The sequence below is a fragment of the Onychomys torridus genome, chromosome 17, assembly GCF_903995425.1.
Source record: "Onychomys torridus chromosome 17, mOncTor1.1, whole genome shotgun sequence".
Taxonomy (NCBI): domain Eukaryota; kingdom Metazoa; phylum Chordata; class Mammalia; order Rodentia; family Cricetidae; genus Onychomys; species Onychomys torridus.
The window spans coordinates 63,121,108-63,187,624 of record NC_050459.1 but is presented as its reverse complement, the minus strand read 5'-3'; the positions used below and the strand labels follow the sequence as shown (position 1 = coordinate 63,187,624).

Here is a 66,517-nt window from a genome sequence, read left to right as displayed (position 1 = left end):
GAGGGAGTGCTCACCCAGCACACACACACACACACACACACACACACACACACACACACAGAATAAAAATTTAAAAACAGAGAGAGTGCTCACCCAGCACACACACACACACACACACACACACACACACACACACACTGAATAAAAATTTAAAAACAGAGGGAGTGCTCACCCAGCACACACACACACACACACACACACACACACACACACACACACACTGAATAAAAATTTAAAAACAGAGGGAGTGCTCACCCAGCACACACGAGGACTGAAAAAGAAAAGAAGCTTAGGAAGAAATCATAGGCCAGGTGTGCTGGCACGCCCGTCACCTCAACACCAGAAGATGTGGGGGCACTGTGTATTTGAGGCTAATCCAAGCTACATAGTAAAGCATTGTCTTTAACACAAGGAGGTGGCTGCCACATAGGTCCCCACAGAGGTGGCAGAAGTGTGAACTCAAGTCCCTAGAGCCAGACTTACCTAAAGTAGTCACTGCAGGCCGCCAGGACCACCTTGTGCGCGTGGAAGGCTTCGCTGTTGACAGTGAGGACCACATCAAGCAGCTGGCCCTGTGCACGGAGGGCAGCCAGGCCCTGCAGAAGGCCAGTGCTGTGGCCAGCCGCAGAGAAGGTGCACTTGAGGGTCCCATTCCTGTTGGCCAGGCTGCAGGGACAGCAGAGGAGACATAACTCAGAAACCTCCAAGTGGGGTCCCACACACAGTGACATGGAGGACGCTCGGAACTGTAATCCTGAGTGACAGAAGCAGCCACAACTGACAACTCCACACAGAGGAGGATGCAGCATGGCCAGCACAGGAGGTAGAAGGGGAAGAGGGTCTCCCTGTGGAGGGATGGAGACGCCTGTGCCATACTGGAAATACTACAAGACTGTCCACCTGAAAAAGGGCTGCCCTGGGGCGTGGCTCAGGGGTGGAGCCCGGCCTAGAACTCCAGTGAGGGCCTGTGCACATTTCATCCCAGCACTCTGGAATGGAAATAGGAGGATCAGGAGTTCAAGGTTACAGCTACAGTGTGAATATAATGACAGCCTGGGCTGTTTGAGAACCTATTTCATAAACACAAATAGGTGGAGTGTGGTGGCACACACCTTTAGTCCCAACATTGGGGAACCAGAGACAGATGGATCTCTGTGAGTTCAAGGCCAGCCTGGTCTACAGAGCGAGTACAGGACAGCCAGAGCCACACAGTGAGACTGTCTAAAACAAAGCAAGGAAAGCCAAAAGACAAGCATACCCTCAAGCCCATCTGTAACATGAATCTTAAAAAGGTCTTTTAATAAAAACCCAGAGCCAGAAATTGGGGTAAACACTGAAAGATCAGAGACAAAGGAACAAGACACCTCTTACCTCTAGGACTCCTCAGTCGAGAGGCTTTGATCCTGTCTCCTCATGCCTTTCTCCGCCCTGCCATATTATTTCCTAGGGTTAAAGGCATGTATGCTTCCCGATCAAATTCGTGAGATCTCAAGTGCTGTGATTAAAGGTGTGTGCCACCACTGTCTGGGTCTCTTTCTCTCCTAGACTGAGTCAATCTCATGTGGTCCATGGTGACTTTGAACTCACAGAAATCCAGATGGACCTCTGCCTCTCGAGTGCTAGGATTAAAGGTGTGTGCCACCACTGCCTGGCATCTATGTTTAATCTAGTGGTTTGTTCTGTTCTCCAATCTTCAGGTAAACTTGATTAGGGTACACAGTATATCAACACACTCATCAGTGGTCTGTCCTCATTTCCTTGACTCAATTTACCCCCTGTCCAGCCCCCAGCAGCCCCTCTGCTGTTCCCTTCAGATACCCTTGCCGAAGTTCTGCACATAACACTCGCCCCCCCAGAACACAGGAGGACGGTGCTGCTGAGGCTTCCATCAAGCCTCCCCAGACTATACCCTCCCTCTCCCCTTCCCCCTGCTGAGTTCTTGTCCGTTCCTCTCTCTCTCTGGACTATCAACCCTTTGGGACCTGCCCTTCCATTCTTGGGCTAGGAATGCGGGGCACTGGACTTTCCAAGAGATGACGAGGGGGGAAGGTTCGGGGACCCCAACCCACCAGTCCCCAAACAAGGAGCTTTCAGAGCTGGATCCTGCTCCAGCTACACAGAGCACCCTGACTCCCAAGACCCCTGGCCAGCTGCCCAATTTGGTGGCCCTTAGAGACCCTCAGGTGGAAGATCAGAGGTACTTCAGGGCCAGGCACTGCCAATGTTGATAAGGTGGTGGTGCTCAGACCCAGCATAAGGGTCTGTGGTGTAGTGAGGTCCAGGCTGCCCTGGATAGGAAGCCAAGAGTCCTTAAGGTGGCAGGAAAGCCCAGAATCAGCACTTACTGCCAAAGTCTTCGGGACTGGCCAACAATGTAGGGTGCCTGGCTACTGAGGTTGGGGAGGGAAGGCGTCCAGGTAGACCCTGGCTTGTCGTGCAGTCTCTCCTGGACCAGGTGGAGGCTAAAATGTCAGCACCTGCCTCTGTCTTCTTTGAGCACAATGGCATTCTGGCTAGGTTACTGTGGCAGTCTGAGCCCCTACTCTGTTTCCCAAACCCCCAACAAACCTGGGACTCAGGGACTCTGGAAGATGCTCTGTGCTATGTCACAGGCCAAGGGTCCAGGGTCACCCTCCCCAGGCCAGTTCCAGGGGCAGAGTCCAGGGCTTTCTGTGGCTTGGTCTCCAGAGTCTTGAGAAGCTTAGGCTCCTGACAACATCCCTCATGAGCCTACAAGGATCTGGGGAAACTGAGGCACTCAGTGGATATATATTCTGTACAACAGGACCAAAGATTGTCAAAGCACACAGGCCTAGCTTACTGTCCCCAGATGGGGCCATGGCATCGAGAGCTGAGGGGCAGGAACTGGCTGAGAGCTATGTGGAGGCTGGAACTGGCACACCTGTTCCTGCCCCACTGAGAAAAACAATGAGGCTTCTGGGGCCAGTGTCTGTGTCCATGAAGCCCCTGAGAGCCCCAGACTTGCCTGAGCCTATCTGATCCAATGCAGTGGAGGCCTAGGTCAGGGCAGAAGCCACAGATCAAACCAGGCTCAGATGTCTCTGTGTGACCCTGTGCACCCTCCTTCTCGGAAGATAGAGGTGCATCTCCCTCCTGGGGGAGGGGAACTGGTTAAAATACACACCTGTCTTTCAAGCTCACAGGGTTCTGAGGCAGGAGGATTGCTGCAAGTTTAAGGCCATCCTGAGCTGAGTAAGTAAGAGCCTGTCTCAATGAAACAGAGTAAGAAGCTAGCGTGATGCCTCAACGGTTGAAAGTGCCCAGTCGAGCCCCGAAAGCAGTAGACGTTGAGGTCAGACTCGTGTGAGCTGTCCTCTGACTTCCACACATGGGTACTCATTTCCCCAAAATAAATAAATGTAATAAGTAATAAAGCACCAGAGACTCACAGGCTGGCTACCCCTGGAACAGCAGTGTCCCCACTGCGGGACCCTCCTCCATGTCTTGAGGCTGGTACACACACCATCTTCCACTGTGGTCCCCAGAGTCAGCCACAGCTGCAAGCTAGCCTGAGCCAGGTTGAAGCCCAACAGCTGGATATAGCTTTGAGGGTCACCAATACCAGTGACCACTTAGGCAGAGCAGTCTTAGCCCTGCCAGGGCACTGGACTTGTGCCAGGGTGGACTGAGCAGACCCAGGGGCCAGTGACCCGGGTCCTCTTCTTACCCTGTGCTATTCATTTAGTTGTCCACTCACACACGTGGCCCTACCTTGTGATGCCACAGGCTTTAGGAGGAGCAGGGGACAGGACACCTGTGAACATCCTAGATGAAAGGTCTGGAAGGGGGCCACAGTGCAGCTGTTCATGCAGCTGACAGGGAGCTAGCATCCATAAGCATAGGTGGGACAGGCAATATGGCACAGTAGATAAAGGTGCTTGTGGCCAAGCCTGGCAAGCTGAGTTCAGTCTCTGAGCCTCACATGGTGGAAACAAAGAACTGACTCCCACAGGTTCTTCTGACCTCTATAGTCACTGTGGCACGTGCCCCACCCTCAAACACAAATAAGTACAGTAATAATCACTTCTTAAAAGACCAGTGGACAAGTAAAGTATGTGGCAAGAGACCTCTCTGACACATTGGATCAGCTTTTCTCAGCTGTCAAGGGAGCAAGATCCTCTGGAGTCACCATGCAGCTCCACAGCCCACAGATCCTCCTGGGAAGGGACAAAAAGCCAGAGGCAAAGACTTCCACAGTCACCCAGGGACTTTTCCTTAGTTCAAGGAGATTTGGGACAGGAGAAAGATTTTTGTACCAGGTATAATGCACCAAGTGGAGCACGCGTCCTTTGGACACTGAGCTATGACTCTCCATATGTAAAAAGCATCATGAAATTGATATAAAGCCTGCATCCTGATGAAAGGTGCTTGGGGCTGGAGCAACAGCTCACTGCTTAAGCGTACTTGCAAGTCTTGCAGACCCAAGTTCAGTTCTCAGCACCCACCCTAAGTGGTTCACAACTAACCACCTGTACCTCCAGCCCAAGGGGATCCTATACTTCCTTTTTGCCTCCACAGGTTCCTCTGTTCATGTGGCATACACTCACATAGACCCACACAGATAGTATACACAAATGAAATTAAAAGCGCAGGGCTGGAGAGATGGCTCGGTGGCTGAGAGTGCTCACTGCTCCTGTAGAGGACCCAGGTTCAGTTCCCAGCACCCCATGGAGGCTCACAACCATCTGTGACTCAGTTCCAGGCGTTCTGGACTTCATAGACGCTGCACACATGTGGTATACAGACTTTCAAGAGTGCAAAACACATATGTCAATAATTAAATAAATAAAGGATGGTGCAGAGGCTGGAGCTGAGGGTTGGTAGGAAAGGAAGCAGAGCCCCTGGGGCCTGAGGGAGACTCAGTGCTAGGAGGAGCTCATGCTTTGGCGGCGCCGTGCTGAGCCTAACCCACCTGGAGAGGGCTGTCACCGAACCTGTGAGGACTGGAACCTACAGCCCATGGACAACAAAACCCACAGAGATTTATGACCCTGTGTCACGATGCACCTATGTGGACCTGTCACCAGTAACCCTAGCCCAATTTCTGTCATTCACAGGTGATGCTGCACCTAGTGAAATCGACATGCAGTGTGTGTGGCTGTCACCATGGTGCATTATGTGAGGAATAACAGGAAGAGAGGTCACTGCTGCCAAGCTTCCGCAGTGCCCAAGGTGCTGAGTGGTCACAGGGAACAAAGCCACCAACAGCCTTCTCGCCCAGGGCTGGGTCCTGCACTATACGACCTGCCAGCAAGAAGCAGGTCACTGGCGCACTGGCGGCATGCTGGTCACGTGGCTGAGCCATCGCTCTGATTGGACATGTGGCTGGTTCTGCAGAAGGTGATGAGGCAGTTCCACGGAGTCTGTCTAATAGCCAAAGGGGTTTATTCTGGGTTAACTCACAATCAGCATAAGGGAGTCAGTCCCAGGATCCAGGAGGCATGGGGCGCAGTCCAATGCTGTTCTCTGAACTCTGTCTTCCTCCGCAGCACCAGCACCCAGCATCCAAGACCACAAGGTAGCCAAGAGAGTGAGTACGTACGTATTCCAGGTCTTAAGGGGTCCCTTGGCCACTGTCCGGAGGAGGGGCAGGTATCTAGCAGTTACCTGCTGCCTACTGGGGGCGGTGCTTCAGGGTAAAGCACAGACAACCACGTCTACATTAGGGCATCTTTGCTGGTTCTTCAAACTTAGCCAGAAGCTGTGTGGCTGAGGGTCCTGCTATAGTGGTCTTGTTAAACAGACATGCGGTCAAGCTGCCTTCAGAACGATGCTTCTCTCTACACTCTGGGATTAGCACTGTTTAGTCATGGCCACCAAAGCTGGGCAGCAGTTAACGCAGAAGCTTGCTTGGTCAAAGGGCAGAGACTAAGTGACTGGGTGCTCGCCTGGAGAGGACATCTACCCCACATTCTCTAGGCTCAGGAAACACTGTGGAAGCAGAGCAGAGGGAATGTGAGAGCTGGGGGACAAGGAAGACTGGGAAGCGCTGCCCCTACATACGGCTGCACAAGAACCAGAGCAAGCCAGCAGGCTCAGCCAGCATTCCGGCATACAGGCAACAACTGCACACACATGCACGGCACAAAGCAGGCAGTAGGTGGCGAAGTTGGGGGGTGCACAGGATCACAAGTATGAAATTACCAAAGATTAAATGAAAGGGTTTTTAAATGAAAGGCCTGTGTGTGTAGTGTGGACCCATTTTCCTTCCAGCACTGCCTACCTGTGGTTGCTTGCCTGAGGGTATAAGCAGTAGAGTAGGGAAGGTCTTGGGGGTCTTTGTCACAGGTGGCAGGAAGGTGCTCAGGACACAATTAGTATGAGCCAACCCACATTCTTGATGGTGAGGACAGCCCGAGAGTGCCACGCAGCCAGACGGCACTGCCCCAGGAAGGAAGAATGACTGGTGCCTCTGTCTCCCAGAGTCCTCTGCTGTTACCTTCCTTGGGGAAAAAAAGGTGTGTGGAGACCCAGAGTTGAGATAGCTCGACAGGTGGAATCGCTTGCCACCAACCCTGACAAGGTGACAATTCCCAGGACACACACAGGACAGAGACACTCCCACAGGTTGTCCTCTGACTTCTAAAAGCACCCAATGACTTGTGTGCACATGCACACACAGAGGCAGGATGAGAAAATAAATGTGCCGAGCAGTGGTGGTGCACGCCTGTAATCCCGGCACTCGGGAGGCAGGCGGATCTCTGTGAGTTCGAGGCCAGCCTGGTCTACAGAGCTAGTCCAGGACAGGTGCAAAGCTACACAGAGAAACCCTGTCTCGAAAAACCAAAAAAGAGAAAATAAATGTAATTAATTGTTGTAAAAGGGGACCCAGAGAGGTGACCAGAGTTTAGGTCCCCCAAGGAAATGGGCGGCCTGGTCCTTGAAGGCAGAGGCAGCAGACATGGCCAGTAGTACCTCTGATCTTCTGGTCTCTGTAGCTGGTGGCCTGAGCTGAGCTCCTGCCCCCTAGGCATTAGCAAGTCCCTGACATGGCCACTCTGCCCTGGTGAGCCGCCCTGCAGTGCTCCAAGCCCCCACAGCACACACAAGTACAGCTCAGCCAGAGCAGGGACGGACACAAGGGCTGTCTTGCCTGGGCTGACTAAGGTCTCCTCTACCAGCACCAGGACCAGCACTGGGAGGAGGGCGGACCCATTACTCAGAACAATTCTAGACAGTGGGCGGCCACATGGTGGGCCCCCTGAGCCAGTCTGAATCTCCAGACAGACAGCCCCTCGAGTCATGGTGGCCGGCCCATGAGTCATCTGAGCCAGTGCGTCAGCAACCCCGGACCGGACAGTCTCCAGAGGCAACTCACCACCCACCCTGGCTACACCTCCACTCACATTCCATCTCATGCCTGGCCCAGGCCCATCCACCCTGCCACCCTGCCGCCTCCATGTTCCCAGTACTGCCCAAGGTACCCAGGCAGGAGGGTCCAAGCCTGTGCTGGACACAGGCACACACCCAGACCATCCAAAATGTTTGAAGGCCTGAGTTGGTGCATGGCCCTGAGGAGACCACCTGTTTGGGGACCAGGTGTGGAACCCTTGCTTGAGTTCCCAGGCCCCCACTCTGCAGGGGTTCTCACCTCCAATCTTGTTCTGGGGACATCATGTCAGAGCAGGTAGCTACAGAAAGAGCCCACAAGCCCTGCCACATCAGCTGTGGCAGATCACACCTGAGACTGGAGCCTTGAGGGGCATTGGGAGCTAGGAGCTGGCAAGGGACATGGGCCCCAGACCTTACCCAGCCCATGGCCTTGTCCTCGAGGCCAGCTTTCCAAACCCTAGAACCATTCTCCCCAGAATGTCCAAAACCAGGCAAGAACAAGAAGGAATTTCATGGAAACATTTCTTTGGGGTTTAGTAAAATCCGTTCCCACCCCCACACAGAGTGCAGCCCGCCGCCTCACACACCCGGGTGACGCCGCTCCCTGCTCCCCCAGCCTGGCCACTTCTCCTTTCAAAGCAATTTCACTTTTATTGTCCATGTGGCGCGCTGGAGTAGACTTGGCCGGCTGGCTCATGCCCCAGCCGCACTGGGGCCCCGCCCTTGGTCCCCAAACATGCAAGTGGCGGACAGAGCTTCAGGGAACAGTGTAATGCCAGGATGGCCACCTCAGATCAGCAACAGGGCCCTGGAACATCTTCCAGAGAGCCTGGATGAGTGGGGATAGGGCAGGAGACAGTGGCCTGTCAACAGACAGGGTTGTCAGAGACCTTGAATGAGGGGAGCTTGGGTTCAGGCTATGTGGGAGCATGGTGGCCTAGGGCTTCATCTCACTGGGCCCTCAGCTTACTGGGACCATCCTCAGACCCTTGCACAGAGCAGATACCAGGCTTCCCCAAGGCCCTGTGACTCCCCATAAGCTAGCAAAATGTCCTTCCTTTAGAATAGGGTAACTGCAGGGGGTGGGGAGTGGAGGTGACGCAGGCCTTTAATCCCATGTGAGGCCAGCCTGGTCTACAGAGTGAGTTCTAGGACAGCCAGGGCTACACAGAGAAACCCAGTCTCAAGAAACAAAACAAAACTAATAATAATAAATAAAATAGAGAAACTGAGGTACAGGGACCTCCCCTAGCTTTGGGCACCTCATCCACACAGCATTCTGTCCCCACCAACATCCCAGTGGTTCTGGCCCTGACTACTAAGGCAGAGGGTGTAGAGCTCCAGGGTCCAGCACACCCACCCTGTCCTGTTGCCATGGTTACCCAATGTTTTCCCAGCTCTGGGCACAGCACTCCAGCTACAGGATCAACTCACTGTGCTCTGGCACTAGGCAGGCAAGCCAGCGGCCCCCACTCTCTCACGTCAGCAAGCCCTCCCCTGGGATCTCCATGGCTCAGGGCCCACAGCCTGCTCCCTCCTTCAGTGACGGTCCTCTTTTCTGGGGCTCACCTCTAATGGGGGGAGGCAAGGCACCTGCTGTAGGCTTGCTCCAGGCTGGCCTGTGAGAAAAGAAAGCCAAAACTTGGGAGGAGCAGGCAGAAGCCCCTTAAAAGACCAGGCTGAACTCTCCTCACCAAACATCTTCTCCACAAAGGCACTGTGTCTGGGCTGCACCTAAAGACCTACCCCAGGGAGGGTGGCGCAGCTGGGTGGGAGTGAGAAAGGACTGCCTGTGTCTCTCTGGACTCAGCACTTCCTTGAAGGAACCAGCACCAGATCCCCCAAAGACTCCTGGGAAGTGAGGGATGCTGTTCCCTAGTACAGATCAAAGGTGAGCCCAGCAGCCTAGCCCAGCACCAGCATAAAGTCCACCTGGTCAGGGTGAGCCAGAGCCCCTGCCCCCTGGGAAATGGGGGTGGGGTAGGGACAGTTGGAGGGCACTGGCTTGTAAGGTGGGATTCCAGGAAAGGTGTGCTAGAGGGGGAAGAGACAGAACAGGCTACTCTGCACGTCCATTTCTCGGAAGTCACGACCTACCCCCACCACCGGCCCAAACCAGGCTGGAGCTCATCTGAGGCTTTGGCCATCAACTAGGAACGTAAGGCCTCATGGCTGATGCCAAGTCCCACACTGGCTCAACTGCCACTGCTTGTTACGACCAGTAAGGAGGAGCCACGCTCTAGAAAGAGGTCCCAGGAGGAGATTAACATGAGACCTTCTTGAGTAGTGCCACGTCCTCTGTCCACAGTTTATGTCATCTGGACTCACAGCTGGACCACAGTTCTGGGTGTCTCCATGAGAATGCCTTCCCCAGGGACCCACACACTCTACAGGCTGTGTGTGGTACACACACAGTCCTGACTCTGGCTCACTTGCTGCTTGGGAACTTTGGACATGAAACACTCTGCGGCACAGAGACTCACAGTTGCCCAAGACCACACAGCAGACACAGGACTCCTTACAGTTCAAGCCCTAGCACCCCACAGCCCCACAGGCAGGTGAAGGACACCACTGAGAAGCAGCTAGGAGGTTTCAGGCTCCAGGGCTAGGCCCACTCCCCAAAGCCCAGCTGAGCTGAGGCATAGAACTCAGGGGCCAGAGCACCCAAGCTCCACCCCAGAGGGAGAATGCAGTGGAACCCACTATGTACCCCGTCACCTCATGAGGAATGTAGATCCCTGCACATGAGGGAAGAGCCTGCCAGCTACCACGGAGACTCCAGGTCCCTGCCTGGCTGTCTCCCCTGCTCCACTCAGAACTTCATCTATTTGCTCCTAGCCTGCCTCCCCATGGCTAAAATGGGAGCTCTGGGGGGCCAGAGGGGGTCTTTCTCCTGCTACATCCTAGTGTTCTCCCACAGTGAAGGAGCTCAGTCATGTTAGCCCCTTGGTCAGTGGGCAGCAAGGTGAATGGCTGCAAAGGTGAGTGGATGGAGGGTGGGTGGAGGGTGGGTGGAGGGAGGATGGAGGGAGGATGGAGGGTGGATGGAGGGTGGGTGGATGGAGGGTGGGTGGATGGAGGATGGAGGGTGGGTGGATGGAGGGTGGATGGAGGGTGGATGGAGGATGGAGGGTGGATAGAGGGTGGAGGGTGGATGGAGGGTGGAGGGTGGATGGAAGGTGGAGGGTGGATGGAGGGTGGATGGAAGGTGGAGGGTGGATGGAGGGTGGGTGGAGGGTGGATGGAAGGTGGAGGGTGGATGGAGGGTGGGTGGAGGGTGGATGGAGGGTGGATGGAGGGTGGATGGAAGGTGGAGGGTGGATGGAGGGTGGATGGAGGGTGGATGGAGGGAGGATGGAGGGGGAGGGTGGATGGAGGGTGGATGGAGGGAGGATGGAGGGTGGATGGAGGGTGGATGGAGGGAGGATGGAGGGTGGGTGGAGGGTGGGTGGAGGGTGGATGGAGGGTGGAGGGTGGATGGAAGGTTGGTGGAGGGTGGGTGGAGGGTGGATGAGAGGGTGGATGGAGGGTGGAGGGTGGATGGAGGGTAGATGAAGGGTGGATGGAAGGTGGAGGGTGGATGGAGGGTGGAGGGTGGATGGAGGGTGGATGGAGGGTGGGTGGAGGGGAGTGGATGGGTGGATGGAGGGTGGATGATGGATGGGTAGATGGAGGGTCAGTGAAGGAGTGCTTAGGTAGTGAGCACTCAAGAATATGTGTCCCTGTTTCTAAGCAGAGCCTCTATACCCTCACACATGTGCAAGTGGTCAGCTCCCCTACCATGACCCCCATTACCCTGCACTCCCAGCTGCTTACCGTGAACCCCACTATCATACCTCCATATGTATTCTGTTTCTGGTCTCCCTCACAGCCCAGAGAGATGCCTGTGCTAAGGTCCAGGCAAAGGGCAGGTGAGGCCTAGTTCTTGGGAGCCCTCTCCCACTGACATGAGTGGCCCTCACAATGTCCCACTTAGGGTGGAAGACAGCAATGAACCAGTTGTCCTTTGCAGCACCAATGGGGCACATAGGTACATGGTAGGCCACCTAGGCCACCCCAGCCTGCAAAGTCCCAGAGCCTCAGGCCAGAATCATCCTGGCAGCTCAGCCCGGGACCCTGATTACAGTCCAGCAGCAAATCTCTCCATTTTGCAGGTGTCTAAACCAGCTCTTTCCCATTCAACTTCCTCTCGTACACATTTTCCTGTGGTGGGGACCCCAGTTCTCTGCCAATGCAGGGGGATCTGGTAGACCCATTCCTTGCTTGGCCAACCAGAGCCTCCTGGAGCCCTGGCCATGATTGGTGAGAAGAAGAAAGAGTGGCCCACCTGAGCCAATCAGAACCTTCCCCAGGACTGATGGGTTTCTTTCTTTCTTCCCTTTGTTTTTTGTTGTTGTTGTTGTTGTGTTGTTGTTTTGTTTTTGTTTTTGTTTTTTTGAGACAGGGTTTCTCTGTGTAGTCCTGGCTGTCCCGGAACTCACTCTGTAGACCAGGCTGGCCTCTAATTCAGAGATCAGCTTGCCTCTGCCTCCTGAGCACTGGGATTAAAGGCCCATGCCACCATCAGCTGGCATTCCCTGGGACTTTAGATACCTTCAGATGGAGGTTCTCTTTCCCCTGTGGAGTTACCAGGTTGGAGGAGTGTGCAAGCCTAAGCCAGCAGGTGGGCAGTGGCTAGGGGGAGGGAACACAGATTGAGATTCTCTTGGTGTGTGTGCCTGTGTCTGTACATATACATGTGCCAATGGCATGCATGTGGAAGTCAGTCTCCCCTTCCACCACCAAGATCCTAAGAGAACATGATGGCAAAGGGCTGAACCCACCCACCCACTGACCAGGCTGGTTGTCTTAGACAGGGTCTTATTATGTAGTCAAATCTGGCCTGGAACTCAGACATCAGGTACCCTGCTCCATCACTCTCTGCCAGATTCCTGAGACAGGGTGTCTTAATGAACCTAGAGGTAGACTGGCAATTAGCCAGCACCAGTGTTCTCTTGTCTATGCTGGTAGGCTAAGCTGATGGCAAGTGGGTAGCAACTATGCCAGGACATCTCGATCCACTCTGGCCACCAAGCCCCAGAAAGCTCAACAAGCTGGCAACAACCACCATGCCTTCCCAGAGTGTTGATGGGCAAAGGGTGGAATCCACGCAGTGGTTCCTGTGGATCAGGAACATGAGTGCGTGTGTGTCCCAGATTGGCAACTGATATGGACAGGAGATAGGGTTTGGCCAGCAGCTTTGTCCCAATGCAGCATGCAGCAGCTGCTGTGGTGGGCAGAAGGGCTGCTTGGGGGCCTCGGTGGCTCTCTGCACACCTGTCACCTGGCAGCTACCCTACCCAGCCCAGTTCTGACCGTCCTGGTAGCGGAAGATTCCGGGAGATCCCTAGTCTCTGCTCTTGCATTTTGCTTTCAAGCAGGGCTCAAATTCTCCCGTCCCTTAGAGAACAGACTCCGGATATCCAACCCAGACACCCCGCCCGGTTCCTGGCTTTGACCTCTGTGGAATTTCATGGCTGTGGTGTCAGAAAACATCCCCAGCCTCAATCCTTGAGTGAACCCCCCCCCACACACACACACTAGGCCCTTTAAAAGCTAGAAAGTTACACCCTGCAGGCTGAGAGAGCTCAATCCCAGAAGCACTCACCCTACAGAAGAAATTAAAGCTCCCACTGCTCCTGGGCACAGTGGATAAAATCAGTCCCCATCGGGGACTCACAGGCTCGGGAAACAGTGCTGGGAAGGGCCAGGCTGGGGTTAACAAGTGTTAAGAGAGCCAGTCTGCACAGCTGCACAGCAGCTACTAGAGCAGGGGAGTCCGGGGATCCAAAGCCCCTACCTCCACTGCAGGCAGCTGGACAGCTCACTGCCTTCACTTCCAGCTAAGGGAAGCCCGCGCAAGACGGCTTCCTCCTGATTCCATCCCAAATAAAGGATGATGTGTCTTCACCTACCAGCATGGAGGGCTGTGTATCTGCCAGGCTTCTTCCCTCAGCATCCATGCTGGCTGCTGAGGTCCTGGCCTCACGTACACATGCTCTAGAGGACATAAGATGTGACCAGGCAGATTAGGGATACAAAGGCCGTCATCAGCTAAGGGCAAAGCAGAGGTCCTGTTGTGAGAAGCTGGGAGGCTCAGCAGGTGTCAGACAGGTGTGTAATCTTAGGAAGGTCTTCTGGTCCAAGCTGGGGATAATAATTTAGAATCAGGCCAAGGGCTTGGGCAGGACAGCTGGTAAGTGAAGACTCATCAGCTGCAGCTCTGCCTGTGGTGGTTACTAACTTCTTTTGCATGGAATGACAGTCTCAGGACTAGAAAAAGTCACCCTGGCCCCAGGTCCACTGAGCAGAGAGAGCCCCAGGGGCCTTTCTGGGAGAGACAAGATTGTGAGCCCAGGCCCCATGCCACCTCTGTCTATGAGACCCTTGCAAGGACAGCACAGCTGCTCCAGGCCACAGAATCTCAGCCTCCCACACACCCATGGCACATCTTCATCCTCCAGCCCCCACCCCTCAGCTGCATGGAAACCCAAGAGCCTAGAGCCCCCACCCTGCTCAGTGCCCTGTACCAGTGGCCCCCAAGCCTACTCTGCCCCAGGCCCAGAGGCCTTCAAACACAGCAGGGTCTGAGTGGACCCCACTCTGATTGCCTTTCTCCTCTGCCCACACCTGGTCTACAGGCACATAGCAGGCCAGGGTCACCCATTACAGGTTAGGTGTCAGCTGAACTGAGAAGGCAGGTATGCTGAGAGTGGAGTTTCCCAATGTCACCCATCCCTAGCTCAGGGCCCCACAGTCCCTGAGCTGTCTCTCTTCATGGACACCCTCCCTCCTCTTCTCAGGTGTGGAAAAAATGACCAGGCCAAGAAAGGGGGCAACAAACTGCCAGGGCTTCCATGCCAGCAGGGCACTGGCCTCACTAGCAAAACCCTTCTCAGGCCAGGCATGGAGGCATATGCCTTTAATCCTGGCACTTAAGAGGCAGGAAGATCTGAGTTCAAGGCCAGCCTGGTCTCCTTAGAAGCCCTGGCCTTGGTAGGGACAATTGAGAAAACATTTAGACAAGCCTGGCTCACTGAACCATGACAAGCCTTCTTGGCTACCACTTCCCATGTTCCTGTCCTCCAAATGAGGCCAGAGGCCAAGTGGCAGACCTCTCAGAGCCACGTGACATCCCTATCTTTACAGCCCTGGTGGCTCAGACCTCAACTCCCTTGAGGAGGAGCTGGCCGAGGCTCAACCTTGGAGGAGGTCTCTCTAAACAAGTCCCCTTTGTTCCTGGGCCGGGCTTTGGCCTCCTCTCTGCCCGCCACCAACTTGGTGGCCGTGCTGTCCACTGCGCTTCAACACGGACATTATGACAAGCTCCGCTAGGCAACAGGGTTTGTTGCTCCCAAGAGACAAGGAAAGAGAAGCCAGGCTCTCCTTCTCCTGTAGTCATGAGCGAAGTCAGAACAAACACGTTACATAAGGGAGGGCAGTGTGGGTAGCTGTGTCAACATGACATGGTGGGGAACCCAGAGATCACCCCAACATGGCCAGCTGACACCAGCCTTCCTGGGAAGAGGAGGGCATGACCTGACAGGCTGAGAGTTGCTCCATAGATGGTGGCACAGTCAAGGCCAGTGTCCCTGCTCCTGGGGAGTTCAAAGTGTCTCCCCGGAAAGACCTGACTCCATGGAGGGATGTGGCCAGTCTGCAAGTTGGAGAAATGAGGTACATCACACTCTGTGTCCTAGGCTCCTAAGACAGTTAGACACTGGCCACTCACAAGGCCCTTTGAGAGAGGACAATCACCAAATCACATCAGGTATCGACTAAGACAGTTACCACATGAACACTATCCCACCACTTTGCACAGAGCCCCACCGTTATGCACACAGCCCTACTGGTCTACAACGCCAATGACAGGCTCCAATCCGGCAAAAGACTAACCAGGCCTGAAGCCATATCTGGGAGCAGCATATGGACTGTCCACCGAGACCAAAGTGTTCTTTCAGTGGAGCTTCTGTGGCAGGCGGGGCTTCTGAAAAGGAATGTGTGTCAGGCAGAGCCTGGCATGGTGTTCCCACAGCTCTCCTGCCCTGACCTTGTAATGATGCTGTGGGTGGACTGCGAGATGGGCCTACCAAGGGCAGAGCAGATGGTGTCCCCAGCTCTTGCACAACAGAGCCAAAATCTTGCTTATGAATTACTAGACTCAGGGTATTAGCTTAGTTTAATTCATTTCTGGTTCTGCTACTTATTATAAAAACCTAAGCACGCCCTCTACCTCTGAGCAGCACCTCCCCCATCCGCCCCCCACTTCCCTTTGTGTTTCACTCTGCAGCTCAGGCTAGCCTGAGACTCACAATGTAGCACAGGCTGACCTCAAACTTGAAGTAATTAACCTTCCTAATGCTAAAATTACAGGTGTCACAACAGCATCACTCTCAGCTGAGAAACAATGACAACCACCACAAAAAGGAGCAGACATCCAGCAGGGGCGACAATGTAAATAAAATGGTGATTAGGCACACACTGGAATATTATTTGATGATGAAAAGGGAAGAAACTCTGATCTGTGCCACGATGTAAATGCACCTTGAGACAGGAAGCCAGCTAATGTGAGCCACAGAGGAGACGACATTTTAAGATGGATGAGGTTACTAGGTATGGGGGCACACACCTTTGATCTGAGCTACAGTATGGGTTTGAGTACAGCCAGGACTACACAGGGAAACCCTGTCTCAAACAAACAAGCCAGGCAGTGGTGGTGCACTCCTTTAATCTCAGCACTTGGGAGGCAGAGGAAGGTGGATCTCTGAGTTCGAGGCCAGCCTGGGCTACAGAGTGAGTTCCAGGACAGCCAGGACCACACAGAGAAACCTTGTCTTGAAACAAACAAACAAAAACAAAACAAAACAAAAAACCAAGACTGGAAACAGAAGCTAACAGATCATGGTTCTATGCAGGCCTGGGCTACATAAGCAAAACCCTGTTAAGAGGGATGGAGGAGGAAGGGTGGAGGAAGGGAAAAAGAGGAAGGAGAGGAGAGGAGGGGAAGGGAGGAGAGAGGACAAGAGAGGGCAGGAATTTTGTACCTCGCACAGTCCCATCCCTGTGTAACATCCAGACCAGGTGACTCCACAGACAGGAAGCAGGGCTGCCAGACTGGAGATGGGATCAGTGAGGTAGACACACTGGCATGTCTCTGTGTGAATATGCTACACCAGAATTGTCACTGACAAGGGTAGATTTTATGTTACACAAGTTTTACCTCAAAAGATAAAAACCTAGCCAGGTTTGGTGGCACACACCTGTAATCCCAAAACCACAGAGATGGAGGCAGGGGAAAGGAATTTAAGTCCAGCTTCAGCTTCAGTGTGAGGGCAACCTGAGCTATATGACACTGTCTGAAAAGAAAAAAAGAAACAAACAAACAAAACAAAAACCAAGGGACCATAAAGGTAGATGGCTCCATTAGACCAATGCCTGCCACACATGCACTAGTTTGGATGGCCAGTGCCCATACTGAAAAACAAACAAAAGCCAGCCAGGCATAGAGACCCATGCCTGGAACTACAGCATCGGGACAGAAGACAGGTGGATCCCATTACCAAAACAGCAAGCCCAGGCTCAGGGACAGAGCCCGTCCAGAGCACCACCAAATCCTCTCCAGACAATTGCCAAAGGGGGGTGGGGGGACAGAGGAGGACACTTGACACCGGCCTCTGACCTGGCATGCACACATATGCTACACAGTCACAACTAAGCAAACAAATGGCATGGAGATGGTTCAGTAGGTAAAGGCACTTGCTGCCCTCAGCAGTTGTCGCTGTGACCCCATGTGCAAAGACAGCAGGACACACACTCAAAGAGCAGCAGGTCTGCCTGCTGTGGCAGAACCAACCACTTTCTGCCTTGCCACATCTAGAGCTGTCTGGAGAGGTCACAGATGTGGTGGGGAGGCACCGCCACTGTTTTGTTAAGTGGACTGCCTGCCACAGAGCTGTGCCTGCAGATGAGGACTGCTGTCGGCCCTAGAGGAGCAGCTCTCCAAGTGACCGCCAGAGCACCGGGACAAGAGACGCTGAGCTCTCGGCCCTAAATGGGACGTCTGTATCACCCTTCCAAGGCTTGGGGAACATCATGGAGCCGAAGCTGGAGAGACGGCTCAGTGACTAACAACCCTCGCTGCTCTTCCAGAGGACCTGGGTTCGCTTCCCAGAACCTAAATGGTGGCTCCCAACTCTAGTTCCAGAGGATCTGACACCCTCTTACGATCTCTAAGGCACTCACTCACACATGACAGGTGCAGTGCACAGACATGCATGCAGGCAAAGCGCCCATCTGCAAGTCAGCGCTGTGGTACTCTTGAAATCACAGCAGCTATCATCATCAACACACGACTAGCCTGTCCATTTCCAGGCTCCTGAGGCCCCACTCTTCCCTGAGGACTGATTCCCAGTGAAGGTTCTGAGGGAGGAGGGAGTGACATTTTCATCAGTGGTACAGATACAAGCAAGGGGCCATGGTCCTGTAAACAACCTAGTGAAATGCAAGGCTGGGGCACGGTGGGAGAGCAGGTGAACAGACACTCTACACAGAATGAAAACACCATAGTGAAGTCCACAACTCATAATTAGCATGTACTAATTAAAACATTTTCTTTCAAATAGAAAAGAAGGGGCAGTGAGCTGGCTCAAAGGGATAAGGTGCTTACCGTGCAGGCCTGACCAACCTGAGTTTGAGCCCATAATAAACACAAAATACAGATTTAAAGTTAAGGGGCTGGAGAGATAGTTCATAGGTTAAGAGCACCAACTGTTCTTCCAGAGGTCTTGAGTTTAATTCCCAGCAACCACATGGTGGCTCACAGCCATCTGTAATGAGATCTGGCGCCCTCTTCTGGCCTGCATGCATACATGCACACAGAACACTATATACATAATAAATAAATAAATAAAGCTTAAAAAAAAAAGATTTAAAGTTAAGATAGGTGGTGGCGCACACGCCTTTAATCCCAGCACTCGGAAGGTAGAGGCAGGCGGATCTCTGTTAGTCCGAGGCCAGCCTGGGCTACAGAGTGAGTTCCAGGACAGCCAGACTTTTATACAGAGAAAGCCTGTCTCGAAAAACAAAAACAATCGAAAAAGATTTAAAGTTACTAAAAATAATAAACAAACATGGATTTTGGAGTTGGATGCATACATTAATAAGTTAAAGTCAATAAACTGCTCACTTTAAAAAATATAAACCAGCCACAACACAATGGCTCACATCCATACTTAACTCCAGTTACAGAGGGTCCAGCTCCCTCTTCTGGCCTCCAAGGACACCAGGCATGCGCATGGTGCACAGCCATAAACACAGGCAAGACACTCACACATAAATAAATCTTGAAATCATAATTAATGAAAAATAACTGAAAGAAGTGAAGTAGGCTAGGTGAGGTGTGCACACATGTTGTTATCCCAGTACTCTTGAAGGCAAGAGATTAGGAGTTCAAAGCCAGCCTGTGCTAAATAGCAAATGTCAGGCCAGTGAGGACTACAAAATGAAACTCTTGCTTAAACAATAACAAAATAAAAGCCAGGGCTGGAGTTAAGATCACACACTGTTCTTCCAAGGGATCCAAGTTCAGTTCCCAGCACTCACAATGGGTAGTTCACAACAACAGTTCCTCATCAGGCTCCCTCTTCTGGCCTACACACACACACACACACACACACACACACACACACACACACACACACACACACGAATGATTATAAAAACACATCTTTAAAAAAGCTTCACCCCAGGGACCCACTCCCCGGCGTCTCCAAGCTCGCCACCGCAGGTCTCTGGTCCCCACCACTCTCTCACTCTGCAGCTGCTGTTACTTTTCTGGTTGCAGATGTCCTCTGACCTCACACTGAAGCTTCCCAGTGCCAATCAGCACCTCTGGGTCTATGCCTTCTCTTGGTGGCAGGCTTCCCCAGTCAGCACTAGTGCCCAACTCGTGTCCACAGGCCACGAGGCCTTTCCCTGCCCAGAACCTTCGCGTGAGGACCCACTTTACCCACTGTCGCACAGAGCAGCACTCTTGGCACCTTTACACTCACAAGCTGATGACAGCCTGAACTTCCTCCTTGGCCTTCCAAGGATAGTGGGTGTCCCTCAGCACAGGTTCCTAGCTCTGGGTCAGTGTGACAATGTTAGGTGTGAGTACTCCCTAAGAGCGCTCCCTAAGTCAAGTGCTCTTCCCCTTAGACCCAGATCAATTCACAAATGTGTATAAACACCTGCAGTGTACTGCAGCAGAAGGTTTGCAAGTTCAAGGCCGGTGGGTGTTACACAGTGAAACACTGTCTCAAAAAAGTGGGGGTAAGAATGGACTTTAGTGGTAGAGTCCTCACCTAGCATGCATCACATGACAGGGATGTTGAACACTTGTCATCCTGGTAGAGTCCTCACCTAGCATGCACTGACACTTTGGGTTGAGGCAATATGGTAGGAATTTGAGGTTATCCTCAGCTACACAGAAACTTTGAGACCAGCCTGGGCTACATGACTCCTTGTATTGGAAAACCAAAATAAAGTAAATATTTAAAAACATCTGTCGCCGGGCAGTGGTAGCACTTGCCTTTAATCCCAGCACTCAGGAGGCAGAGCCAGATGGATCTCTGTGAGTTCGAGGCCAGCCTGGTCTAGATGATCCAGGACAGACACAAAACTACACCAAGAAACCCTGTCTCAAAAAAACAAAAACAAAACTGTCATCTTTATGAAAATTCCCAGGTTCAAAGAACCCACCTCAGGAGCTGACCAGGGAAAAGGGTGAGCCCATTTGACCAAAGGGGTGCATGTGGCCCCAGTATCTGAGGGCAAGACCTCCAATCCAATCCTTTAGCCTGAGGACAGGGGATCTAAAAAGACTTTATGCCCTCAAGACACTTTCACCTCTCACAGTGCTCAAACTCCCCAAACACACCCCATCTCTCACAACCCTGGGACTCCCTGGCCATCAGGACAGGTGGCCTCACTGTCCCCTCTAGACATGCCCGAGCACCTTATATACCTACTAGGGCCCTAGACAGTTTTCTGCTAATCAGGACCTGTTGAGGTCTCCCATGGCCTCAGTGTCTCCCCAGGCATTCCCAGGCCCCAGGTGACTGGCCAACTGTCCCCTCCAGACACGACCAGGCCTCTTATCCCTGCCAGGCCCCTAGACGGCTTCCTGTCCACCAAGGCCTGTGGAGGTCGCCAAGGCCCCGGAGTCCCCGTACAGCCTCCCACGTCACCTTCCCGGGCCCCTCCAGCCTCCAGCTCCACATCTCCCAGGAAGCCCGGCTCAGCCGCTTTCAGGCCCGCGCGCTTGCTCAGGACGGTGGCAGCCGGCGTCCTGGAACGCTCACGCCCCGGCAGTCCCAGGTCGGCGCCCCGCCCCGGCCGAGAGGTGCGCGCCCACGGAGGCGCGAGACTCACCTGCTCGGGCGCTCGGGACTCTCGCCAGAGCCACTGCCGCCACCGGACTCCGCCATCTTCCGCCGCGCGTCCGAGCGACAGGGCCGCGCGCCGACCCAGAGACCGAGACCGGGGCGGCGGGCGGGGCCTGCTGAGGACGAGGGAAGGACTGGGCTCGGGGCGGGGCTCGGGGCGGGGCTTGCGGGCGGGGAGGCGGGGCCTGAGGAGAGTAGGGGAGCTGTCAGGGCAGAGCAATGGGCGGGGTCTACGGGGTCATGGGGTGGGGAAGTGTGTAAAGGGGCGGGGCCTGGGGCGGTGGGCGGGGTTTGAGAGGCGGAGCCTGTGGGAGAGGTGGAGTTTAAGAACTGGGAGAGGTGCAGTAAGAGCCTAAAGGGCCTGAACAGGGAGGGGTCTGAGGGAGTGAGGACTGAAGAAGGAGTGGACTGAGGGTCCATCGAAGTCTGAGTAAGGCGGTTCAGGCAGGGCGTGACCCGAGAGGGGCGGGGCCTGGCGGGAAGAGGCCTGTAGAAGTCAGGACTTGTGGGCGGAAGGGGCGGGGCCTGTGTGGGGCTGGGGCGGAGCTTGGTCTGGGGAAGGAAAGGTTGGATGGCCTATGCAGCAGATGGAACCATGTTACCTCCCAACATAGCCACAAAGGTGAGGGCGGCCTGAGGGGCCTGCCTGCGGAGGTAGATCTGTGCTGGACCAGGAGAGTGAAGGTTTGGCGCCGGCCCTGAAGGAGAGAAGGAACCCAAGATGATGACCGGAAGGGTCTGGTCTGAGGAGGGCGTGGTCATCAGGTGGGTGGGGCTTAGGTCGTGCCAGGCAGGAAAGATGGGGGTCTCATTTTCCTTCCTTCCTTCCTTCCTTCCTTCCTTCCTTCCTTCCTTCCTTCCTTCTTTCCTTTTTTAATAGTTCAATTTTGTTTTTTTTTCTTTATTTTATTTTTATTTTTAATTAATTAATTTATTTTTCTATTATCAGCTTGATACAGGATAAATTCTTATCTTAATAGTGAAATGTTTCATTGAGGCTTGCTTAGTAATTGAGTGAAACCAAAATTTATTATAAGCCACAGTCATCCTAGGATCCCCCATGCTATAAATATAGCCTCCATTTTCTGTGGGTTGCATCTGATTGTTCTTTGTTTTATATCTAGTATCCACTTATGAGTGAGCACATACCATGTTTGTCCTTCTGGGTTTGTGTTACCTCACTCAGGATGATTTTTTCTAGTTCCATTTTCTTTCTTCCTTCCTTCCTTCCTTCCTTCCTTCCTTTCTTTCTTCTTCTTTCTTTGTTTTTGGTTTTTCGAGACAGGGTTTCTCTGTGTCACACTGGCGGTCCTGGATCTTGTTCAATAGACCAGGCTGGCCTGGAAGTCACAGGGACCCTCCTGACTCTGCCTCCCAGTGCTGGGATTAAAGGCGTGGGCCACCACCGCCAGATACGATGGGGTCTTGTAATTAGAGCAGAGCTGACACTGCTGAAGAGGTGTGTCTGGTACAGGACAAAGGTGGGGTCGACTGAAAGGCTGGGCCCAGGTGGGGCCAATGATAAGAGGGACTTGGTCGGATTACTGGGGGCATAGCTAATAATGATGAGGGGGGGGTTCTGGAGCCTTCATGGAGGGGCGGGGTTGAGGAGGGGCTTTGGTGTGAGGGGCGGACCCTAGCCTAAGAGGTCTCTATCCATCCAGTCATGAAGGGCGTGGCACGCAAGGTGTGAGCAAGGCCATTCACAGATGTGGGCATCGCTGAGGACTGGTAGGGGCATGTTGGTTCAGACTGTACACCCTGATGAGAGAGGTTACCAAAGTCCCTGAGTTTACAGAACCCTTCCCCAACACCTTGTCCTGAGCCTTATCCCTTTTCCAGCCGGAACCCATCCCTCTGGCTTCCAATCCCATCCTCCAACTCTCTCAGTACATAGCATACTCAGAACCTCCACCCTCAGGCCCCATTTCAAATCTCCATCCCTTCTCCTGTGTCTGCCGCATGCCCCAGCTCCCACTGCCCCAAATCCCTGCCCACAGAGATGCATTCCGGCTTGTGTCTCCCAGGCTGGCCTGCAACTGAACCCTGCTGTCTCATCCTGCTGAGCCTAGACTGACAGGTGTGCGTCATGCCTGGCTGCTTTCCTTTTTATTATTGCTCTACCTTCCTTTCAGCTTCTCCCCCTTCTGTTTCCTTTTTCAGGCTCTGTGGAGCATGGGAACATCTCAAAAAGACTGGACTACAAGATCAGACTACCCTAGAGGAATATAGACTACCAGGACCCTCAAGCCTTTTGCTCATTTATTCTTTAGTCTTCTGGTGACCCATTATGAAACCCCAAGCATAAGCCAGGCAGAGAGGCCTTTAATCATAGCACCAAGCAGGCAGAGGCACAGGCCATCCATTAATTTGAAGCCAGCCTTGGCAACACAGTGAGTTCCAGGCCAGCCAGTCAGCTAGGAAGAGCAACTCCTTCAGGTAAAAGCAAACACTAGCAAATATGGGGCTCACTCCTGCCACCCCAGCTCTCAGAGGCTGTGGAAGTAAGATCAGGAGTTCAGGGTCAACCTACCTACACAACAAACTCAAGGCCAGCCTGGGCTACCTATGGTTCAAACAAACAAAACAAAGTATGATCAAACAGAATAGAATATAATAGGTGCTCAGACATTGTGTAAAATACCCAGGAGATGATATTGTGCAAACTGACACATACCAGCCATTGCTCTGTAAAGAATGAATATATTCACGTCCCTGTCTCTGCAGTCCCCATGCTCTGGGGATGCACCCTTGTCCACCAAAGATCAGCTTTGAGAATTTTGCTTCCAGCTGTGCTGTGTGTGAGCTCAACCCCACTGGCAAAGAGGCCCATAGCTTGCACACCCTCCACACATGCTGCCCCAAACAATGGTGTCCATATGTGCGCACACTTCACACTCATCCAGATTCGACCCACATGTCAGACACACAGCCATAGCCTAGAGGCAAGCAAGACAGCATGCCTGGGGACAGTGTCTGTGTAACCCCACTCCCAGGTCAGGAGGCTCTGGATGCCTCAGTGGCTTCAGAGTCACAAGGTAGAGGACCAGCCAGTGCAAAGGGCACAGATGGGTGAGAACCACCATGTGGGTGCTGGGAACTGACCTGGATCCTCTGGAAGAGCAGCCAGCACTCCTGACGGCTGAGCACCGAGCCACTGAAATCTCTGCCCTTCATTTTCTTCCTTCCTCTTTGTGTTTTGTTTTACAAGAAGCTCTGGGCTGCACACACCTACCATTCCAGCATTGGAGTCTGAGGCACAAGTTCAACTTCAAGGCCAGCCTGGGTTATGCAGCTTCTCTCCAAGAAAGATAAAAGGAGTGAGTGGGACAGGTAGATGGTGCCGCCGCAGGTGAATGTGACTGCTACCAAGTCCAACAAACTGAGTTTGATCTTTGGGACACACATGGCAGGAAAGGACTCCTGCAAATCGTCCTCTGCCCTCTACACACACTGTGGCATGTGCCCCCACTCCTCAACATGGATGGATGGATGGATGGATGGATGGATGGATGGATGGATGGAGGCAAAGAAGTGCACTTTGGGATGTGGGCCCGTCCTGGTCCACTTTGACATCCTCTGGAACTGGATATTACACTGACAAACCCACTTCCAAGTGAAGCCACACTCTGAGCTTCCGCTGGGAAGGAAATCAAGGACACCACTCCACTCGTTCTAAGGAATTAGCTGGTGGCAGTCATAGTTTTATTTATGTGTGTGTGTGAACGCAGGTGTGGACACCTGCCACAGTGGACATGTGAAGTCAGCAAGCAGCCATGGGGGCGGTTCTCCTTTTCTACTACGTGGCTCCAGGGACCAGTCAGATCAGGCTTGGTGGCAAGTGCCTTTAGCCACTGAGAAAATCTTCGCAGGCCCTTAGGTGTTTTGCTTTTGTTTTTGTGCCAAAAGATATAAATACAAATGAACCACCACAAATTGAAAACTTCTCAAAGGCCTGTCAACAGATGGTAAGCACGCAGTCACACAGCAGCACTAGACATTGATGAAGTTCCAGAACACTGTGAAAGAGTCCAGAATGTTCTGGGTGGACACGAGGTGCAAGGGCACATTTTGGTGTTAGGAAGGGCTCAAGGGATAACAGTGCAGCAAGGAAAAAATGCAGCGAGCCCCTCTTCACCTACACAGACCTCCAGAGTGATGCTGCATGATGCAGGGGAATTTGAGGACAGGCTGGGTGGGTGTCTATCCATGGGACACTGAAACAGCCCTTTGCTGACCCATGGAGACAGGCCAGGGAAGGGGTGCCTGGGGGAGCTGGTGGGAGCTGGTGGGAGCTGAATTGCAAAGATCTCTAGGAATGTTCTGGGTGACATTGCAAGACTATTCATGAAAACTCATCTGCTGAGTGCTGTCCGTGACTATGAGGATACAAGCTCTGTCACTGGAACTGACTCCTTTGCTGGGTAATTGTGTGAGCAGCCCTGGCCTGACATGCCCAAAGCCATCTCAATACTGCAAGACAAGAGGAAGCAAGCTCATCTATTTTATGTTGTTTTACTTCTTCATTTGCTGTGTGTGCTCATGGGGAATGTCCATGTGTGCACATGTGTGTGGATGGCGGGGATCAGCCTGAGCGTCATTCCTCAGACGTCCACTTTTTTGTTTGTTTGTTTGTAAGGTGGCTACAGCTACTGTTGAAAATTTAAATACCCTCACATCTGACTAAAACCCTGTCCTTGAGTTCCAGAATATTGGTGAATATATTATAATGGAAATATAAATCCACGGCATGCACACTGGTCAGTGACGAAGGCCACTCCAGATGGTAGGGACTGCGCAAAGGCAGAGGTGCTTCAGCTGGGTCAAGGACAGCCTCAAGACACGATGCCTTATCAAGAGTAGAAGACAAGACGTTCTAGAATGTTCCAGAACATTCGAATATTTTGGGAACATTGTAGAAAAGCCCAGAATGTTCCAATAATTCGTGTCGATGTAGAAGGTCACAAGAGGTGCCGGAAAAGCTCAGGGAAAGTGATGGGCCACAGTGGCTCAGTGGGAAGTGGGTGAGGCGGAGCAGAGAGTGTCGACAAAGATGTATTGAGGACAGCTTCCTCAGTGTGTGGGACACAGCTGCACCCGCCCGAGACGCCCAGCGTGTCGCATCTGGCAGAGGACCGTTTATTACCACCAGTCACCACACAAGTGAACAAGCAGCTGCTTAACTGTCAGCACTGATAAAGCTACAGCTGAGACGTTCTGACACGGCTTTGGGGCAGAGTTGGGAAGCTCGGGAGAGTCCTTCAGGCCAAAGAGCTGGTCAGGAGTGCACAGGGAACAGCCTTTGTGGGGCCAAGAGGCAACTTCAGTGGGAATCTGACCTTTACCATCTGTTTTCTCCAGGAGGAGGCCGTGAGTCCCCATCTCTCCCTTACAGTGTTCAGGGTGTCCACACTGCGGGCCTGCTGTACAGCAAAGCTGGCTCCCTTCCTATCTGGCCCTGGCATCCCCTCTCCCCCCTCCCCCCTGCTGCTCTGTCCCCAGGGAACTAGGATGCTGGTTCCCATGGCAACCCCCTGCTACCCGGACACACGGGTGTTCCTGCAGCTTGCCATGAGCCAGCCAGACACCTATTACCACTTGATCTGCATACCATACCAGGTGATGAAGAACAGAACCTTGGGGACAACTAGGAAACTGAGGTTTCAAGGCCTTTTCTCTCCTGACATTCTGGTAGAAACCAGTGGCTGGACACTGACAGGGGAACCCTGAGTTCTTCATGGGGTGGAGCCCCTGCTTAGGATCCCCTGGGGCTGGGGGTGTGGCTGGAGATTCCTCTAGTCTCCCTGCTCAACCCACTTCCCTAGGGCAGGCAACAGACTGAAGCAGGCTCAGCCATCCTATCTTTTTTATTCACTTTATTTAAAGATTTACTCCTCCTCATCCCCTCCCAGCAGGGAGGCCCCTTCCCTCCCCTTTTGTAGGGCTGGGTCACCAGAGATAAAGGGAAAGAGCCTAAGCAGAGGGGAACTCCTGAGTCCTCAGACCCCAAGTGAGGACACAGAGAAAGAAAAAGAAAGGCCACAGACCAGGGAGGGATTCATAGCCAGAGCATGTGAGAAAAGCCAAAAAGCCAGCCCCAGAGAAAGCAAGACAGTGGGAGCAGGGAAGCTAGTCAGGCCGCTGTCTCAAGGGGGCTGACGGATGTGCTGGCAAGCAAGGGAGGGACGAGTGGGGGGTAGACGAGGCCAAGGCTGGTCCCCACCCTGACCTTGGACTTCAGGGTGCAGAGTGAACGAATGTGGAGGGGCCTCCTGCAGGCCAAAGACTACAGCGTGGTCAAATCTAGCTTCAACTTGTAGGGCGGGGGGCTGTCCTCATAGGCAGGTGGCGGGGACGGGTACAAAGGCCAGGCTGACTCCATCAGGAGATCCTTATGCTGCTCTGCAGTCAGAGGCTGTGGGAATGGGGCAAAAGACCCTCATTTGGCTTACCAGGGCAAGCAGGATTCCCCAGCAGGCAGCCCTAGACATCCTGCCCCACCCCAAGTCCCTAGCCACCAGGTGCTACTCACTTGGAACTTGAGGTGCTGGCCAGGTGTGGTGACCAGGGTACAGCAACTCAACCACAGCATGATCAGGACGGAGAGGAAGAGACAGCAGAACAACACCCACCGAGGCAGCCCGGAACGCCTGTCTCAAGGGCAGGTAGCGCTTAGCTGTCTGCTGAGCCTCATCCAGTAGCACCTAGCCCAGCCCAGCCCACAGGCACCCACCGGGACATGCAGCTGAGGAAGTCATTCTCTTCTTGGTCCTCAGACTCCACCTTGGCCTTGCTGGGCTTCACTCGGGTCTTAGCTCTCCTCACTTTGTCCAAGGGGCCTAGGGGATCTGGAAGGTGGGGGGCAACTTAGCCCCACGCCTCAGCTAAGAGGGCAACCTGGTAAGGAGTGGGAATGAAGGCCAGAGTGGAGGTGCAAGGGATCCTGGGAGATGAACTACAGAACGTGGAGATTGCCCACGAATCCTGGGAGACCATGGAGCCCAAGACACTGGTCATGGAATTGCTGCAATCTTACCCATGTGCACTTCCAGAGCCTCGGGGTGGGAGCCCCTCCAGGTCACCTCCACTCGCTGAAGACGACTCCCTTGGACCGCAAAGTTCTCCAGCACAGGTTGGGTCTGAGCAGGGAATGTGATGTCACAGAAAGACCCAACTAGGCTAGAGTTCCTTGTTTGGGTGTCTAGGTAGCCCTAGGTCTCCTAGGGGTCAGGCAGGAGAACAATGCCCCACAGCCCTCTGATAACCCAGGAACAGGAAAATGCCCAGGCCAAGGACACAATTACAGATTGGCTAAAATGGTCATGGGAAACAACCAGTGTGAACCCCTATTCAGATAAAACCCCAAATGGAGAGCAGGTAAGATGTCTCAGTGAAGAAGGGTGCTGGCTGCCAAGTCCATGACAGAGTTCTGTCACTGGGACCTACATGAATGGACTGTGAGAACTGAGAGTCCTAGATGCCTGTCACCATGCCTGAAGCTTCTCACCAGGACGTCACATGCCGTGAGGGACCACTTGGTGATTCTCCCTTTTGCAACTCTTACCTGGAAGACCACCACCTTCCGGTTGTCTGTCTGAAGGGAGTATGTCCAGGTGGAGGACACAAAGCCCTGGGCGGAACTCAGGAGGCCATTGCATAGTGTGGAAAGTAAGCTCAGCAGAGACAGAGGCCCCCTGGGCAGCTCCAAAGCCGTTTTCTGGGAGGGAGACCCAAGACAGAAGTATCAATAAACTCGCGCTGGGAAACTGGGTCACGTGGAATTAGACTAACTCTGAGCCCTCCAGGGGAAGAAGCCACACAGTCTTGTGTGTTTGCTTTTGGGATGGGGATTTTTAGGTGAGGGTTACCTTCTGCTCAGGCTGGGTCTCAGGTTCGGGGGTCTGGCCCCAGCATCCCTCACTGCAGGCCCGTTGCTCTGCTGCCTTCCCATACGCCTCAGTGCAAGCTGTGGGCCAAATGATGGAGTCACCGGGGCTCCTTCCCAGGGTACCGCTGCCACAGCCCCAGGGGCACCCAGCCCTGAGGACTCACCTGCTTCACATTCCGTCTCTGTGGCATTGGTCCCAGAGCTCCTGGCCACAAAGCGGCAGATGGAGAAAAGCCGACAGCCTCGCTCACAAGCACTGGTGAGAACAGCCTTGTTCTTCAGGGAATCTGAGGAGCCCTCCTGCTCATGCTGGGAAGGGAGACAGGGACTCAGGCAAAGGGCCTCAGGGAAGAAGACTGAGGTCACCTAAAAGTCCAGGAGACTGAAGTGAAGTTGTGGGGAGGTAGGATCATCAAGGGGAGGGCTTTCTAAGCAGACTGGATAGTGAAGGCCCTGGTAGGAGGAGTGGACCCCAGAAATCCCCAAGGTGGAGGCTGGCAGAGAGGGCTTCTCAGAGAAAGGCAGAGAGCTTGCACTTTTGGAGATGGTTTGGAGCAGAGCTGGCTCAAAGGGGAAGGCAATGAGAGGGATGTGGAGAGGGGAGGTGCCCAGTAATCCTTGCGCAGGAGTAGGGGGGGGGACGACACCGGTGAGCTCCAAGGAGCGGGTCTCTGCCTCCCTTTGGCATGGCATGCCCCCCTACACACACACACACACACACACACACACACACACACACACACACACACACACAGTTCATCCCTGGTGTCAATTCAGCCCTCCCTGGAAGGAAGGGCAGTTCTGAGACACCCCTCCCCCTTCAAGTCACCCCCATTGCAGGCACCCAGCTCCCCCACCCCGAAGAGCCTCCACCCACACTCCTTGCCACTTCTAGGGACTCTCGCGCCTATCCCAGAGTCCCGCATCCCCTCCCCCACCTAAAGATCCGCCACTCAGGCCACTCCCGGTTTCCAAGAACCGGGTTCCCGGGCGCCCGTCTCTTACCTGAACGGGTGGCGAGACAGAGTGGCTCTGGCGGCACCGCTGCTGGCACCTCTGCGTGTCCCCGAGTTGCGGGGCAAAGGGGTCGCGTGCTGGCGCTGGGGCGGCCTGCGACGCCAACAACAGCAGCAGCGGCAGCGCCACCGCAGCCATGGCCGAGCGTGCGCAGCGCGGGCCCGAGTGCGGGCGTCGGGATGCGGGACCGGGGTTGACGTCACTGAGCGAGGCAGCCTGGGAAGGGGGGGGGCTGCGGCGAGCGGGGCTAGCAGGTGAATCCCCACCCCGGCCCGGGACACCTTGATGCTCACGGCTGTGCGTCTCTGCCCGGACTTGGACCTGCAGACCATGGATACCAAGGAGGGCCTGGTCAGATGCGCTAAACACTTAGGCCACTCAGGGATGCAGGCAGAGAACAGACAGGATCCTTAATCAAGGAATTAAAAAAAAAAAAAAAAAAAAAGGAGGAAGCAGAGCTAGGAGGAGGAGGAGGAGGAAGGGACCAGGAGGATGGATAGGCTGAAGGCCTAGAGGATGACGGAGGAGGGGCAGAAAGAGGAGGGACGAGGACTGAGAGATGGGGGAGGGGAGAGGTGCAGATGGAAGGAGGGAAGAACTCAGTGAGGGAGGAGGGGCAACATGAGGTGGTTGAGGACCAGGCGGAGGAGGGGTGGGACAAAGACTCTGGAATGGAGGGAAGGAGGCTGTTAGGAGAAGGGAGCCCAGAGGGACAGGAGGACCATAGAGGCTGGAGCCAGAGTGGACGTGGAGCTTCAGAGGGCGCGGAACGCACCGACCACCAGCCACAGTCTGCTGCTTCTGGGACACTACAATTCTTCGAGAGAAACCTTCCCGGCAGCTGCCTCTTCCAGGAAGTCCTCGGGGACCTTCAAGGCGCAGCACTAGGGTGGCCTCCATCCATTCCAGCGCAGAAAAAGGCCTGAGGGAACCCAGTGTCTCCCTGGGACTAGGAGACCCCCACCACCCTAGTGAGCAAGGCCTCTCTGGGCCGCTAACTTTTCCAATTTGATGGGAAAACTTGAGGCGAACAGGGATACTGTTCCGTCTTGGGTTCAAACCCAAGACGGAGGTCTCCCCAGCTTTCTCTCTCCAGGGGCCGAGGCGGGGCCTCTGAGCCCCACTGGCCCGCTTGGCACAGGTGCCAGCGTCCCGCGAGCCCTGTCGCTCCGCCCCAGCAGACAAGGAGGCCGCTTGCAGGGTCGTCGGGTCACAGGGAGCCGCAGGTTCCGGCCGGGAGGAGGGGCTGGCGCGTCCGGGTCCCCACCGGCCGCTCGCTTTCATCTCGGCGGCCCCGGCCGGCCCCCACGTGGCTTAATCAGGCGCGGCTGTGCCTGGCGGACCTGAACATCTGGATCCCGGCGCGGCCCCTCCCCCGCCCCTCCCAGGCTGGGCCTCCCTCCCATCAGCGCACCCCTGGCAGTCCCTGCGCACTGGGACCCCAACTGGCTCTCTAAAGTCGTACGCCTTGGCGCATGCCCATCATCCCAGCACGAGGAAAGGCTGAGGCAGGAGGATCGCCGCGAGGTCAAGGCCAATCTGGGCTACGAAGTAAATTATAAATCATCCTGGCCCACAGAGTGAGACCCTGGCTCAATAAACCAGACACAAAGCCTGTTTCCCCAATTTACAGGTGGGAAACCTGGCATCCGGACGCCTGGGCAGAGCCGGGATTCAAGTTCCCACTTGTCATTTGCAGAGTCCCGGGCACTTAACCCTTCCGCAATTACGGTCCTTCATTCATTTCAAACAAACACTCCTTTCAACAAAGATTTTCTTGCCACGACTATTTTTCTTCTTGCAAAAACCCTATAGGGTAGGGCTGTCCCTCTTCCAAATTAGGTCTTTGGAACTCAGAACGGCACAGGGGATGGGCCTCGGTGACAGGATACAGGAGAGGAGAGGTTGCCAAGGTGGAGAGAGGATGGGGGCTTAAGAGAGGCCGGGCCTGAGAATTTCAACAAGGAAGGCGGTAGGATGGCCAAAATCTGAAGCCAGCTTGGGCTACACGAGGGGGAGGGGAACGCCGATAAATTTGCAAAAGAACATCCTGTATTTTCTGCAAATGGAGAAACTGAGGCAAGAGGGGTTGGGTCGCAGTCTGGAGCGCCCCCGGGCTGTTGGTTCCAGCTCCCTCCCCCTTTCCGCTCCTCGAGGCCGCAGGGGGAAGCGGAAGAGGACTTGACCCCGGCCCCCCAGGTGAGCCCGGGCGCCCCTCCCGGCGTTCCCGGGGGAGCTGGTCCAGGTGAGGGGCGGGCGGCCGGCGGGCGGCCGGGGTCGGATTTCAGGAAATCCGCCGACATTCCTTCGGGGCTTAAGAGGGAAAGTTGACTCGCCGCCGCCCCGCGTCTCCCCCCACAACTTCCTACCCCCCGGGGCGGCGCGGCCGGGGGCGGGGGGCGCTGTCCGCGTGAATCAGCGTACTCCCAGCGTCCGGGAAGCAGCTACCCGGGTCAGGGCGGGCCGCAGACAAGCGCCCTTTGTCCCTGGCCGCCCTCAGCGCGACCCTACTGACCCCCACCCCCAAGCCGAGTCCAGCCGGGCAAGGCTGGGTGGCGCCGCCGCTTGCTGACAAGGAGGGAGCTGTGAGAAGAGGGCGCGATTCCCCCCCAAACAGCTGACCATCCTGGGACACAGCACCAGTCTCTTGAGGGTGTAGAGAAACACGGAGCCCAGGCTTGGTGGCCCCAGAGCACACAAGTCCAGGCTGGGACCTCCCCACATCCATCTCTAGTACTTAAGTTGCAGCACACTATAAAATTGAGGTGTGGCATCTCCACTGTCTAGGCTGAGGCACCAGGGTGGGGAGAGTGCCTGGGGCACCCACAGGCCCCCCAAACAGGCAATCAGACCTTCACTACTCCATTACCCAGAGCAAGGCCAAGTACAGGCTGGAGGAGTGGTGACCCTGGAGGAAGGTCAGGTCACAGGTCACAGGTCGGCTCTGTTCACAGACAGGCTTTGGTTCCACTGGTCCTGTTGCTGTACCCAAGTCTTGAGTGGTTTTCATCTGGTAATCCAAGGCTGGTGGAGTCTCCCTGGTTTAAACCTGCCCTACTCCTCTACAGGAGACCCCTGGGTGAAGAGTTCAGGAGTAATAAAGAACCCTTCCAGCCAGCCACCCTTTCTCACATTCCCAGCCACATTCAATGACTTAGGTCAATATTTGTCAGACGCTACACCAAGAGTACCTTCCTTTCCTGAGCAAAGAGGGGGCTGAACCAGGGAGGAAAGAGTTAATAATCCTCACGGGAGCATAAGGACAGGGGATGGGTGGCACACTTTATGGTCAACTCCCTTGGCCCACAGGGCAGAGGTCAAAGACCAGAAAGGGATGTCTGCCAGCTTGGGTCACACAGCAAAATGAGGTATGTTTGGCCTACTCAGAAACCCTGGGTCACATCACTTGCTGGGGCTGTTTTCTGGCTACTTGAAGCCTCAGGATTCTTTCACAACTTTTTTCTTTTTGTGAGTATTCTTTGAACTTTTCAGGCCCTCACTGGGCCCAGCATGGAGTCTAGGGACCCTCAGGTATTCAGGACTTACAGGGTTAAGCGTCTATAGTGCGGGCGCTTCGATGGCCCTATGCTACAAAGACAGTGAAGGTGGCAGTGGGGCTCAAAACTTAACTCACGACAGAAGGCTTAAAGAAGTCTTCCCAAAATCCCAGCCACAGGGCTAAGGCCCCTAAGAGCAACGAGCCAGGTATTTGCCCAAACAGCCAGCAGGCTGGACTGTGGGATGGCAGGGCAGAGCTGGGTCTCACTTCTTCCAAAGCCCCCTCTGCCTGTGGTTAAAACAAAGACAGGAGGGAGGCAGAAGGAACCCCGGAGGAGGAAGAAAGGCCTGGACCAAGATTGGGGAGGGGGCTCAATCTCAGAATGGGGGTGTGTTTTGGAACCAGGGCCAACAGGATTGCTGATGGATTGTCGGTGTGGGAAGAGGGGAAAGCGCTCATTCACACAACTCCCAGGTTGCTGCCTGCAGCACCTGGGTACATGGGGGAAGCTAGCCCTTTTCAGCGGGGACTTGGGAGGAGGAGCATTCAGGAAAAAATGAAATAAAGATCTTTGCTGCAAAAGCCTCCCAGGAACCGAGGTTCCCACCTCCCTACCTATGCAGGGGTGGAGCAGCTGTGGGGGAGGGGCGGCGACCATGCTGGAAATGTGGCCAAGACCCACTACCTCCACAAACCCTCCAGGCCACCTGACCACATTTCTCAGAGAGGACCTGCAGGCCAGTGGGCCACTTCTGCACCCTTCTAATCTCACCAGAGTTAAGGATGCTTGGTTGGTTGGTTTTAGACATTTCTTCTGTACTTGATCTTCCCATGTAAATTTTATGGTTGTCCCCAAATTATCCACTGTGTAAAAGAAGAAACTGAGGTACAGGAGGCCTGGTTTGCCACCAACAAAATGGCAGTGGCTTCTTTGGTTTGTATTTCCCTCCTTTGTCATTTGAGGCTGTTGGGGGCCTTTAAAGGAGAGGCAAGCCTCTAAGGCAATCGCTGCTGGATGGGAAGAGTTGAGCCCTTCACTTTCAGGGAGCTGTGGCTGGGCGCTGTTACTCAATCTGGGGGTGAGACCACCCGGGAACTCTATTTCAAGAGCCACCTCGCCACAGAGACCTTGCAGGCCAGGGACCTCCTTTCCCTTCGCGGGCATCCGGATAGGGTGGAGACGAAGAGATCAAGGAGATGAGATGCCAAGGCTGGGCTGGCCCGGGAGGGTTCCCTAAAACCCAAACAGTGGCCAACAAAAATAACCCAGAGAAAGAATTAGGCGCTCAATCGGAGATAACTATGCGTCGCTCGAGGCTGCCCGCGTTACCTGAATTTGGCGGGCGGTGGCTGTTGCAGCGATTACTCACCGCGTGGCGCACCCCACCCGCGGGCCGCTGAGTGGATTTTTCCGTGGGGGGATGTGAAGAAGTCTAGGAAGAACTCCTTTGCACCGATGCCCTCCTGGGAACTAGGAGTGCGGGATTCGGTCTCCGTTCCCCGAGGGACACACCTCTCCCAAGTGTCCACACATAGGGGTTCCCTACGCACGCTACCGGACATCCCCAAACCTAGCACACGCAGAGGACAGGCGAGGAGTGGGACGGGAGGCTGGGGACTTGGTGCCTCTGACTTTTATTTTTTCCTGCGCGGGCCGAGGCTGTGCACCGAGGATGGAAGAGAAAACGGAAAGAAGACAGGGTGGGGACCGGTGGGACCCGCGCGCCCAGAGCGTGGGATTCAGGGACAACTTTTCAAAGCCTGTGCCGAAGAAGAGAGACTGAAAGGGAGGATGGATGGGTTCAGGGACTGCTGGATGTGTGTGGGGGACACGGATCCTAGGCGTATAGGGGCCCCGTAAGAGGGCCAGGGCGGGGAAGGTGGACGGGAAGGATTGGGGTAGATGGGGGGGGGGGGGGGGGACACGGGAAAGGCACTAGGGCTGCGAGCTAGGGACCGCTGCGGAGTTAGGGGCACAGGGTCCCAGCCTGGGACGGGAGGGGCCGGAGAGGGAGGTCCCATGGGCGGGTGGGAAAGGAGTGGGGGGCTTCACGCAAGAGGATGGGGTGCTCTAGGGTGGTGGCGGGGCGGAGGCCGGCCGGGTGGGGCGCGCGGTGCCCGCGGGCGGTGGGAAGGCCGGTGCGGGGCCCGCGATTTCCCCCCCCCAGGGGCCGGGCCGGGGGCGGGGCCGGGCGGGGCGAGCGGCGCATTAGCGCCTTGTCAATTTCGGCTGCTCAGACTTGCTCCGGCCTTCGCAGTCCGCACCCAGCGACCTGCGGACACCCCGAACCCTAATCTGCACCCCGCAGAGTCTCCCCTGCCCCATCCCGGCGTTGCCGTTACCGCCCGCTGCGCGCCACCCCCATGCCCGCCGGTCGCCCGGGCCCCGCCGCCCAATCTGCGCGGCGGCCGCCGAGGCCGCTGTCCTCGCTGTGGTCGCCTCTGTTGCTCTGTGTCCTCGGGGTGCCTCGGGGCGGATCGGGAGCCCGTGAGTACCGTGCGCCCTGCTCCCCACCTCCCCTGGGAAGCCAGGATCGGGCGCCCCGGGGGGCAGCCGCGGGGGAGGGAAGAGGGGGCGCGAGCGCCACCTGGACAGCCCGGGAACAAAGGAAGGCGGCCCTCGGGGCGCCCTCACCTGCGGGGCGCACGGTGCCACCACCCAGTGGCCCAAGAATACTCGGTATGTGCCCCAGGCCTTCTTACCTGGGTCGCCTTTTCGAGGCCGTCCGGCCAGGCTCATTTTCAGGGACATCGTAGTGTGCCGGAACCCTCTTTAAGGTTCTGGGACGCCTCAGGGAGCACACGTCTGCGTCCTGGATCACAGAGCATAAGGGACGCCTCACGGGCCGGGGGCGCACGCTTGGATGCTTTGGGTTGGGTGCTGGCACGGAGTGGGGTCCCCTCCCCCATGAAATGATGAACCCCGCGGGGAGGGTGGGGCTGTATCGGGGCCCCCCTGCTCTGACCGCCTGGCGTGCGGCCCAGGGGGGTCCCCCGGGACGTGCCTCTCTGCGGGGCCGACGCCGCCCCCTCCCCCCCTGCAGCGGACCCCACGCTTTGGGATCCTCGAAGTCCCCTCCACCGGTGGGGCTCACAACCAGCCTCATTCAGGCTGCGCTGGGTTGAAAGCCTTCAGCAACTGAAATCTCGATGAGAAGGAGCGAGAGCCAGCGTGTCGGGGCACCGCGGGCCCAGACTTCATTGTGTAAGGGGCACCCAATGGGGCTCAGCTGCCGAGAGAACCCCACTGTCCCTGGAGGAACTCCTGGCCTTGGGCCCCATCACCCAACGCTTACCCTACTCCCCCCTCCCCGCCAGGATACGGTCTCCACATCCAGACCCTCTCTGGGACACACCCAAAGACACACAAAAGAGCCCCACTGGCTTGTGTCCCGTCACCCTGCCCTCCGACGCGCGCTGCAGCCCAGATGCGTATTCGCACACCATCGCGGCGCTCACATTCCATCCTCGACACACACACACACACACACACACACACACACACACACACACTCGTGGTCCCACATTCATTCCACAGGGGAGGCAGTGGGGCAGGCATTTGGTCGAGTGCGCTGGACGACTTTCTTACTCTCTGTACCCCATCTGAGGACACAGGCCACACCGCTGGGGCACCACGCTGCGCTGCTGCTCCGGGACTAGTAGCCTGTGATGTTTGGCTGTGGACACCGCCTCCCCCCAATAACGGATCCACACTGTAGCTTGCCCAAGGCTTCTGGGCAGGTGATGGGGTGGCAACCCGGAACCTTTCTAGGGAGCTGGTGTCGCTGCCAGGTCGTGGGTAGTCTTTGAATGCCACCAATAGCGCTAAGCTTTGTTTCTGGGCGGGCTGCAGAGCAACAGGCGAAGGTGGTGGGGTGGGGGTGGCGCGTGTTTTTTCCTTTAAGGGGGAGAGAAATTAAATAAGAACTTCTCACACCTCTGCAATCTGTTTGTACTTACGGTGTGCCTTAGCACCTGACCGGCCGGCCGGTGGGTCGTAAAAGTGTGTGCAGGTACCAGCGGGACAGGACATGGAGTCGCCTGGGATGGAGGCCACCTTCCCGCTGGCTTTTCAGGGAATCTCACACTTTTCCCTTTTAAAACACATGGTGTTCTTTTTAATAACGGCAGCGACTCCACATTGGGAAAGGGGAAAGACGCTTGTTTAGGCCCCAGCTTTGTGAGGGAAAGGAGGGGAAGAGGGAAGGAAGGAGGGTGTCTCCCTCTCCAGGGTTAGGGGGCTGCTGCCGGCTGCTCCTCTGCCAAGCTTGGCATGTGTGCGCCCCAGTCCCCAGTGACCTTTGCCCATTGTTTGTGGAAGCCAAGGAGTAGGCTGGAGTCCCCTTGCCCTGGTGCTCCAGGGTGCCAGGCCTGAGCTGAACCTCTGTTCTCAGACTGGAGACGTCTTCCCTGTTTTATGGACGGATCTGGGAAGGGGATGCCAGGTGTCCTGAGTACTGCTGGGGGGCTGCACCCAGTTGTCCTGAGGAGAAACTTGGGCTGTCCTGGCAAGGCTGGCTTGGCCTTGCTCTTAACCCCCCCCCCCCCAGCCCCGAAGGGCAGCTGCAGCTGCCGGCGAATCCAGGCCAGGCGGGTGTGGTAAAAGGGCAGTACCCCCGCCAAGACCCCCCAGAGAGTCCCCTTCCTGGCCAGACAAAGGCCAGGGAGGAACAGAGGAGTGTGAGCATCGCGCAGGAGTGCAGACCGTGGGGTCCTGGGTCCGGGCAGTGCCTCCCACCCTGCTGAGGGGGGCGCCTGGGCAGGAAGCAGTGGGTGGGCCAGGGTAGAGACGCTGGCACGCCCCAGTTCATGCCGAAGGAATTCTGAATTAGCGGGCGGCTGGCTGCCTGGGACCTCCGGGGCGGCCCCCTGGCCCCCGCCTCCTCCGCTCTGGCCTGCTCCATCAGCTCCTTCGCACGGACGCCGAGACCTCCGCCGAGCCGTGGGCCAAGCCCCAAATGCAACTTCGATCACAGGCTCCAGCAAGACCCGCCTCCTCCCAAGGCCAAGTTTGCCCGAGAGAAATCATGCAGAGCCAGGCCCAGAACCATGTCGTGTCACCTCACCCATGTGGGGCATGAGGGACCGTCCAGGGCTTCAGTTTAGCTTACCAGGAACCTGGGGGGGGTGGGGGTAATGATGGTGGACAGTGCAGCCCCTGTTCTCCCAGCTACTTGGGGAATCCTTTTTAAAACCTCAAGTCTCATCCCCTCTGACCCCCACCCAAGCCAGATGTCAGTTTTCCTCCCGAAGTGTTGAGAGCCCTGCAGCCCTGCTAACCTTTGCCTCTTGCTTACTGAACTCTGGTCCCAGGGCCTCGAGCACACAAGGCTACAGTCCTAACTGTGTTTTCTCCTCTTCCTCCTCTCTCTTTTCTATTTCTGTGACTTTATTATTACTTTTTGGGGTCTTTCAAGACCTGGTTTCTCTGTGTAGCCCTGGCTGTCTCAGAACTCGCTCGGTAGCCCAGGCTGGCCTTGAACTCAGAGATCCTCCTGCCTCTGCCTCTGCCTCTCCAGTGTTGGGATTAAAGGTGCAGCCACCACATCCAGCAAGGAAAAACATTTTGTTGTATCTTCATTTCCATGGTGACCTAGGTCCCTGGCACACTGTAGGCTCTGAATGAGTGAATGAGTCTTCCTACCCTGGATGAGGAAGAAGTCTCAGAGAAGTGAATGGAGTTAGGTTTCCAGAAAAACTGGAAACATTTGAAGCCTGGGACAACCTGGCTTACCAGCTGTAGGGGGCTCCCTGTGAAACTTCCCTCACACCTCCAACCATCCTGTGTGGCTGATATCAGGATGGCCACTGGCCAGGAGGGGAAACGGAGTCAGAAGGGAATGTTTTTCTTCCCATCCCTGAGGCTTTGATGTCCCCTTGAAGTCCCAGCCTGTGAGTAGGACTATGAGCCCCCCTAAGGGAGGGCAGGCAGGCAGGAAGACTGGTGGTCCCGGGGTTGGTCATGGTTGAGGTCACTTCCTAAGTGGCATCACAGTGGCCCTGGGGAGCCAGTCCTTTCTACCCCGTGGATTAGGAAGAAGGGAAAATGGAGTCAGAGGGTACTTGGGAGTGGGGTTGGGCCAGCTCTGGTGACAGCTAGTGTGGGACCTGAGTCAGGTACAGACACCTGCCCGGCTAAGGGCTTTCCTGTCTAGGTGTGCCCACTTTCTTGTGGCACATATGTGAGAGTTAGGGTGTCAGAGAAAGAAGGAGGAGGAAGGAAGCTGGAAAGCCGGGCCAAGTTTGGGTGTTCCTGTGTGATCCAAAATTCTGAAGGCTGAGGCAGGGGGATGAGGAGGGTGGCAAGTTTCAAAACAGCCTAGTGTGCCTAGTGAGACCTTGTCTCCAAAAGAAAGGAGAAAAAAAAAGTCTTATGGGCTGGTGAGATGGCTCACAGGGTAGAGGCATTTGCCTCCTGATGTGAGTTCCATCAGTGGGACCACATGGTGGGAGGAGAGGACCAACCCCAGCCAGCTGGCTTCCATAATGCATTATGGTACTTACTTAGATCTGAGTAGGCATTTACGACTAACTTTTTTTTTTAATTTATTTATTTTTGATGTTTCCATTCCATGTGGCATGGAGGTACACCTTTTTTTTTTTTTTTTTTGGCCTTCAAGACAGGGTTTCTCTGTGTAGCTTTGCGTCTGTCCTGGAACTCACTCTGTAGCCCAGGCTGGCCTCAAACTCACAGAGACCCTCCTGCCTCTGCCTTCTGAGTGTTGGGATTAAAGGCGAGCGTCACCACTGCCCTGCAGAAGTGCACACTTTTAACCTTAGCACTCGAGAGGCAGAGGCAGACAGACGGCCTGTGAGTTTGAGGTCAGCCTGGTCTACATAGTGAGTTCCAGTTTCAGACCTGCAGAAATCCCTAAATGTATTTCATGTTTATGTATATACATGTATGGCACACAGCATGTAAAAGACAGGACAACTTGTGGGAGTTGGTTCTCTTTCCTCTACAATATAAGTCCTGGGTTCAAACTCAGGTCCTAATTCTTGGTTATTCTTGAGATAGGGTGTCCTGTAGCCCTAGTGGGCACAAACTCACTGTGTACCCAAAGTTATCTTGAACTTCTGACTCTTCTGCCTCCACCTCCAAGAGCTGCAGTGACGGGCAATTGGTGCCTCTCCCGGCTGGGGCTGGGAAGGTGCTGGGCTGTGGCATCTCAGCTGGCTTTGGCCTTGACTTCATTGCCTTGGCTGCAATGGGTACTTAAGCCTCATTGGTTCTGCATATCTGTAAAATGGGTGACAAGTAGCACCTCCTCAAGACTTCCAGACCCCTGGATGTCCTAGAGGATAAGAGGCTTGTGTTGGTTCCATCCCATGCCTGACAAGTGTCTCTCTTTGGCCCTAGACACAGCTGTGATCAGTCCCCAGGACCCCACGCTTCTCATAGGCTCCTCTCTGCAAGCTACCTGCTCTGTATATGGAGACACACCTGGGACCACCGCTGAGGGTCTCTACTGGACCCTCAATGGGCGCCGCCTGCCCTCAGAGCTGTCCCACTTACTCAATACCTCCACCCTGGCGCTGGCCCTGGCCAACCTCAATGGATCGAGGCAGCAGTCAGGGGACAACCTGGTGTGTCATGCCCGGGATGGCAGCATTCTGGCCGGCTCCTGCCTCTATGTTGGCCGTAAGTGGGGCCCCAGGACACCCAGGGCTAGGTCTTTGGGAGAAGTGACAAGTTTGGAGAGTAGAGTATGGGCCCTCTGTTGTGGGGTGGAGCCATAGGCAGGCTGAGTTGGAAATGAGCATGCATGCTGGCATGGCGACACCCAGGACAGGCACTGTAGCTCTGGGGACAGTTGTGACTCGACTCTTCTGAAAAGCTCCGTCACCTTTTCCCTCACAGTGCCCCCTGAGAAGCCTTTCAACATCAGCTGCTGGTCCCGGAACATGAAGGACCTCACTTGCCGCTGGACACCGGGTGCACATGGGGAGACGTTCTTACACACCAACTACTCCCTCAAGTACAAGCTGAGGTCAGTGCCCAGCCCGGCCTTGCTGTGTGACTTCTCTGATCAAGTGTGTTCCTGGTGAAACCCTGAGGCTGCAGAAGCTAGGTCTAAGGACTAACAAGGGACTTCCCGCCTCCACAGGTGGTATGGCCAGGACAACACATGTGAGGAATACCACACTGTGGGTCCTCACTCCTGCCACATACCCAAAGACCTGGCCCTCTTCACTCCCTATGAGATCTGGGTGGAAGCTACCAATCGTCTGGGCTCAGCTCGATCTGATGTGCTCACATTGGATGTCCTGGACGTGGGTGAGCCCCCAGACCCAATAAGGACCTTCCCCTGGAGCATGTTGATTCTTCTAGGGATCTGACCCCCACCATGGTAGTTGCAAGACAGTGGGTGTCCACAACTCAATGGAAAGACCTTCCCCCCAAGACGGTCGAGATCCCCCCACTCTTCAGAAAACACCTGGCCTTATTACGCTCCCCCTCAGCAGCCCAGGTGTTCAGGAGGGAGTCCTGGGGGATCCAGGAGAGGGCGCCCAGGTCGGGAGGCGCCCCAGGAAGCCGAGGCCTGGAGCTGGGGGGTGAGGGTGGGAGGCAGGAAGTGGATGATCCCTGAGCAGAATTGGGCCTAATCTAATTAGGGTGTTCCCAGCCCAGAGCAGCCTGGGCCATTTAACCCTTTCAGTACCTCACTGAGTTCTCCGGGAGAGATCAGCTTGGTCTCTCCATGGTCCCGCAGAAGGGTTCCTGGGTGCTCCTGGCTTGTCCCCACACCCCTAGTCCATTCATCTCTCCTTGGCATCCTGAAGTGCCATCTGGTCCTCAGTTGTGCCCTGTGGGTGGCAGACCTGCCCCACGGAGGCTCTTGGCAATGTGCAGGGCAACAGAAGTGGACATGAGGTAGGGTACCTGTGGATGGAGCCAAATAGCAGCCTGGGGTGGGGTGAAATATGGTAACGCTTGTCATCCTGGTGCTCAGGAGGCCCAGGCAGGAAGATCACAATTGCTGAGGTCAGCCTGGGCTACATAGTGAGACCCTGGCTCAGAACACAGGCAATAGCTTTAACAGTCAGCTAGAGATTTGATACCTGGAGTGGAACTCAGGGCCTCACAGGTGCTGGGCGATGCTCACAGGTGCAGGGCGATGCTCACAGGTGCTGGGCGATGCTCACAGGTGCTGGGCGATGCTCACAGGTGCTGGGCGATGCTCACAGGTGCAGGGCGATGCTCACAGGTGCAGGGCGATGCTCACAGGTGCAGGGCGATGCTCACAGGTGCAGGGCGATGCTCACAGGTGCAGGGCGATGCTCACAGGTGCAGGGCGATGCTCACAGGTGCAGGGCGATGCTCACAGGTGCAGGGCGATGCTCACAGGTGCAGGGCGATGCTCACAGGTGCAGGGCGATGCTCACAGGTGCAGGGCGATGCTCACAGGTGCAGGGCGATGCTCACAGGTGCAGGGCGATGCTCACAGGTGCAGGGCGATGCTCACAGGTGCTGGGCGATGCTCACAGGTGCTGGGCGATGCTCACAGGTGCTGGGTGATGCTCACAGGTGCAGGGCGATGCTCACAGGTGCAGGGTGATGCTCACAGGTGCTGGGTGATGCACACTCCTGTTTAATGAGAACTCTGCCTCTAAGCTCCAACCCCAGCTGGACAGGTTGCTGCTCTGTGCCCCTGAGGATAGGATTGTGTGTCTTCCATCAGAGACGGTAATGGTGTTATCAGCTCACTTTAACTGCTGCTGGCTGTTTCTGGAATACTAAATGATGGTGGTCTATCAGGCCTGGGTGAATAGACAGCAGGTGTGTGGGGGGCAGTCTGGCAAATGCAGGCAGGCGTCCCAGGAGCCACTGCAGCCTGGATCACAGCATGGGAGGACCTGTCTCCAGACAATTCCCACCAATCATTGTCCTCAGGGCTGTACCCACTGTTGGCAAGCTTTTAATCCCAGTATTTGGGGAGGCAGAGGCAGAAGGATCTCTGTGAGTTCAAGGCCAGCCTGATTCGCATACCCAGTTCCAGGCCAGCCAGGACTACACAGTGAGGCCTTTTCTCAAAAACAACAAAAGAGACATCTCCAGTGACCAGGCCTGCTCCACCCTCAGTGACCACGGACCCGCCACCCGACGTGCACGTGAGCCGTGTTGGGGGCCTGGAGGACCAGCTGAGCGTCCGCTGGGTCTCACCACCTGCTCTCAAGGACTTCCTCTTCCAAGCCAAGTACCAGATCCGCTACCGAGTGGAGGACAGCGTGGACTGGAAGGTGCCCGTCCCGCCCCGGACCCGCCCCGGACCCCGCCCCCCGCCCCTGACTCCTCCCTCACCGTGCAGGTGGTGGATGACGTCAGCAACCAGACCTCCTGCCGCCTAGCGGGCCTGAAGCCCGGCACTGTATATTTTGTCCAAGTGCGTTGTAACCCATTCGGGATCTACGGATCGAAAAAGGCGGGAATCTGGAGCGAGTGGAGCCACCCCACCGCTGCCTCCACCCCTCGAAGTGGTGAGCACCTCTCCAGGGCTGGCTGGCCCCACGGGAACCCCATTCCAGCCTACCTCTCGTTTTCTTTTTGAGAAAGGATCTCAGGTAGCCCAGGCTGGCCTTGAACTCACTGTGTAGCCAAGGATGACCTCGAATTCCTGATTCTCCTGTCTGTTTCCAAACAGAGTGCTGGGATGACAGGCAACCACCACCACACTTTTGAGACTAGCCATGTCACACTTCTGGCTCCAGACTCTATTTAGCCTGTCACTTGGCGAGGGGTGGGGAACAACAATGTGACCTATTGTAAGAAAACCGAAAACAGGCTGTTTTCACCCAAATCTCCTAGAGTCTCCAGAAAAGTTAACTTTATATAAAATAGAACATTACAGCTGGTTGTTGCATGGTAACAGAGGGCACGTTTTGTCCCACTGAGAGACCACAGTGCTTTGTGTCTTCTTCCACGTGGGGTCTCTACGCTGAGCTACCCTCCCACCCTTGACATAAGGTAGCCTTGGCTGCCTTAATATTTGGCATCTCCTTGCCTAGCTATCTGAGTGCTCAGAGACCAGGCACAAGCCCCCACTTTCTCGAGATGTGAGGGCTTGAGGTTGACTTGTTTGCCTTGCAGACTTTCTGAGCTCCTGGACATGCACTCCCTTCTATGAAACATGTTGCCTGAAATGTCTGACCACAGTTTCCCTATCTGTCCGAGGCTAGTGCCCCCCCTTAGTATTTGCAGGCAGTTGAGGAGGCCCCCATCCCCTAGCCCCTTCCATCGGTCCCCCAAGAGGGAAAGAATGCTTTTTCTCTCATGAGGACACTGAAACTGAATTCACACAGACACATACGCTCAGTTTGATGATGAGATAATGGGGAAACTGAGTCCTGGAGAGAGTCCTAGAGGAAGAGAGGGTCAGAACCAGTTCTTGAAGCTCTCCAGCCCCCATCCGGGCCCCTCCAGGTTCTGGGCTGGGCGGGAGTGAACGCAGTCGGGAGGGGCCTGAGCTTTGGCCCTTGCTCGTGCCCAGCACCTGCGATTCTTGCACAGGAGCCAGGAGGCGGCTGCGTCCGCCCGGGAGACTCGGGAGGCCGGGGGTAGGGTGCGGGGGGAGGCAAGCAGGGGCTGCGGGGGCCGAGGCCGTGCCAGGGCCTGTCAGCGAGTCCCCAGTTTTATTTATGGCGTGAAGCCGATGTCCTTATCCGCTGGCCTGCTGAGGGATGGCTGCGCCTGGGGGTTGGACCCAGGGGCCAGCCTCCACCTGGTCCTCCCAGCCCACTCCATGTCACACCCGTTCATTTTCTCAGGCTTCTCTTGGGGACCTGCCCCTTGAGCTGTGCTTGCTGTCTCCCTCGATTTCTGTCACCCACGTTCTTGGAGACTTCTCTTTTTCTTACACTTTTTCGTATAAACAACTTTTGAGATTACTTTTTTGTCTGATGTGTGTGCCTTCGTGAGCCTGCGTGCCACAGCACACATGTGGAAGTCAGATGAGAACTTTTTTGAGTAGGCTTCTCCCACCATGTGGGGCCAGGGCTGGTGGCAAGCACAATCGCTAACTGAGCCATCTAGCCAGCGCCCGCAGCTTGTCTCTCCCTCTCTGGATAGTCGCAGCAATCCTGCCTCAGACTGCCAATGCTGGCATGACAAGCTTGTGCCACCATGCGTGGGGGAGGGACCCTCTCTCTCAGTGACTGGGGTGCAGCCCAGGACCTCTGCCTTCTCCTTCTTTGTCTGGTCCCACCTAGTTTCCATTGTCTTCCTTTCCTTCCTGTTTTTCATTTCCGACCGAATACCCGGTTTTGCCTCCCACTAACACGATCCTCCTTGCCCGTCCCCATCGCCATCCCGCTGGGTGATGCCCGGTCCACACCTGACACCCTGTCCCACTTCCCCGCCGCTGCAGGTCTGGTATGGGAGGCCGCGGCTCCGCCCGCGCGCGCCCCCTGCCGGCTGCGCCCGACACTGCTGCTCCACTCTCTTTAGAGCGCCCGGGCCCGGGCGGCGGGGTGTGCGAGCCGCGGGGCGGCGAGCCCAGCTCGGGCCCGGTGCGGCGCGAGCTCAAGCAGTTTCTGGGCTGGCTGAAGAAGCACGCGTACTGCTCGAACCTCAGCTTCCGCCTGTACGACCAGTGGCGTGCTTGGATGCAGAAGTCACACAAGACTCGGAACCAGGTAGGAAGGTGGGGGAGGCTGGCGCGGGGATGCGGGAGTCGAGGAGGCACCGGGTGTGCAGCCTCCACAACACTGCGCTCTTCTTTCCAAGCACAGGACGAGGGGATCCTGCCCTCGGGCAGACGGGGCACGGCGAGAGGTAAGAGGGTCCCGCGGGTGTGGCCTGGGCAGTCTACAAGAGCCCTTCCCACCCTCTGGTTGCTCAAATGCTCTCCTCTTATCACTGACTTAGCATGGATGAGCACCTACTGCATACCAGCCTCAGGCCAAGCACTTTACTGCATAATCAAGCAAGGTACAGAGAGGGATCCAGGCTTAGTGTGGTCTCATTTCTGCTCTCAGGCCCTGCCGGATAAACTCTAAGAACAAGCACCTCCTGCCTCTTGCAGACCCGGAGGCTCGCCCCAACTCCTCTGTACTCGCTTCGGGGGGGAACCAGAGAAACATCACTAGGGCCTGGAGCAAGCGCAGTGAGCTCCCAGCCACAGATCTGGTCCGCATGATGTTCAACCTTGGGTGTACCCCAGTGTGGATACAGTTGGAGTAATGACTTTGGTGACCTAGGGTCCTCCAAGAGCCCCCTTAAATAAAAGAGTTGTCCAGGTCCTCTGATGGTGTGTTTAGGGCCCGAGTGGTCTGGGGATTGGAACATCCTCCACCTCAAAAACCAGTTTTCCAGGACACTAGACTACCTGTTCTCAACTCCTTAGGGGGAGGGAAGTCTTCCACCTGTCTCCCTGTTCCCCTGGGGAACGCCCCCCAATCGCCGGACCCCACACCCCAAGATACAGAGCTGATGGGAAAGCCGCAGAGGGAGGATTCTTTATTTTGTGAGGCGCATTGGAGGGCAGCCCGGCGGGGCATGACCTCAGCCAGCTGGCGGTCAGGCCTGGGCTGGACGCCATGGGCCTCTTTTCCCATCTTCCTCTGGTCCCTTGGGAGCCGCCCTCACTCTGCAGATTCGGCATCAAACCTGAGTTCCTGCAGAACCTCGCTGATCGCCTCCATGGTTTTAATTACCCTACAAGAGCGGATGGAAACTATAAATAAAACCCAGATGGGGTGAATTAGCTGAGCCGCACAGCTAGCGGGGAGGGGACTATGGCAAGCCCTGGGCCTTCCTGCCTGCCGCCAAACCTCAAGCCCAGCCTGGGAGCATGCCTGGGGGGCAGAGTGGCTTGGTGGGTCACAGTGGGCTCATGGGAAAGGCTGTGTGTGTGGGGGGGAGTGCTTGTCACCAAGAGGTTGGGATGTGTATGCATGCCTGCCTGTGCTTGGAGACCTGCGATAGAACTGCAGGGGCTCACACAGGGGAGCAAGCGTGACTTTGGCCATGTTCAAACTCCTGAAAGCAGCGGAAACTGCAGGCGACATGATGATGCACATCCCAGGAAGCATGCATCTGGGAACGCCAGTGTGCAAATCGGAGCGCCCTCTTCCACTGGGTGGGTCAGCGCTGTGCTAACATAACCATGGCCATGTGGTGCCAATCTGAGGTGTTAGGCTAAGGGGCCCACAGGGCTCACTTGATTTTCAGCTGGCGCAGCTTTTCAGGGTCCTCCTGTTCTGACACTCCTGGCGTCCCCATCACCTGCAGCAGCGCCACCTGGAGGAGCAAATGGGAGTCACAAAGCAAATGCCACATTGCCCTTTCTCAGCTGATCAAGACAGAGAAGGCAGACTAGGTAGATCCTCCGAGAGTGGAGCTTGAGTGTGTGGGGTGTGGGGTTGCTCTTAGGGCTCTCCTGTGGAAGGGCAGTACAGAATATGGGCATAGTTTGTGTAAGGATTCCGTCCTTAATTACGTCATCAGCCTGGGACGGCGGCCTAGCCTAAAACGCGGGCGGGCCCTCTGTATGCCTCCTTTTCTCTTTCCGCTCTCCCCCTTCGCGCGGTCTGTTTCTCTGGTCCTCTCCCTCTCTCCCTCCCCCTCTCAATAAAGCTCTAAGAGGTAACTATGGCTCGTGCCTTTCCTCCGGCACTCCCCTCCGTCGGCACGGCCTCGGAGGGCGGCGGCCTGCCTCGGGCAGCGCCGCTTTAACCACCAGCTTGGAAAAGCCAGGGATGGATGGCCGGTGTGGCCCCCAACCCAGAGTCAGGGCAGGGCGTTATAATTCCAGGATGGAAATAAATCTGAACTCAAGGCAGGGTTTGGGGCTCTGTACTTTAAACTCTAGACCAAGGAGCCATGTGGGCGTACCTTCTAGTGGGCAAACCCCTTCCCTACTAGGATTAGCTGTAAGATAAGGGTGGGTGGAGTCTTAGGATCTGGGTCAGGGACCTAGGAAGTTGTGCGTCTGTTTCAGGGTGTTTGTGGAGGATGTAGCTTGTGGGTCCCAACAGTGAAATGATAACCCAGAGGTAGAGACAGCCAGCCACAGTGTTGAGGCCACGGGGTTCTTGGGCGAGCTTTCCAGAGGGACTGGAATAATTAAGCAGAATCTGGGAGGGAACTGTAGGCAGACAGTGGGAGAGGGCCCAAATGCACCAAGGTGTGTAGCAGAAAGTAGCGGTCGGGGTGGCCGGGAATGGGTTGCGGCCCATGCCCCACCGTGGAGAAGAGAGGTCTTACTGTGGCCAGGCGCGTCTGTTCCAGCTCCTGCAGGCTGCGCACGTGACGAGCGAGCATCAGCTGCTTGCGAGGCCCCGCTAGTTCCGCCTCCACCGCCAGCACCTCCCGCGAGGCGGCGGCGAAGACCTGGGTCACCTCGTGCACGACAGTCCGGTACCGCGGGAAGTCGTGGTGCTGGCCACTGAGCAGGTACTGGCGGTGAGCTCTGCGGCGGGCGGGCGGGGAGGATGCTGAGCCCATGCCCCGACTCTCAGACTTGAGAGCCAACCCGAACCCTACAGACCCGAGGGAGACTAGGGCGGACTCATCTCTGCAGAGGGGCCCTGGCTGCGGGCCACGCCCCACTTCTCCGGGCCACAGCCCCCGCTCCGCCCAACTCCTCCAGGTGGACTTCCTTCCGAGTTTTCAGGGCCACCCACCCAAGGCCCTGCCCGCCCGTCCTAGACCACGCCTCCGAGCCCGCCCTGCTCTGGGCGGCGCCGGGCCACTCCCTTGATTCCCGGGCAGATCTCCGCGGCCTCCCCGCTCCTCCAACCACGCCCACAACCGCTTTTAGCCACGCCCCTAGCCCTGCCAGTCAGCTACGCTCCCCGGCCAACTCCGCCCCCGCAGGCCCCGCCCCCTCCAGCCCGGGCGGCCGGCTCACTGGTCCAGGCGGCGGAAGGCCTGCGCGCGTTCATTCTGCAGCTGCTGGATCCTCCGTACCAACGTGGCGATCGGGGCGTCTCTCTGTGAGGGTGCGGGGCCATGAAGCCGGATCCCTGAGCCCATCCCGCCGCCCCACGCCCGCCCTGCCCACGCCTGGCTCACCCAGGCCCACGGCGGCTCCGCAGATCCGGGAGCGTCCGCGGTAGTCGGCACCTCTGCCGTGGCGGTGAGCATGACTGCGCAATCCAGCGGCGCTTGGGAAGGGCAGCAGCACCCCCTGCTGGCCGGGAGGGCCACGACCGTCGCGCGCGCATCTAGCTGCCTTTGAACTCTTTACTATAGTTGGTTCCAGGACTCTGCATCTGCCGATCCGCGACACTCATAGGTCAAATAGGGTCACAATCATAGTATAAGGTCACAGCAGTTTCCCAATGTATTTTGGCATGAGTGGTGGTAACGAAATATAGCGCCTAAGAGGACTAGACCGAATGCCAGTACCGACACACGAATAACTCAAATCCCAGGAGATCCAGTGCCCTCTTTTGATTTCATGGGGTATCAGTCACTTAGCGCACACAAAACATTAAGATGAACCTTTAGAATATAGCTGGACCTACTGTGAACTGGACCTGTGCAAAGGCCCTGGGAGCAGAGAAGGCACCATGCTGCATGTTGCTCTCAAAAGTCTCCCTCCCAGAACACAGTGCTGGAATCGACGGTGGATGCACATACATGACTTCAGGTTCCTTTGGCACACCACATTCAAATCTGCACAACCCTTCAAATGCCAAGTTGAACTGGACACCTGATTTAATCAATTTAGATGTGGAAGATAAAAACCTTTGCCCCCAATGTCAGGCCTGGAGAGCTCTTCCAGAGGTCCCGAGTTCAATTTCCAGCAACCACATGATGGCTCAGAACCACCTGTAATGAGATCTTCTGGCCTGCAGGGACACATGCTGTACACATAGTAAATCTTAAAGACTACAAAGTCAGCTATGCTCACAGGTTCATGTGCATCAAAAAACTCAAAAGATGGGTCAACTAGTTTCAGGACCACATAACTATGGTGTGCACTGCAGCATGGGCCTGTGGTCACGAAGCCCAGGTGGGGAAGACCCAAGGGTGTGCCTGACATAAGGCTGATCAGCAGCCTAACATGCATCTGGAAGAGCCTAACATGGACACTGGGTTGGGTGAGCTGCCCTTCCACACAACTATTGTCCATACACACCCCAGACTTGTGTGAATACAAGGCCACTTGGACATGATTGGGACAGAATAGAGCCTCCCTGCGGCAGTACTGTGGACCCCACCTTCACAGGGGCTCAGATGACCTAAGTTTTAATCCACTGGCCCACCTTCCTTCCAAAAGCAGCCAGCCATTCAGATGTGCAGATGGAAACCCATGTGCTACCAGCTGGGTGTGGCTGGCAGGATGCAGGGCAGCCTGGTCTACAAGGTGAGATCCCCTTCTCACTGGGAACACGCCTCCCAGCCCATCCCCGAACAGAAGAGCACTTAAGACACAAGTTACTGCTCCAGTCGATGGAAGGGGACTTTATTTGGTCCCGGGGTCATGGGCCAGGTACGGCCCCAGCTTTATTTGACCTTCTTCTTGGGGCGCAGGTTGTTGGTATGGCCGCACTTCTTCTTGCGGCAGTTGACAGCACGGGGGTGCAGGCGTGCATAGCACTTGCGGCAGATCATCTTGTCACAGTTGTACTTCTGGGCGAGCTGACGAAGGGACGGCTCAATGATGCCACCACGCAGGCGCAGCACCAGGTGCAAGGTGGACTCTGGGAGGAGGACAGAAGCTGAGCCCTGCGCCAGCAGCTCGGGGAAGACCTTAAAGAGAAACTCAAGAGCCTTCCCCACATTGCTGCCATAAGCCAGGCATCCCTTAAAGGACTGAAACCAAGTTCATCCACTTTTGTAATGTACTGAGAGCTAAACACCGTGGTAGGCAGGTGTGAGCCACCACGCAGTGCTGGAGCATTCAGGTCCTGTGGGAGCACAGGTCACAAAACAAAACAAAACAAAACAAAACAAAACAAGGTGGTAGAGCCTAGCAAGCACAAGGCCCTGGGTTCGATCCTCAGCTACACACACTCAAGTGCTGTGACATCTCCACAGTCCCACCAGGTCCTTTTCCTTCTAGGCTGTGTCCTGCTGACACACTCCAGTGCTAGGCAGGCAGAGGCTCAATGGGGACCAGGGGGGAAAAAAAAGGCAGGGGGATCTTGAGTTCAAACAGAGAAACCCTGTCTCAAACAAATGGGGGGGGCGACAGTGGCACTCAGACACTCAAAACACAAAGATTTGATCGTCTAAAAAGTAAACAGGCATTAAGGCTCACACCTGCAATCTTAGGGTGACACCGTGGGACCAGCCTGAACTAAAGCTGAGACTTGAAACAAAACAAAAGAGGATAAAGGCTTGGCAAGCAATAGCACCTAACACAGACGGGCCTCAAGACCCGAGTTCAATTCCTGAAGCCCACACACACCCGTGGCAAATGAAAACTTAAGGGACAAGACATGCCACTGCCAGGCGACTGGAGCACCATTTGGGGGCCCACCCCTTCCCGCTTTCTGTGGCTCCTTACCTTTCTGGATGTTGTAGTCCGACAGGGTGCGGCCATCCTCCAGCTGCTTGCCGGCAAAGATCAGCCTCTGCTGGTCTGGTGGGATGCCTGTGCACAGGAGAGACCAGGCTGGCGGCAACCCCTTCCTGCAGGAGCTGGGGCCCCAACCACTCAGAGCGAATCAAGCTAAGGACCCTCCAGAGCGGGTCAGCGCCCCACCAGTACCCCGAGCAGCCAGCCCACCTTCCTTGTCTTGGATCTTGGCCTTGACATTCTCGATGGTGTCACTGGGTTCGACCTCAAGAGTGATGGTCTTGCCCGTCAGGGTCTTCACGAAGATCTGCATGTCGGCGTCTGCTAGGCAGCGGAAGGAGACCGTCAGTCGCGCTGCTTGTGTGTGCACAGGTCTCTGCCCGAGCCGGCCCTGCTGTGGACTCGGGCTCAGCATCCCCCCGCCTGCGGCCCACGCCCGCGGCCCACGCCCGCGGCCCACGCCCGCGGCCCGTCCGGGCTCGGGCAATCCCGGTCGCCCTGGGCCGCCGACCCGCGAGCGCGGGCTGGCCCCAGGGGCTCTGCCGCTCAGGCCGGAGCTCCTTCCTTCCGCCCGGGTCCCCGGCCGACCCTGCCGGGCGTGCGCGGGCCCAGAGCGGCGCCCACGAGCCACCACCTCCCCTCGCCGGCCCCGCCGCGTCCCCGCCCCGGCCCAGCCGCCACCAGCCCGTCAGCGACGCGGACACCACCAACCTGCTCGGCCGCCTCGTTGAAGAGAAAGAGGACGGCGGAACCGGAAACCCCCGACTCTCCTCTCAGAGCGCCTGCGCACTGAGCACGCTGCGCGTCGACGTCACAATCCGCGCCGCACGTCGTTCCCGCCCCAGGCTTCCTCCGGCGCCATGTTGGGTACTGGCAAGAGAAGCCGTACAGCGGTCGGACTGTCAGGAGCCGCTTCCGGGTGGAGCTGCGCCACCGGGCGTGATGACGGGGGCGCCGGCGGGAGCTTCCGGTGCCCCTCCCCGCGTTCCTCGGCCAGCCCGGGCACTTTGGTTCTTTTAGGTGTGGCTACGTGGTGGAGCCCCTGTCGCCACCGCGCCACCACCTCCTGGCCGACGAGGAAAGTTTAGAGGGCTGTGGTGGCCTTCCATTCCTGCAGGTGGGAGGCAGAGGCCAGCCAGGGCTCCATAGCGAGCGTCTCAAAAAACAAACATCATGCAACCGCTAGACGCTGGGAGAAGGGCACTTAAATTCCTGTGAGCTTGGTGGTGTGGATCATCTTGTTTCTCGAATATTCCCCAGGGCATCGGGATTAAAGCAAATGTAAGCGGAACTATCTGGGAAGATACCTTTTTTTAAATATATTTCCCCCATACAGTATCTTCTGATCAGGCCTTCGCCTCCCCCTGGTCCTCCCAGATTCTTCCCACCTCCCTAACCACACAAACCAACGCCCTTTTTCTCCTCTCTCAGTAAGCAGACATATAAAATAAAATAAAAACCAGAACAGGACAAAACAAACATTAAGAAATAAAACTGTTTTAGGCAGCCCGGTCTACAGAGCAAATTCCAAGACAGGCTCCAAAGCTACACAGAGAAACCCTGTCTCAAAAAACCAAAACAAACAAACGCAATAAAAACAAAAAGCACAAGAAACACATACACACACAGTCATACACACACAGATCCCATAAAAACACAAAGTTGGAAACCATAATACACAACTAAAAGGCAAAAATTCCCAAATGTGAAACAAAACCCTCCAAAATTACCACTGAGTTAACTTATGTGACCTGCCCTTAAAGTATGGTTTGTATGCCTAGAAAGACTCCGTTCAAACAAAACTTTCACTTGTGACAGGTTATCAATTGGAGAGTGTCTGGGGTAGGGATGGGGCATGTGTCAACACTGAGACCCACCATGACTTAGACCTATGCAGGCCCTGTGCACTGGGCCAGTCTCTGTGAGCTCACATGTGCATTGGCCACGCTGTCTTTAGACCTTGTTTCCTTGGTGTCCTCCATCCCCTTAGATTTTTACGCTCCTCCTGCCTCCTCTTCCGAAGGGTTCCCTGAGCTCTGAGGGAGGATTTGATGGAGACAGCCCATTAAGGACTGAGAGTCCTAAGGTCTCTCACTTTGCCCCCTGTCCAGCTGTGGGTCTCTGTCCCATCTGCTGCAGAGGGAAGCGTCTCTGACGGTGGCTGAGCAGACACTGACCTGATTCCCAGTCTGGTAGAGCAGCTCCTGGGAAGATTTTTGTTTTGTGTTTTGTTTTTGAGACAGGGTTTCTGTGTAGCTTTGGTACCTGTTTTAGATCTCACTCTGTAGACCAGGCTGGCCTTGAACTCAGAGATCCTGTAAGGGCTGGGATTAATGGTGTGTGCCACCACTGCCCGGCATAGGAAGATATATTAAATGACTCAAAAAGTATACATGTTAATTTTGAGTTTTTTCCCTTACTAGTAAATGTCCAGAAGAGGGCACTGGAATCAACTCCAGTTCAGGGCATCCAGCCTGGCATTTTCTTCCTTTCCTTGATGCTATCTTCAGTGCTGGAGCTGGGCCCTGGCTAGGACCTAGTGCCTACTTGTCAGGGGCTCTGCAACCAGGGTGTTGTGTCCTGGAGGAAAACTAGCATTTAAGAGTACTCCATGGGCTGGAGAGACGGCTCAGAGGTCAAGAGCACCAACTGCTCTTCCAGAGGTCCTGAGTTCAATTCCCAGCAACCACGTGGTGGCTCACAACCATCTGTAATGAGATCTGGCGCCCTCTTCTGTGTACATAATAAATAAATAAATCTTCTTAAAAATTTTTTTTTTAAAAGTGCTCCAGGGAGCTGGGTGGTGGTGGTGGTGGTGGTGGTGGTGGTGGTGGTGGTGCAGCACACCTTTAATCCCAGCACTAGGGAGGCAGAGGCAGGTAGATCTCTTTGTGTTCAAGGTCAGCCTGTCTATAAAGTGAGTTCCAGGACAGCCAGGACTGTTACACAGAGAAACCCTGTCTCGAAAAACAGCAACAAAGAACTGTATGGCATGTGGTAGCAAGTGTCTAGCTATGTCAGATAGCCGTCCATCAGAAACAGCTTTCCAGAGGCCCCAGGCCAGCAGGTGGCCTTGCCAGGGACAGTGATGTCTCAGAGGTGGTCTCAGAAAGGCTTGGCCCCGGCTTTGCCCTCCAACCTCACACGGTGCCTCTGGCACAGCCCTGTTTTGGTGGTTCACAGGGTTTGGTGTTTGGGCAGCCCCCTCCAGCAGGCCCCCTGGTGACATCTGGAGTCTGCCCATGCTCTGGGGTGTGAGCCCCCACAGAAGCAAGCCACAGCGTGCAGTATTCCCTTTAAGAAGTCTTTACTGACAACTTCCCAACAACATCTGTAAACACCGATACAAAAATATTCCATTCAGCTGAACCTATGAGAAACAGCTCCCCACAATCAAGGCTGCCTCTGTCTTGAACCTTCTACCTCTCCCAGAATTCACCATGACAGGAAAAAGTACTTCACAGAGGGCAGGGAGACCAGAGTTAAGTCAGCAGCTGCCAGCAAGTTGAGACAAGCTCAGCCCTGCAGGCACCTTCTTCCTCCAGGGGCCCACCGTGGTGTGGGGGACATCTGGCCTTGGTCTCTGGGGACTGTTCAAAGCTGGCCCAGGCTGAGCTCAAGGATACCTGTAGCCAGCCCCACTGCCCCAGCTGGGGTGCATGTCCTGGCATGGGGAAGTCCTGCTTTTGGGAGGAGGGGCAGGAATTAGGGACCCTGCCTTATGACAGAATGGAGCAGCAAAGCTGACTGACCCCAGGAAGAGCAATGCTGCCCGAGCCTTTCTGGGATGGTGGGAAGGGGAGGGGCTATTCTCCATGTATCTCTTCCTCGTCCTCTGTCTGGCTGTGGCCATTGATGGCAGGGGAACCGGGTCGAATATGTGATAGGTCCTCAAAGCCAGGGCTGAGAGATGGTGAGACAGTGTCAGGGCTGGTATCACATGAGCCTGTGCTCTGTTCCGAGGTGGCGATGGTCGTGGTGATACTGGGTGGAATGGGATCTTCATCTTCGTCCTCTAGGAATGAACCCTCCGGGATGTCTGGGGAAGGAACCCCCGTGCTGGTAAAGTCACGGATCCAGGCTTTCCTTTAAGGGTGGCCCTTAAAACTCTTTCCCACCCATGTGGGCATGACTCAGCCCATTTTACAGAGGAGGAAACTGAGGCCTGGGCAGGTAGAGGGCATCTCATCAAGGGCTCCAAAGTGAGGCTGACTCAGAATGAGCATGCCCATTTGTCATTCAGTATGGGAGACTGAGGCAGGAGGATTACAAAGAATTTGAGACCAGCCAGGACTACACAGCGAGAGCCTACCTGAAAACTTAAAAATTGAGACAAAAACAACAAATGCCCAAGTTAGGCTGGCATAGGCAGAGAGGCTGGGTTTGGCTCCATCTGCAGCATGGCATCCCCGGGCCAGGTACCACACCTGCCCTGCTTTGTCACAACACTCTATGGTGGACACAGAAGGGTCAGTAGCTCAGAGTCATCTTTAGCTACATAAAGAAACTGAGGCCAGCTTGGGCTACATGAGACCATGTCTCAAAAACACAAAGCAAACCAAAGAAACCCCAGGAATCCACCTGTTACTGGGGTGGAGACAGGCCAACTCAGCAGATGAGGTGACCTCGGAGAACCCTCTGAATCGCTGGGGTCCCAGTGATGTTACAGCCATAGACCTGAGAACTTGATTCTTCTAGCCCTTCTGGCTCCAGCTCACTCACACCCCAGATGGTATCACTTCCCTCCGGAGAGAGTGTTTCCCCTTTGTGAAATGGGATGTTCAGTCCCCACCTCACAGGTGCTTAGGGGGGACAGCCTGGCTTACAGGGCCCCTGGGTTTAAGATGAGAGAACTGTCACTATTTACTCCTGAACCCTGCCTCCGGAGGACACTGCAGTCTCTGCAACCTCTGCAGAGGTATCTCCACCCACCACCCATGGACCCTGGATGGGCAGCTGTCCAGGCAGCCTTCAGAAGCCAGTCCTAGAAAAAGGTGCTGGCAGCGGCGGCAGGGGTGGGGGAGATGGGGCACACTTACGACTGAAGGCCTCTGGGTGCTGCCGGGCCAGCTTTCCCTTCAGTGTCCTGTGGGGAAGGGGACAGACAGGGATGAGCCACAGCAGGAACTCTGCTGGGCTCTGGGAACTGCCTGTCTGCCTCTCACAGCCTGGGCACTTGTCCCCTGCTGTGCCATGCCCAGGGTGCCTTGTCTCTAGGCTTGGTTCTAGCAACACCTTGGGGGAGGTGGGGGCTGAGATCATGACAGGAGGTGGCCACCACCTTGCTGCTTTTGTACCTCATCCCTTCTCTTCTGGCTCCCAGGTGTTGGGGTCAGAGCTCTATACTGGGCCTTCCTCAGTCCACCTTGTTTGTTCAGACAGTGCCTCCATGGACAAGGAGCTGAGTATCAGCTGGGCTGCCCAGCCAGCAAGCCCCAGCCCTCACCTGTCCCTGCCTTCCCAGCACAAGGGTGAGAGTCATGAGCCACTGTGCCTGACATTTCTATCAAACTCATTTTTATCTGACTCCAATTCTCTGGAGCTGGTGTTCCAGGCAGCTGTGAGCCACCTGATGTGGTAGGAGAACCAACTCCAGTCCTCTGCAAGAACAACGCACACTCTTAACCACTGTGCCAGCCCCCAGTCTCTGGGCCTGACTTTTTTCATGTATTCTGAGGATTTGAACTCAGGTCCTCATAATTGCTCAGCAAGTACTTTACTTACTAATTCCTCTTCCTTTTTGTTTTTTAAGACAAAGTCTGGCTATGTGGCTCAGGCTGGCCCTGAACTCACCATGTAGCCCCAGGATCGTCCTGTCTCACCCTCCTGTGTGCCAGGCATGTGCTGTCACCCCAGCTGGCTTTATTACCTTACGAGCTGGATGCTGGCTGTTCTGCCCTGATGCCCTGCACTTGACAGGCATTGTAGGGTTTGAGAGCACACAGCCCCCACCCTGACTGCGGTCAGCCCCCTGTCCTGACGAGCACACAGCTGTCACAGCACATGACGCGCTGGACCTGTCTCCTTTCTGTGGACCTAGAACACATGCTGCTGACCAGCAACTCCCAGGGCTCCCAGGGTTTTTGCCTACTCCCCAAACCACCTGCAGAGTCAGCCTGCCAGAAATGTGTGCTTGGAAAAGAAATTAGGAGCTGGGAGTGGCAGGGCACCCCAGCACCAGGGAGGCAGGAGGCTTCAAATTTGAAGTCAACCTGGACTACAAGAGGCCCTGTCTCAAACAATATCAAGACTATAATAAAATCATAAAAAGAGACCAAGCCATAGTGGCACACACCTTTAATCCCAGCACCTGGGAGGCAGAGGCAGGCGATCTCTGTGACTGTGAGTTCTAAGACAACCTGGTCTACAGAGTGAATTCCAGGACAGCCAGGGCCATGTAGTAAGACCTTGTCTCAAAAGCAAAATAATAATAATAATAATAATAATAATAATAATAATAATAATAAAGAATACTAATAAAAAGAATTAAAGCCAGGCATAGTGGTGCACGCCTTTAATCCCAACACTTGGGAGGCAGAGGCAGGTGGATCTCTCAGTTCAAAGCTAGCCTAGTCTACAGAGGGAATTCCAGAATTTGCAAAAACTGATTTAGAACACCTAAATCTAGACTTCGAGGTAGAGCTTATTTTGTCCCCTTAGCTCCAACGAGGCTCCTCAGGCCAGAGCCTTGAGCTGAAGGAAAGGGTCCGTCTGCAGTCTAGATTCCCTGTGGTCTAGCTGTCCTGGGTCTGGGCAGCTGGCTGCAGCTGTCATTACAGCAGTGATGGATGAGACTGTGGCGAGGTTCGCATGGGAACCTGAGAGTCAAGGACGTGGCCATCATGATCTGGGAGCCTGCGCCATTGTGGGAAAAACCAAACTGACCCTGACTAGCCTCTCTCCAGGACAGACCCCAGGGCCTCGTGCTCTGCTGGCAACTCAGCCTGCCTTTTTTTGTTTGTTTGTTTTGGTTTGGTTTTTCGAGACAGGGTTTTTCTGTGTAGCTTTGCACCTGTCCTGGAACTCACTCTGTAGCCCAGGCTGGCCTCGAACTCACAGAGATCCGCCTGGCTCTGCCTCCCGAGTGCTGGGATTACAGGCGTGCGCCACCACCACCCGGCTCAGCCTGCCTTCAGAACCGGAGGACCTGGCCTGACTACCCTCCTGTCACCCCTCCTGTCTCGTGTCAGGCCCCGCTGTGTAGAGCAGACATTGAATAAAAGGGAAATGCACTACGTCCAGACCCTCCCTCAGAGGTCAGAACTGCCCCGTGAAACACCGCGACAGCCAGGGCTGCAGAGGGCAGAGGGCAGGCTCCTGGAGGGAGGAAGGGAAAAGGAGGGACTCAGAAGGGCTGGGAGAGAAGGAAAGGGAGGGAGGGCCTCGGAAAAGAGGGCCCAGACATGGGCTTTGGAGAAGTGAGAACCCTGAAGGAGAGGGAGGGCTGCAGAAGGAGAGGGTGGGAAGTGGGGCCTCAAGGGAAGGGTGTGGCTGCAGAAGGGACTGATGGTGCAGAGGCCAGCTAAATCCTCGGGACAGGGCATCTCAAGAACTGGGTGACAGACCAGCGAAGGGGCCAATACTGTAGGGTTGGGGATAAGGGTTTGGAGAAGATGTGCTATAAGACAGGGCATGGTCTCAGGATGGAGGAAGAAGATGCCAAGAAGATGCTGGGGCAGCTGGCTGTGGGGCCACAGGGGAGCTGTGGGGGGTGGGGCCACCTGATCCTGCGGAAGATGCTGTCCAGGTCCCTTTTCATGTCCACCAAGGTGCGAGTATGGTGCATGAAACGCTCGCTCATCTGTTGCAGCCGCACGCTGGACAGATTGTTGAAGTTCAGAAGCATCTCGTTGGTTTTCTCAAAGCGGTCCAGCCTAGGTGGGGAGAGGGTGAGGCCCCTGCATGAGGTCTAGGAGCCTTAGCCCAAGCCGAGCCCTGTGAGAGTCACGGCCTCTGCATTCAGTTACAAAGATACAGCCTGAAGATTTCTGTCTGCTGTACTGGTCACCCAACTCCTACTCACTCTTGAAAGCCCTATTCAAAGATACTCTTCTGTTGCAGCCTGAATCTTTTTTTTTTCCCCTAAAGATTTTATTATTTATTCATGTATATGAGTGCTTTATATGCATGTACAACTTGATGTCAGAAGAGGAGGGCACCAGATCTCATTACAGATGGTTGTGAGCTACCATGTGGTTGCTGGGAGTTGAACTCAGGACCTCTGGAAGAGCAGGCAATGGGCCATCTCTCCAGCCCCAAAATCTTCATACTTTTTTTTTTGGTTTTTTGAGACAGGGTTTCTCTGTGTAGCTTTGCGCCTTTCCTGGAACTCACTTGGTAGGCCAGGCTGGCCTCGAACTCACAGAGATCCGCCTGGCTCTGCCTCCCGAGCGCTGGGATTAAAGGCATGCGCCACCACCGCCCAGCAGAGTCTGAATCTTGCATGGAGTTTGTGTGTGTGTGCATGAGTAGCTTCAGACAAGTTCCTGCTGCACACCCTGGACAGTGACCCATTCTAGGCCCCTGTGTTTGTTGTCTGTTTGTTTGTTTTAAACATGGTTTCTCTCTGTAGCCCTGGCTGTCCTGGAACTCACTATATAGTTTAGGCTGGCCTCAAAGATCTGCTGCCTGCCTCCCGAGTGCTGGGATTAAAGGCGTGCGCCACCGCTGCCCAGCCCCCTCCATGTTCTAAGCTGACCTCAAACTGCTTCTACAGAGGTACTGGGATTACAAGCGTGTGCCACTACATCCAGCTAAAAGACTGACATGTTTACTATCTTCCTCCTCCTCCTCCTCATTATTATTATTTATTATTATTCTCTTTGTTTTAGTTTTTGAGACAGAGTCTCACTATGCAGCCTTGGCTGCCCTGGAACTGAGAATGGAGGGTTTAAAGGTGTGTGCCACACGCTAGGCCCGTATTCTTTTTTATTATGTATATGGGTGTTTTGCCTTTGTGCATGTCTGTGCACCATGTGCAAATGTACACACAGCACCTGTGGAGACCAGAAGAGAGCTCCAGCCCCCGGATCACAGTTGAGAGCTGCTGGGAGCCCTGGCTCTGCTCAAGAGCAGCCAGTGCGGTCTCTGTGAGTCTGAGGTCAGCCTGGTCTACAGAGAGAGTTCCAGGACATATTAAGACCCTGTCTCAAAAATAACTAAGCAAATAGTATGAGGTGGAGAGCCCCAGGGGAAGACAGCAGCCAGTTGCCTTTGGCCTCCTCCACTGGAAGGGCCATCCACTAGGATGGACCCAAGGCCTCTGCAAACCAAGCCAGCAAGTGGTACCTCTGCCCTTACCTGCCTTTCACCCAAGCCTAGGTGAGACCAGGGTGAGGTTGTTCTAGCAAGGGAGAAAGAACAGCATCCTAGGCCAGGCACTCTGCACACTGGACTAGGCTCTGGGTCCTGATGCCAAGATGCCAAGAGGCTTCTTTGCCTTGGGACAGGAGCTCCTTGGCCACTGCCAAGCCATGCAAAGCTGCAGGACCCAACCCCTGTGCCAAGGCCTGGTTTTCAGGCAGGAAGGAACTGGCTCTGGAGCCAGGAACTCATTTTCTTTAATTTATCACAACTGGGGGGGGGGGGGCATCCTTCCCATGCTGCCCACGGCCTGCTCACATGTTCTTCTGGGCCAGGATGATGGCGTTGACATCATCAGCGTTCACCATGCTGAGGAAGCGGCCACAGAAGACCCTCGAGGCCGAGTCCGGGGGGTCCATATCTTTCTCCTCCACCTCTGATGCCTGAAACGACCAGACCAGGACATGAAGTCAGCACTCGGCTTGGTGAGAATGTCAAAAGCAAATCATGGCCCAAAATAGGCACCGCCCAGCCTCAGAATACTTAGGCTGGAAACTCAGGGTGTTTAGGGGCCTAACAGATCCATCCTTAGAAACACATAAGCTAGAAGGGCTAAGCATGACAGCACACTGTGATTCCAGCGTGCAGGAAGCTGAGGCAGGAGGATGGAGGGTCATAATCTACCCAGGGCAAAAGAGTGAGTCACTCTATACCATGCATAGCCATGCTGGCCTAAGAACCTGACCCTGTCACATGCACAGGTTGGACACGCCATCTCTCCCTTCACTGTCCTCGCTAGACTCCACACAGCTGTCACCCCACCTCCTGTCAAGCTCTGCTCCTGTGTGGCTTTAGGTTAGGGTTTTCTATTTGGTTTCTGTGGGACATGCATGGGTGCCACAGCACTCGTGACAGTAGGGGACAGACTACAGACACTGCTTCTCCCCTGGACACAGAGGCCAGAGGTGACAGATGCCCTGGAGCTGAGCTACAGGCAGCCATGGACACTGGTCAGAACTCAGGTCCTCTTCAGTGCAGCAAGTGTTCTGAGATGTCTCTCCAGTCCCAGTCTTCCACTGTTTGAGACAGGGTCTCTCACTGACCTAGAACTTTACCATAGAGGCTAGGCCAACAAGCTTACATGCTTCTAGGGATCTGCATATATCTGATTCCCATCTCACCATCACTGAGCCCCAGCTTTGTGTGTGGCTTCTGGGGATTGAACTGGGTCCTTAAGTATATTATCATCTGCATTATTGCAGATGAGTGCACTACCTTCCTTTAAGACAGGGTCTCACTATGTAGCCTTGGGTGTCCTGGAACACCCTATGTAGACCAGGCTGTTCTTAAACTCACAGAAATCTTCTTGCCTCTGCTTCCTGAGTGCTGGGATCAAGACTGGGTGCCACCAAGCCCTGTCCCTTGGGTTTCTGAGGCAGCTTCTCACACGGCTGTGTGGGCTTCTGACTTACTGAAAGGGCTTAAGACAACCTTGAATCCCTGAGTGCTGGGACAGCATGCTTGTCATCACACCTGCTTTCCCATGACTGACCTTAGTTCTCAAGGGCCAGCTGGTCTCCATGGTGAGGGACAGCAAACATGAAAAAGACCTATGAAGTCCTGAGGCTGACTTCTGCATGTGCACTGTGAGACATGCACACCCGATTTCCAAAACAAAGTTTCCAAATTCAGCTCTAAACTTGGTTTGGGGGCCAGGAAGATGACTGAGGGGTAAGCATGATGCCTTGAGTTTAAACCCGGTGACCAACATGGCGAAAACAGAGAACTCCTAAAAGTTGCCCCCTGACCTCCACACACATGTACTCATGCACACACAAGCTCATGAAATATACATGAACTGCTGTAAAAAACCGGGCTGAGCAGGGCACAGCAACAGAGCACACCTTTAAATCCAGCACTCGGGACGGAGAGGCAGGTGGATCTCTGAGTTCAAGGACCACTTGTCTACAGAGTGAGTTCCAGGACAGCCAGGGAAACTGTGGCTCAAACAAACAAGGAAGCAAACAAATACCACACACAGGCTTGGTGGCTTGCATGGTCATCTCAGCACTCAGAAGACTGAGGCAGGATTACTTCAAGTACTAGGCCATCCCAGGCAACAGCAAAGTGAGCTCCAAGCCAGCCTGGGCCACTCTGTGAGACCTGTCCTCAAAAGTGAAACAAAATATTCAGCTCTGAAGCTAACTACATTTTTTTTTTTTTTTTCAGCAACTTAAAGCCAAGGATTCTAGGCATAGGCAGTCTGCCAGCCTGGCACCTGGCTGGCTTGTGGTTCTCAGCATCTGGCAGGCAGGTGATGGCCCCTGCTGTGTCCTGGTGAGCAGAGCTCTCCAGACCAGCTCAAATTGGGAATCACAGCACCAACCATCTCTGATTTTCAGGAAAAACCCAGGATCCTGACAAGACCTGGCTGAGAGAGGCCAACTCCACACTGGTCAAGTTTCACACATGAGAGCCAGGCTTGGTGGTGCAGGCAGGAGGATCAGGACTTCAAGGCCGATCTCAGCTACCTGGATGCAGGCCGAGGCGGGCTGCAGAGTGAGGCCCTGGACAACAAATGCGTTCTGTGTGGTGGTTTCTTCTTTTCCAGTACACAGTCTGGAGCAAAACAGGCATGAACTTAGGGGAGCCTGGACTACACAGTGAGTTTCAGGTCAGCTCAGACTACAGTGTGAGTGAGACCCTGTTGCAAAAAAAAAAAAAAAAAACACAAAAAAACAAAAAAAACAAAAAAACGGTGGCAGCCGGGCGGTGGTGGCACACACCTTTAATCCCAGCACTTGGGAGGCAGATGCAATCGGATCTCTGTGAGTTCGAGCCCTGCCTAGTCTATAGATCGAGTTCCAGGACAGCCCAGACTACACTGAGAAACCCTGTCTGGAAAACCAAACAAACGAAAATGGTGAGGACAGCCAGGCACGGCGGCACACACCTTTAATCCCAGCACTTGGGAGACTGAGGCAGGGAGCGTGGAGAGGAGGCTGGGGTGTGTAAAGTGCTTGGATAGGAACTTGATGACCTGCCTTGGGGTCACCAGACTCATGTACAGCTAGACAGGTAGTAGTATATCCATCTGCAGCCCCAGCACCTTTACGGGGAGACAGGAGGCAGAGACAAGGAAGTAGCTGGAAGTCCCAGGGTCAGCTAGCCTGGCCCACTGAAAGGACTAGAAGTGCCGTCGCAGACAGCCAGTGGTGCCCAACGGTGTTCTCTGACCTCCACACCCCACACAGGCATACCAAGAGACAAAATCCATACATATGTAAGCCAGGCGTGGTAGCAGAGGACAGCCTGATGTATAGAGAGTTCCAGGACAGACAGGGCTACATATAGAAACCCTGTCTCAGGGATTTAAAAAAAAAACAAAAACCTAGCTATAGGCAGGCCATGGTCTCTTCCATCCAAGGATAACAAAGTCCAGTCACCCAAGGTCGTCAAGCATCACCTTGGGCAAAAGGCAGATACATGGTGGTAGACCCCAGCACACAGGGAGAGGGGGATAAGGCAGGATTCAACGTTCAAGACCAACCAGGACTTTATAGATCTTCCCAGGCATCTTGGGCAACACAGGAAGACCCTATTTTAGGAAGATGGCCGGTGGCATGGCTCAGTGTCTAAAAGGTGCTTGCCATCAAGCCAGAGAACTCCAGTTCAAGCCTTGGGACACATGGTAGAAAGAAAACCAACTCCTCAAGTTGTCCCCTAACCTCAAGACATGAAGGTGCATGCCCCATCCCCCCAATAAATAGAATGTAAACATTTTCTTGAGTGTAAATACTTTTTAAGGAAAAAAAAAGACTTGTGGTTAAAGGCTGAAGTCAAACAGGTTAATGGCATCCTTCAGATACAGAAATGACTCGAGACTTTGTTCTAGATCACATTATTAGTCTTGGACTGGGGCTGAGATGGTAGCACGCAGAGTGCCAGCTTGGGCTATACATTTGAATCTAGGCCACCCTGAGATGCATGAAACTCTATCTTAAAACACAGGCCTGGCAGCGCGACAGTTCACGTTTGTCACCCCCGACTCCGGCGGCTACAGGACTGTTGTAAATTCAAGGTTAATCTGAGCTACATATTGAGTTCCAGACCAGCTTGGGATATGTAAGACTGTCTCAAAAAATAAATCACGTGTTCTGTGTTCAGCGCTAAGGAAGACAAGACACAAAGTTCAAGGTCATCCTTTGCTTTTTTTTTTTCCCCCTGGTTTTTTGAGACAGGGTTTCTCTGTGTAGCTTTGCGCCTGTCCTGGATCTCACTCTGTAGCCCAGGCTGGCCTCGAACTCACAGAGATCCGCCTGGCTCTGCCTCCCGAGTGCTGGGATTAAAGGCGTGCGCCACCACCGCCCGGCTATCCTTTGCTTTCTGAGTTCCAGGCCAGCCTGGGATAAATGAGACCCTGACTCAAAGCAAGACAATACCGCCCGGGCGCGGCAACGCTAAGCTCCTAAGTCCAAGCGCGCTGGGGAGACTGAAGCAGGCGCGCTTGAAGCCAGTCTGGCTACGGTCTCAGGGGTAAGTTTACTGACTTTCCCCTGGTTCGCGGGTGGCTGAAGCAGGAGGATTACCAGGAACTGGCTGATTCGGGCTACTATCTCAAAAAACACCAATCCTCCCCCAGGAACGCAAGGCCGAGTGGAGGGGCTTGGCGCCCCAAGGACACAAACCGGGAGCACAAGGCGAACTCGGCCCCCAAACTCCGAGGGGAAAACCACACAAAAGGAACCAAACCGGAGAAGGCGGGGCTCAAACGTGCACTGAGGCCCCGCCCCTTCTACAGGGGAAACTGAGGCACACTCCCAGCCGCTCAGGACTCAGGGCTGCGGACCGTCACACAACTCGGGGTCGCATCCGGGTCCGCCCGCGCCGCGCAGTCAGGAGGCTGAGGCCGGCTGGGCCGCAGAGCCCGGGTGGGCCTCCTGCCCTGCTCGGCCCGGCCCCGCACCCCGCGATCCCGCCCCGGCCCAGCCCGCGTCGCCGGCCTCGGCACCTGCACATCTGGAGGCCTGTCTCGCGCTTCCGGGATGGCGCCCGCGCCGCCTTACGTCATCACGCAGCACCCGTGCGCGACTTCCGTCGAGACACCGACGAGCGTGCGTGACCTCGAAAGCAGGAAGGGGTTGGACCAATATGTAAGAGGCACTTACAGGAACGTCCAAAGAGTGACCAATCACAGGGCGGTCGGTGCGCATGCGCAGTGTTCCCAACCTGGCTTCCTAAGCATCCTCAAAGCAGGCAGTTAGCTGTAGTATTCTCATTGATCCTTTTAAACACTTGCACGTGTATATAATTTATTTTGAGCTTATTTGCCCCTACTGTTCCCTTTAGCCCCAGGGCCACCCTCACCACTAGTCTTACTTTTAATTTTTTAGATTTATTTAATGTGTTTAAGTGTTCTGCCTGCAGATACATAAGTGCATCATGCGAATGATTGGTGCCTGTGACGTTTCCCTGGACCTGGATGGCTGTGCGTCTCCATGTGGGTGCTGGGACCCAC

General features: G+C 55.1%; 6 protein-coding genes across 11 annotated transcripts in view; 1 reads left to right on the top strand and 5 right to left on the bottom strand.

Moving 5' to 3' along the window:
* The window catches only part of Klhl26 (kelch like family member 26), a 24,860-nt gene extending 3,919 nt beyond the window's left edge, over window positions 1–20,941 (bottom strand). Inside the window, exons 1-2 of one of the 2 annotated variants that reach the window (XM_036166425.1) lie at window positions 20,806–20,941; window positions 484–666 (exon numbers count right to left, since the gene is read on the bottom strand). In XM_036166425.1, coding sequence (XP_036022318.1) covers window positions 484–666; window positions 20,806–20,861 — 239 coding nt within the window. In that variant the 5' untranslated portion in view covers window positions 20,862–20,941. Of the gene's footprint in view, window positions 1–483; window positions 667–6,244; window positions 6,303–20,805 lie in introns of those variants that run through there. The other variant, XM_036166426.1, reaches the window with a different exon arrangement.
* Window positions 20,942–26,706: 5,765 nt separating this feature from the next.
* On the bottom strand, window positions 26,707–29,974 carry Tmem59l (transmembrane protein 59 like). The gene is made up of 8 exons (XM_036209280.1): window positions 29,713–29,974; window positions 28,872–29,016; window positions 28,688–28,785; window positions 28,384–28,536; window positions 27,856–27,958; window positions 27,553–27,667; window positions 27,352–27,469; window positions 26,707–27,234 (listed from the first exon to the last, which is right to left on the bottom strand). The coding sequence occupies exons 1-8, from the start codon at window positions 29,860–29,862 to the stop codon at window positions 27,106–27,108; spliced, it is 1,011 nt and encodes a 336-aa protein (XP_036065173.1). The 5' UTR covers window positions 29,863–29,974; the 3' UTR covers window positions 26,707–27,105.
* A 5,485-nt stretch (window positions 29,975–35,459) lies between these two features.
* Crlf1 (cytokine receptor like factor 1) lies at window positions 35,460–47,006 on the top strand. Of its 3 annotated transcripts, none has more exons than XM_036209278.1 (9): window positions 35,460–35,711; window positions 40,584–40,865; window positions 41,085–41,214; window positions 41,332–41,501; window positions 43,308–43,465; window positions 43,534–43,702; window positions 45,669–45,856; window positions 45,953–45,995; window positions 46,199–47,006. In XM_036209278.1, exons 1-9 carry the CDS (start codon window positions 35,588–35,590, stop codon window positions 46,210–46,212), a joined length of 1,278 nt encoding a protein of 425 aa, XP_036065171.1. In that variant the 5' UTR covers window positions 35,460–35,587; the 3' UTR covers window positions 46,213–47,006. The 3 variants fall into 3 exon arrangements, with proteins under 3 accessions (XP_036065171.1, XP_036065170.1, XP_036065172.1); XM_036209277.1 differs by having other exon boundaries at window positions 45,948–45,995; XM_036209279.1 differs by lacking the exon at window positions 46,199–47,006 and adding an exon at window positions 46,089–46,154 and having other exon boundaries at window positions 45,948–45,995.
* Window positions 46,656–49,331, bottom strand: Rex1bd (required for excision 1-B domain containing). The gene is made up of 5 exons (XM_036209281.1): window positions 49,239–49,331; window positions 49,075–49,157; window positions 48,429–48,633; window positions 47,383–47,462; window positions 46,656–46,877 (listed from the first exon to the last, which is right to left on the bottom strand). Exons 1-5 carry the CDS (start codon window positions 49,308–49,310, stop codon window positions 46,805–46,807), a joined length of 513 nt encoding a protein of 170 aa, XP_036065174.1. The 5' UTR covers window positions 49,311–49,331; the 3' UTR covers window positions 46,656–46,804.
* A 1,278-nt stretch (window positions 49,332–50,609) lies between these two features.
* Uba52 (ubiquitin A-52 residue ribosomal protein fusion product 1) lies at window positions 50,610–52,490 on the bottom strand. Of its 2 annotated transcripts, none has more exons than XM_036209282.1 (4): window positions 52,408–52,490; window positions 51,907–52,020; window positions 51,685–51,771; window positions 50,610–50,875 (listed from the first exon to the last, which is right to left on the bottom strand). In XM_036209282.1, the coding sequence occupies exons 2-4, from the start codon at window positions 52,007–52,009 to the stop codon at window positions 50,679–50,681; spliced, it is 387 nt and encodes a 128-aa protein (XP_036065175.1). In that variant the 5' UTR covers window positions 52,010–52,020; window positions 52,408–52,490; the 3' UTR covers window positions 50,610–50,678. The 2 variants fall into 2 exon arrangements, with proteins under 2 accessions (XP_036065175.1, XP_036065176.1); XM_036209283.1 differs by having other exon boundaries at window positions 51,907–52,017; window positions 52,408–52,483.
* A 2,496-nt stretch (window positions 52,491–54,986) lies between these two features.
* On the bottom strand, window positions 54,987–66,092 carry Kxd1 (KxDL motif containing 1). 2 transcript variants are annotated; one of them, XM_036166798.1, is made up of 5 exons: window positions 66,011–66,092; window positions 61,318–61,442; window positions 59,418–59,570; window positions 56,736–56,782; window positions 54,987–55,735 (listed from the first exon to the last, which is right to left on the bottom strand). In XM_036166798.1, exons 2-5 carry the CDS (start codon window positions 61,416–61,418, stop codon window positions 55,503–55,505), a joined length of 534 nt encoding a protein of 177 aa, XP_036022691.1. In that variant the 5' UTR covers window positions 61,419–61,442; window positions 66,011–66,092; the 3' UTR covers window positions 54,987–55,502. The 2 variants fall into 2 exon arrangements, with proteins under 2 accessions (XP_036022691.1, XP_036022692.1); XM_036166799.1 differs by lacking the exon at window positions 66,011–66,092 and adding an exon at window positions 63,427–63,669.
* Window positions 66,093–66,517: the final 425 nt, after the last annotated feature.

What these genes read in the sequence shown, in the direction of transcription:
- Tmem59l (XM_036209280.1), bottom strand. Translation starts at nt 29,862, where the DNA reads ATGGCTGCGGTGGCGCTGCCGCTGCTGCTGTTGTTGGCGTCGCAGGCC. An exon ending in GGAAGGTGGTGGTCTTCCAG is followed by an intron (nt 27,959 to 28,383) that starts GTAAGAGTTGCA and finishes TTCCCTGCTCAG; the next exon opens with ACCCAACCTGTGCTGGAGAA. An exon ending in GCCAGCACCTCAAGTTCCAA is followed by an intron (nt 27,235 to 27,351) that starts GTGAGTAGCACC and finishes CCATTCCCACAG; the next exon opens with CCTCTGACTGCAGAGCAGCA.
- Crlf1 (XM_036209277.1), top strand. Translation starts at nt 35,588, where the DNA reads ATGCCCGCCGGTCGCCCGGGCCCCGCCGCCCAATCTGCGCGGCGGCCG. An exon ending in TCGGGGCGGATCGGGAGCCC is followed by an intron (nt 35,712 to 40,583) that starts GTGAGTACCGTG and finishes CTTTGGCCCTAG; the next exon opens with ACACAGCTGTGATCAGTCCC. An exon ending in TGCCTCCACCCCTCGAAGTG is followed by an intron (nt 43,703 to 45,668) that starts GTGAGCACCTCT and finishes CACTCTCTTTAG; the next exon opens with AGCGCCCGGGCCCGGGCGGC.
- Rex1bd (XM_036209281.1), bottom strand. Translation starts at nt 49,310, where the DNA reads ATGCTCACCGCCACGGCAGAGGTGCCGACTACCGCGGACGCTCCCGGA. An exon ending in CGGAGCCGCCGTGGGCCTGG is followed by an intron (nt 49,158 to 49,238) that starts GTGAGCCAGGCG and finishes GCACCCTCACAG; the next exon opens with AGAGACGCCCCGATCGCCAC. An exon ending in GCCTTCCGCCGCCTGGACCA is followed by an intron (nt 48,634 to 49,074) that starts GTGAGCCGGCCG and finishes CGCCCGCCGCAG; the next exon opens with AGCTCACCGCCAGTACCTGC.
- Uba52 (XM_036209282.1), bottom strand. Translation starts at nt 52,009, where the DNA reads ATGCAGATCTTCGTGAAGACCCTGACGGGCAAGACCATCACTCTTGAG. An exon ending in CAAGATCCAAGACAAGGAAG is followed by an intron (nt 51,772 to 51,906) that starts GTGGGCTGGCTG and finishes TCCTGTGCACAG; the next exon opens with GCATCCCACCAGACCAGCAG. An exon ending in GGACTACAACATCCAGAAAG is followed by an intron (nt 50,876 to 51,684) that starts GTAAGGAGCCAC and finishes TCCTCCTCCCAG; the next exon opens with AGTCCACCTTGCACCTGGTG.
- Kxd1 (XM_036166798.1), bottom strand. Translation starts at nt 61,418, where the DNA reads ATGGACCCCCCGGACTCGGCCTCGAGGGTCTTCTGTGGCCGCTTCCTC. An exon ending in ATCCTGGCCCAGAAGAACAT is followed by an intron (nt 59,571 to 61,317) that starts GTGAGCAGGCCG and finishes CTCCCCACCTAG; the next exon opens with GCTGGACCGCTTTGAGAAAA. An exon ending in GCACCCAGAGGCCTTCAGTC is followed by an intron (nt 55,736 to 56,735) that starts GTAAGTGTGCCC and finishes TTCCTTCCCCAG; the next exon opens with ACATCCCGGAGGGTTCATTC.